This window comes from Lynx canadensis, chromosome A1 (genome assembly GCF_007474595.2).
Source record: "Lynx canadensis isolate LIC74 chromosome A1, mLynCan4.pri.v2, whole genome shotgun sequence".
NCBI lineage: Eukaryota > Metazoa > Chordata > Mammalia > Carnivora > Felidae > Lynx > Lynx canadensis.
Window position 1 is genome coordinate 9,632,795 of NC_044303.2, and position 69,224 is coordinate 9,702,018.

General features: G+C 41.2%; 1 protein-coding gene and 1 non-coding gene across 5 annotated transcripts; one reads left to right on the forward strand and one right to left on the reverse strand.

The window, feature by feature from the left end:
• Nucleotides 1-14,862: 14,862 nt before the first annotated feature.
• Nucleotides 14,863-53,395, forward strand: USPL1 (ubiquitin specific peptidase like 1). 4 transcript variants are annotated; one of them, XM_030308684.2, is made up of 9 exons: nucleotides 14,863-15,070; nucleotides 18,563-18,728; nucleotides 19,252-19,380; nucleotides 26,483-27,128; nucleotides 31,125-31,238; nucleotides 35,946-36,075; nucleotides 40,236-40,361; nucleotides 48,837-48,994; nucleotides 51,329-53,395. In XM_030308684.2, the coding sequence occupies exons 2-9, from the start codon at nucleotides 18,630-18,632 to the stop codon at nucleotides 53,206-53,208; spliced, it is 3,282 nt and encodes a 1,093-aa protein (XP_030164544.1). In that variant the 5' UTR covers nucleotides 14,863-15,070; nucleotides 18,563-18,629; the 3' UTR covers nucleotides 53,209-53,395. The 4 variants fall into 4 exon arrangements, with proteins under 4 accessions (XP_030164544.1, XP_030164558.1, XP_030164567.1 ...); XM_030308689.1 differs by lacking the exon at nucleotides 14,863-15,070 and adding an exon at nucleotides 17,128-17,237; XM_030308698.2 differs by lacking the exon at nucleotides 18,563-18,728 and having other exon boundaries at nucleotides 14,869-15,070.
• A 10,245-nt stretch (nucleotides 53,396-63,640) lies between these two features.
• On the reverse strand, nucleotides 63,641-63,714 carry TRNAN-GUU. Its single transcript has one exon. It is a non-coding gene; the product is annotated as a tRNA-Asn (tRNA).
• Between the last annotated feature and the right edge of the window lie 5,510 nt (nucleotides 63,715-69,224).

The following is a 69,224-nucleotide window of genomic DNA, read 5'->3' on the forward strand; positions in this document are numbered from 1 at the left end:
CTGTTAGTTTACTACTCCAAGTTCAAAGTAGAAGAATGAGAGAAGAACTTCATAATCCACACCCTAAAGGTTTCACACCCCCAAATTTCCAAGTTTGAAAAACTGATTTTCCTAGGCAAACCATAAGACACTCTTGACTACAGAGAACAAACTAAGGGTTGCTGGAGGGGAGCTGTTGGGGGCTGGTGATGGGCATCAAGGAGGGCACCTGTGATGAGCACTGGGTGTTGTATGTAAGTGATGAATCACTGAGTTCTACATCTGAGAAACACTACACTATATGTTAACTTGAATTTAATAAAATCTTAGAAGAAAAAAAAGAGAAAAACTGATTTTTCTAAGGCAGAAAATGTAGAGTCTTAGAACTTGTATGTCCCAACCAGCAGGCTCTGTTTGTCTGATGTGATCAACACTCTTGATAAGCCCTGAGGAAGAATGATTATTTAGTTTAAACCAGGCTGAAGTAAGGTAAGGAGTTCTAAAGTACAAGTGATCTAACTGACCCTAACTTATTTATTTCCCTTGTCTTCGAGAGGCACACCATCAGTCTCTCATCTACATTCTCCCCTGTGGCATGTGATCAGGAATGTCCTCAGTTTATCAGACTACGTTTCAAGGTTATCCTTCCAATTATGACATGTAAACATTCTCATTTCTGCCTACTTATTGATTATTCCCAAATCTGTAGCTACAGCCCAGATGTCTCTCTTGAGATCAAGACTCACATCTCTTAACTGCCTGATGGAATAATCTCATGGAGGGACCCCAGAGTCAGTTTGAAACTGAACTAATCATTTGCTCCTCTCTTTCTCTTCTCCCTCTATTGTGAATACCTTTCTCTCCTTCTATACTATCAGATGAAGTCTTTTTTATTATAATTTTTTTTGAACATTTATTTATTTTTGAGAGACAGAGAGAGACAGAGCATGATCAGGGAGGGGCAGAGAGAGAGGGAGACACAGAATCTGGAAGCGGGCTCCAGGCTCCGAGCTGTCAGCACCAAGCCCGACGCGGGGCTCGAACTCACGAATTGCGAGATCGTGACCTAGGCCGAAGTCGGACGCTTAACCAACCGAGCCACCCAGGCGCCCCACTACCAGATGAAGTCTTATTTGGACATCGTTTCTTCTGAGAGATCTTTTAAAAATCTCTGGACTAGGTTAGATGCTAGGCCTTTCTTGAAATTTCAGCACTTATTTTGGCTATATTTGTATTATGTACAACTGTACATATTATTAAAATCGTAGACTTTGTATACATTATTACAATTGGACTTATTTTACCATTCACTCAATAAATACAACACATAAACTGGCATATGATGCAGTAAAGAAAAATGAAGTAGCACAAAGGGCTGCATCTACCTAGTGAAAGGGGTGTCCTTTTCCATTTGCATAAAGAGAAAAAGCTTTAAACAATGGCAATAAACTGCTCTTCAACAAGGGTGTGCATGTGCACGTGTGTAGAGAAGGAATCTGTAGGCACATATAGATTTTGAGCCTGGTGAGAAGGGAAGCCACCGGAATGTTTTGAGCAAAGAAATGACATGACCTTACTGATGTTTTTAGTGATACACTGGTTGGCAGATGGAGAATAAACCATGGGGAAGGGAAGGAAGTAGGGAGAAGAGGAGACTATTGCTATAATCCAATGGTCCTCAACTGGAGGCAATTTTGCTCCCAAGGGGACATTTTAGCAATGTCTGGTGACATTTTTGGTGGTCACAACTGTGAGAGGCACTTGCTGCTTGTATCTAGTGGGTAAAGGCTAGGGATACCACGAAGTATCCTACAATGCATGGGTCAGCCCATCCCCCCAAAAAGAACTACTGGCTCCAAATGTCAATAGTGCTGAGTTGGAGAAACTGTTCTAATCTGTCATAGAATGGTGGCATGGATAAAGATGGTAGTGGTGACAGCTCAAGACGTGCTTAGTTCTGGATAGATTTTAAAAGGAGAGGGGCCACCTGGGTGGCTCAGCTGGTTAAGGGTCTGACTCTTGGTTTCGACTCAGGTCATGATCTCACGGTTTGTGAGATCGAGCCCCGCACTGGGTTCTGTGCAGTGTAGAGCCTGCTTGGGATTCTCTGTCCCTCTCCCACTCATGCTGCTCTCTCTCTCAGAATAAATAAATAAACTTAAAAAAAAAAAAAAAAAGGTAGAGCTGACTGGGGATACCTGAGTGGCTCGGTTGGTTAAGCAACAGACTCTTCATTTCAGCTCAGGTTATGATCTCAGGGTTCATGAATTCAAGCCCCACATCAGGCTCTGTACTCCCTCTCTCTCTGCCTCTCCCCCACTCTTGTGGGCGCGCTCTCTCTCTCTCAAAAAAGAATAAATACATTTTTAAAAAAAGTAGAGCTGACTGTATGTGTTGTGGGATTAAATGTATAGTATGAGGGAAAAAGAGGCAGAGAGGATATCAAGCTTTCTCACTTGAGCAACTGTAAGAATGAAGTGCCTAGTATTGAGAGGAGGAAGAATGTGGAAGCAGTAAGTAGGGAGGAGGTGCTCTGTTTTGTTTGCAGGTGAGAAGTGGCTGATGAGACTCAAGCAATTATTTTACACATATTAAATGTTGAACTTTGTCTATCTACCTGGTGTCAAGTGAATGTATCAAGTAGGCAGATCGATCCGTGAGCCTGAAGCTCTGGGCAGAGGCTGGGGCTGGAGACAGGCACTCGGGAGTTTCAGCATCTATACAGTACGAACAGCTACAGGACAGGAGATTAGTTAGGGAGGGAATGAAAACTGAGACAAGATCTGGGTTCTGAGGCATTTCAATGCTTAAAGGGGAGGGGAATCAGCATGAACTACTAAAAAGGCAAAGGAGAAGGACTGAGGTAAGAGAACCAAGAGTAAGCGAGAACGAGGAGCTGTGTCAAACGCTGCTGAGAGGGAAAGGGAAACTGAGGGCTGAGAAATGACCACAAGATCTGGCAACACGGATGTCGATGCTGATGTGGAAATGAACGGTGCCGGTGGGAGGCAGGAATGAAAGCCTGACTGGCCTGGAGGCCAAAGAGTTCATAGCAGAGGAAGGTAGAGACAGTGGCTGTAAACAGTGATACACTCTCTTGTGGTCTTTGTAAAGCTGAGTAAAAAAACAGATAATATCCGGAGGAGGATTTTTTCCCTCCCAGCTTATGGTACATGTTCGAACCTTCAGAAAACTTGACAGTATGACAAAACTGCTTATATCTACAACAGACTCAACATTTAACACTATCATGTGTTTTTCCTATTTGTACATGTACACACACACACACACACACACACCCTCCCGAACACTGAAAGTAACTTCATCTCTAAATATACTTCAGATACATCTCCTAAAAAAAAAAAGAAAGGCAATTCTCCAACACAACCGTAATAACCATTAACAACACATCTAGGAAAATAAAATGTACACTCCCAAATACAGTTTATTGCTAGGCATATTAAAATCCCCCCCCCAAATAGGTTTTGCAGCAGTTTTTCTCAAACCAGGATTTAATCAAAGTCTACACATTACATTTGGTTATCATGTTCCTTTGGTGTCTCTTAATGAGTTTTTGAAAAGACCTGTCTTACAGAATGGACCTGACTGATTCCTGGTGAAGCCACTTAACTTGTTCTTCTGTCCTGGAAGGGAAGAGTTTGTAAAAAGTAGTAAATATATTCATTATTCTTGGCATAATATCCTAAAATTAACACTTCCCAACTTTCTGTATCTCTCTGCCCTTTCATTTTACAAAAATTCTCAATTTATTCCAGGATTTTTTTTTCCATTTAACTGCCTCCTGTAAGCTCTAAAGACTCAACTGAGCAACTTACAGGGTTTATACGTTCCATGGTCAGAAAAAATCGACTACAGCCTCTCACTATAAGAATCATGGGGATCTCATCCTAAAGCTAATTAGTACTGACACCAAACATTTTATTGGTTAAGCACAACAAACTACATTTGGAAAGTAAAATGAATTCTCTGAAATTTCTTTCCTGATTAGCAAAATAGTGCCTCCTAATAATTGAGGGTGAAAGCTGCTGTGAAATACGCCCACGTGACCAGAAATTACAACAGCCGAAAGGGTGCACAGAGTCTGGTGCTGGTATGCTCTATACACCATTCTATGTAGTAAAGAACTTAAATACAGATGCAAGATTTGATTAAACTTGTATCTGGCCTTCTATAACTGGTCAGTCAGGCATAAATGCTTTACACAACTTAATGGACGTTCTTCAAGCAACTTAAAATGCAAACTGACCCAACAATGTTTAGGACTAGAATTCTAAAGAACATTTAGGCATTATCAATTTGTCATAAACATTTTCTGCCACAATCTTAAAATTGTCTTTTCCACAGTGTCAGAAAGCATTAGAAACAGAATGATTTTATACAAATGATTAAACAGTATACAAATTTTATACTGTTTGATCCAGTAAATGTTTCACGTTCCCCCTTACATTGCTATTTATTTTTTGCTATGTTACAAAACCTGCATTTAGCATGGCATATGAAATATCATAAAATAAATGAATTCATCTCATTTACAAGTTCATAAGAGTTCATCGCACATGGTGAAATAAATGACTAAAATAAAATGGTTAATGATTTTTTTCCAAAGATTTTATGGGGCTCGAACTCACAACTCTGTGATCAAGAGTCACAAGCTCTACTGACAGAGGCAGCCAGGAGCCCCAAAACGGTTCATGATTTTTAACCATTTCCTTGCACTTCCTTGGACTCCTTTAGTGCTTTGCGTTAGAATTTTAATCAAACCACTGATGCTTATTTTAAGTGATATTTTTCAACCCTTTTGGGCCTACGGTTTATTTCAGCGAGGTACATGCCCTTCACTAGCCACCTAGTCCCACCTCATTCTGCTTACTACTGCAAAAAACCCCTTACTTCAATAAATTAGAAGCTAGGGACCAGACTTCATGAAGCACCTCCCAGAAGTAAATTAATTCATGTTAAAACAAAAATTGTAGCTATTATCACCTGTAATTAGAAGTCTGCCTGTAGGTCATCTCAACTTTCAGAGTGTCTGGAAGATCATAAAAACCACTGGTAGTCCCTGATCACGTTATGTAAACTTCTCATTTAGATGGAGCTAGATGAGAAGGAGGGGCCAGCAGCAGAAAATTATCCTTTCAACCTATTCTCCAGCTAGGAAACTATGTTACTCAATTATTTGATCTCAAATGAAGCAAAGCGAAGTAACAAAATCAAACTAACATGTTATATAACTGTGGCAGCCAGCTTCCAAGATGGCCTCTAGTGAGCCCTGCCTCCAAGTATTCACACCCTCGTGTGGGTCCCTCCCACAGTAGATCAGGGCGGGTCTGTGCAGGAGAGTGATGGCATATTTTTTTTTTTTTTTTTTTGAGAGAGAGCATGCACGGGATGGGGGTGGGGGTGGGGGGGAGAAGAAGGGAGAGAATCTTAAGCAGGTTCCATGCTCAGCCTGACACAGGGCTGAATCTTATAACCATGAGATCATGACCTGAGCCAAAATCAAGAGTTCCAACACTTAAATGACTGAGTCACCCAGGTGCCCCAAATGGTATATTACTTCTAAAGCCAGGTTATAAAAGACACTACGGTTTCTGCCTCTCTTTCAGATCACCTACTCTGGTGGAAAGCCAGCTGTCATGTCAAGGGACATTCAGGCAGCTTTCAGATGACTGCAGTCACATGAGACTCTGAATTGGAACCACCCAGCTAAAATACTTCCAGATTCCTACCCATCAGAAACTGTGTTTAATAATAAATATCTATGGTTTAAGCCTTTGGGGGTACTTTCTTGCACAGCAAAATATAACTATACAATGATATATACTAATTTAACTGGTTGAAGTTATAGCTATATAACATCCCACTTAAGTATTAAAAATCACAGCGTCCTGATGCAATGCAAGATATTAAAAGAAATCCACTAACAAATACCTATCGAGTACCACTGACGACAAGAAAGCTTTGTCACATTGCACATGAAACTTCCTTAGAGTAATATTCATGGCTGATCTCCACTTTCTCACTAACTCCTCCCTGGGGTAGGAAGGAGTAACCAGTCTGATAAATTTGAGAGAAAAAATTCTGGGCTCAGCCACTTCCTTTTTTCTTTTCTATTTGGGATTTGTCTAACTGAAGACAGCCATTTATTCTGGGCTGTTCTCTATCACACAGTAAATGTAGTGGGACAAACTCCATTCTTGTAGACAGAGAAAGGTGAGGCTGAAATCAGCCTAATTCCGGAGTGCAATACTAGGAAGTTCCTTGTTGCTGCAAACCTCAGCCACGTTTCCAAAACAACTTTTTGGGTAAACTTGTATTTGAATCTCATCTATGTGATTTCTACATCTTATTTCTTATCACGATTCAAACTTCAGCAAGGAAAAAAAGGGTGTCATTACTTATCAATCTCTAAACTAAATACACAGCACTATAATGGGTAATTCGTGTCCATATGGACTGTATGGTATATTTGGGATGTAAACTAAGATAACCTGAAGGATTAAATAATAATTACCTGTCAAATGTAAACTATAAGAAGCACATAGTTATTAATAAATAAGTGAGAAATTATGATCACTGGTAAGCATCAGAAAATCTGAAGAAGAAAGGCAAAAACACAGATGCCCAGACCCCATGCCAAAACCACAGAATTGGGAATAGGACCCAAGCAATTGCATTTTTAATAAGTTCCCAATATAATGCTGATTCATACCAATTTAGGAACCCGAGCTATACACAAGGAGTGCAATGACTCTGGAAAAAAAGAGACTGCTGTGAGCTATCAAAGGAAAGATTATAGCAAACAGAACTTTAAGCAAATTGTAAATGACATGCAGGGTTTAGATGAGATGGTAGATAACGGAGGGAAACCAGATTGTGCTGAGGGCCTATTAACTGCCAGGCACTGTTCTACGCATCACCTCATTTAAGATAATTTCATTGCATACATGGAAAAACTGAGGCTCAGATAGATGAAATCATTTACCTCAGGTCACAAAACTAGTTAAACGACACAGTGGGATTAGTAGACATTTTCATCATATGGATGAAATTGAGCCTCAGGGAGGTTAAGTATTTTGTTGGAAGAAACAAAATTGGAAAGTGGAAGAACTGTGATTAATAAGTGGACAAGGTGAAATCAGGTCTGTGAATCTAAAGCCTGTTTCTTTTTTTCTTTTTAGTAAGATGGAAAGGAGAGAATCTCCTTTGCTTAAAAAGAACACAAGAACAGAAAAGCAATAGGAAACTTAGAAATCAAATTAGACCATCAAAAAATAGTCTACACTTAAACTTATGATGTGGTCAGACAACCACACATTAAAGACCACCAATGATATAAAAATCAGTTTTAAAAAGATTTTTTTAAAAAAAAGACATTCTTGAAGTTTTTTAAAAAAAATTTTTAAATGTTTATTTTGAGAGACAGACAGTGCAAGTGGGGGAGGGACAGAGAGAGAGGAGAGAGACAATCCCAGGCAGGGTCCACACTGCTAGCACTGAGCCCGACATGGGGCTCAAACTGACAAAACCATGAGATCATGACCCGAGCTGAGATCAAGAGTTAGACATTTAAGCGACTGAGCCATCCAGGCACCCCTTAAAAAAAAAAGATCAAAAGAAAAAAAATCAAAGGCAGTTTTGTCTGAATTGATTAGTTTACTAAATAATTACCAACTGCAATTAGCAATCAGAATCCAATTATTAGACTGAACTGATGATTCAGCAACTAGTTGGAAAGCACCAACCTAGTCAAAACAGTCAAATTAATTTTACAGTTAGTCTTATAAGCATAATGTTTAAGGCCAGAGTAATTTCATTTATAACTGAAAAAAATTTTTTAATGTTTATTTTTTGGAGAGAGTGTGCACACACGTGTGTGAGTAGGGGAGGGGCAGAAAGAGAGGAAGAGAATCTTAAAAACATTTTTTTTTAACGTTTATTTATTTTGAGGGGGAGAGAGAGAGACAGAGCATGAGCAGAGGAGGGGCAGAAAGAGAGGAAGATACAGAATCTGAAGAAGGCTACAGGCTCTGAGCTGTCAGCACAGAGCCTGATGCGGGGCTGGAACTCATCAACTGCAAGACTATGACCTGAGCCGAAGTCGGATGCTTAACCAACTGAGCCATCCAGGTGCCCCAAAGAGAGGGAGAGAGTCTTAAGCAGGCTCCACACTCAGTGCAGAGCCCAACGTGGGGCTCAATCTCACAACTGTGAGATATGACTTGACCCAAAATCAAGAGTCGGATGCTTAACTGACTGAGCCACCCAGGCACCCCATAACTGAAATTTTTTTTTAAATTTTTTTTTCAACGTTTATTTATTTTTGGGACAGAGAGAGACAGAGCATGAACGGGGGAGGGGCAGAGAGAGAGGGAGACACAGAATGGGAAACAGGCTCCAGGCTCTGAGCCATCAGCCCAGAGCCTGACGCGGGGCTCGAACTCACGGACCGTGAGATCGTGACCTGGCTGAAGTCGGACGCTTAACCGACTGCGCCACCCAGGCGCCCCTAACTGAAATTTTTAAAGACTGCTTTATGACAATATTTTATAAGACTTCATGATAAATATTACTATCTTAAGGACTTAAAAAAAAATGTTACTTGAGACAGAGAATGTGCAGCCATATGCAAGAGCGGGGAGGGGTAAAGAGAGAGAGAGAGAGAGAGAGAGAGAGAGAGAGAGAATCCCAAACAGGCTCCACACAGTCAGCACAGAGCCTGACTTGGGGCTCTATCCCATGAACTGTGAGGTCATGACCAGAGGGGAGATCATGACCAGAGCTGAAATCAAGAGTTGGATGCCCAACCAACTGACCCACCCAGCACCCCTTAAGGACTTTCTGAAAAGTGAAGCTAAATACTTACTTATCTCTATTCTCCATGCATATAGGCACCTCAACTGTTTTTCCATCTTTAAGACCAAAGTCAAAATTCAACTTTGTGAGACCCTTCCTGTAATTAAAATTAACTAGTTTCTTTCCATTGTTGCTACGGAATATTGCTTGCACATCTCTATTTAGCATTTATTTCATTTTGCCTTTGTATGAAAACTATCTATTTACAAATGCTTCTACTTTTTTTTAGGGATAAAGATTATGCATTAAGCACCTTTGTATTCATCCAGCATTTAGCCCAGTGCTTTGCATACTCAATAAAAGTGCGTTGACAAATAAGTTAATATTTTTCTCACATCTTCCAAAACCCTGAACTAACAAGGATAAGAACGTGGGGAAATATACTGTGGAAAACACTACATTTTAAGAGTAGGTTTTGTCAGCCCTGTGAACTGGGAACCATGATGATCATTCATTGATTAGCAAAATATGTACTATGTACTAGGCAATGTATATATAACCTCGAATAAGACAGATGTAGTCCTTGCCCTCAAAAGTTAGTAGACACTTAATATATACATAGATTGTGAAGAAAACAAACAGCAGGTGGTAATAAGGAATTAGAGTAGGGGTGGCAGGTAGAGGGCTGCTCATAGGGTGGACAGCTTGACAAGTGAAACCGAGGCTGACACTTGAAGGATGAGTCACATACGCAAGGAGAAGGGGAACAGCTAGGAGAATTAAGGCCCTGAAGCAGGGGTGGCGGCCACATACTACAATGCCAGCTTCAGGGGAATCCAATTACCACAGCATATTCTCTACCCTTCTATTTATCAGTTCTTTTGCAATTGTTTCTATCACTTCTCTTTTTCTGATGGTTCAGATATTCCTGGCAAAATTTTACAAATGGCATGAACTCAGGGGGATGTAAGGCTGTTTCCAAATAATCCTAATTTCCCTCTAATCTTACGACTGATAAATTCATCTCCAAGAGACATCTGTGTCCCAATTAGGAAAAGAGTGTTTCTCTAAATCATCTTTAATTTTTTGATTTGGGAGTCCTCCTGATTGCTAATCAACACGTATAATTACTTCAATAATTACAGAATGTTCTTTTGTTTTCAGAAAAATGACCTGCTGCTTTCTGAACTGCAAATTGCTCTAGAACCTACGTAGAGGAAACCTACCTAAAGTGGTCCCTAACCACGGGGCATTCTCAGATCTACTGCTACAGCTACCTGTGAAATGGGAGCATGTGATGTACTGGAAAAAGCCCTGCATTAGAAATTAGAGGACATAGGTTCTAGTCCCAGGTCTGCCACTTTGTTATGCAAATTTGGGTCAGTTGTTCACTTCTAGGTTTAGTTTTATCATTGGTAAAGTGGGAATATATAGGACACCTGGTGGCTCAGTCGGTTAAGCGTCAGATCGGCTCAGGTCATGATCTTGTGGTTCCAGAGTTCAAGCCCCGCATCACGCTCTATGCTGAGAGCCTGGAGCCTACTTCAGATTCTATGTCTCCCTCTCTCTCTGCCCCTCCCCCCCTTTCTCTCTGATAAACATTAAAAAAAATTATAAAGTGAGAATACATAAAAGTTGCAACTTATACAAAGTCAACTCCATGTGCTTGGCAAAAAGTTTAAAAGAAAAATATCAATTTAAAAAAATTTTTTTTCAACGTTTATTTATTTTTGGGACAGAGAGAGACAGAGCATGAACGGGGGAGGGGCAGAGAGAGAGGGAGACACAGAATCAGAAACAGGCTCCAGGCTCTGAGCCATCAGCCCAGAGCCTGACGCGGGGCTCGAACTCACAGACCGCGAGATCGTGACCTGGCTGAAGTCGGATGCTTAACCGACTGCGCCACCCAGGCGCCCCTGAAAAATATCAATTTAAATAGTACTCAGTGAGTATATGCCTAGAGGTAAGCATGAGCTGGAAAGCCCAAATATGTTGTTCCATCAATTAGTCTCAGTTAAGAGCCTTTCACTGAAAATCTTGCTGTGCTGTATGATTTTAGTGTTTAAAGATTTATACACTTATTTATATACGCATACATACACATACATATATACGTGTATACACACACACACACTTACATACTTCTTTGCCTAAAACAAGGTCCCTGCATATCCATTTGCTTCATCCACAGCTCAAAAAAAAAAAAAAAAGAACAGTCATTCAGGTGATATGATTTAGTTCATATGTTTACTTTAGAACCAAATAGGGTACAGACTCCACTACATGACTATACTATACTGCCATAGAGAGCACATAAGTCAAAGTGGATGGAACCCTGGCAATATACTGTTGAGACCCTGATCCATCAATTTTTTTGTTACTGGTTGCTAAATAACATAGTTTACCAACTATGTCACTATCCCAATAGACCTGTGCCACTGTTTAGGGAAAAGACATATTCACATCTGTGGAAACTGATGAATGTACAAAGTTATTCATTGCACAATGCTTTTACTAAAGACCAGGAAAAAACCCTAATGTCCAAAAGGAAAGGGCCGATTAAGTGATACATCATACAGTGGAATATCATGCTGCCATAAAAATGAATAAGGAACCACTTTAGATAATGACATAGAACAGTTTCTAAGATAAGTGAAAAAAACAGGGTACATACACTGTGCACAGTACCATTTACATACAAAAGGGGGGGAATATATGTAGTATTTACTTGCTTATATACATGTGAAAGTTTTTTGGAAAAAAATATAAGAAACTGGTAGCATTGGTTGCTTCCTAGGGAAGAAACTGGGACAGGAGTAGAAGGAAGACTTTTCACTGCATATTCTTTTTTACCTTTTTAAATGTGAACCATGTGAATCTATTACCTAATCCAAAAGAAAATACAAAATTTAGATCAGCACCAAAGTAGTTTGAGATGAAAAAGGATCATGCTCTTAATGTTAAACATTTGCAAAAAGTAGGCATAGTAGGTAGAATATTGGAACTGTAAGTGACCATCTATTCTAAACTCACTTTATAGATCTGGAAACCGAGGCCTTGGGAATTAAGCGACTTATGTGAGGTCACATAACAAAAGAGTGAGGATTAGAAATCAGATGTTCCAAGATCTACTCTACAACTCTTCTGTATCATACCGTCTTCTCATTTTGTGTGGGCAAAATGGAAACAAGTCTAGACTACATAAAGGGTCGTCATGTTCTGTCTAAAATTCAGAGGCTAAAGTACAAAATAACGTCAACTCCTCGGACTACTCATTTTTAGTGTGGCCTTGATGTGGCGACACTTACAAATAGGCCGTGCATATCCTCATCACTGCACATATTACAGTATGATAAATGTACTGTCTTTATCCTATCTCAATTGAATCCACTGAGGGCAAAAACTAGAGTGTCTTCTTTTAATTTTCTAAATTTGCAAACGCCTAGCACAAGTATAACTGCCAAAAATAGTAATATAGGTTTACATTCCCTATCCAAAACCTAGGGTCTGGATATATTTTAGAAATAACAATTCCTTGAAATTTAAAAATGTTACAGGATACACATAACACTTCCCACACCAGAGGTCAAGGGGAGCACCCCACAGTCAAACATATAACCTATTTCCTCAGCAAAACATATGGGGTAAAAACTATGTATCACTTTTCATTAGCTTGGGTGATATTTTGTTACCAAATTAATTTTCTCTCCAAGTTTAATACGTTTTTGGTTTGTGCAGCCTCCTGAATGTTGGAATTAAATAGATTATAGACTGCACTCACAAAGGTGCTGCTAAAAAAATAGGGTTAGTTCCTTCAACTCTCATCTTTTTTGATGAGATCAGAACGACCAATCACAGCAGGCAGCTTTTACATCCCAGGTTTGGGCTAAAGCTCCTGATTAAGGAATCCAATCCAGCAGAGGGGACAAAACCTGATGCTATGAAAAGAAAACATTTAAAAGAGAAGAAAGAAAATCCTAATTGTACATTATATTCCTATTTTGGCTGTTCACTAATAAAAGCTTCCTTTAATCACAGTGTGTTAGTTTTTAAATGGAAACACGTTAAATACAATTTCTGTACCACATTGCTGACGAGGAGATTGCTTTCTACTGAAAGGTAACTGTACTCTTTCTGGGACCAGTGTACATAGAAAGAGGCATTCCAAACACATTCACAAGGAAGAAGCATAAATGTATTTAATTTTTTCAACCTGGGACTGCTACTGTACTATAACTGAAAGGAGAGTTTCTTCTAGTCAACCTCTCCTAATTGTCCTTATTAGCATCACTCCTTTTAGAAAGTCTTGCAGAACTTTTTCTACCTTTTACAAGGGGGAAAAATTCTGGAGTCAAATCTGTATATCTAAAATCCTCTTTTCTTTCCACAACCCAAGCCCTACATCCATTTTGTTTCTGTCACTATTACATATTTTTTCCTGGCAAAAAATCAAATTTGCACTGCAAGACTATAAATCAACTTCACAAGCAACGTTTCATTGATATAATTCAGTTTGGCAATGTTGATTTTTCCATCTTAAAATTGTAGCTACAATTTTAACTGAATCAATTGTTTTGTTCAACTTACGAAGTTAACAATTCGGCAAGCATTATTTACAAAAAAAAAAAAAAAAAAAAAAAATCCTGTATTCTATCCTGAAAATGGAAATAGCAATGGTGAACAAGAAAAACGCTCCGAGTTTGTCTATTATTTCAAGAAGGAAATACTATGTTCTATTTTCATAATTCATTTAAAAAAGAGAAAACTAGTTAGATCTTACAACAAATATACCAGCATATTAATAATCGAGGACAACAAGAAAGGTAAGCAAAAATTAACCAGCCTAGTTTTCAGTCTGGAGGAAAAACAAACTCCCTACTGGATTTCTTGGCCATATGCATTCATAAGTACGGACAACTAAAATCCTTTTTACTGAAGAATTTCTTGGTATAAGGGACTTGTTTCCTCTATACCGCCCTATCAAAATTACCAACATTATTCTAGAATATAGTTATTTAGTTTGAAACCACTAAAAACATCCCCCCCCCCCCAGCCCAAAATGCTAACGGTGGTTACTCTGTCACGACAGGGTCACAAAATCCAAACTGTTACTCTAGGTTATAGAACCAGTCGACCAAAAGGACTTCTAGAATATGCTGCCCCAAGATTCAGAATGCAACTCAGAAATAGCACACGCGGTCACGATGTCCCTTAAGCCACATGACCTTCCTGCGAAAGCAGAGCCTTAAACTTATCAACTACAGGAGAACTATCCTTTTCTCTTAAGTCCAAGCAAGGCAGGGCAGCTAAAATGAACGCAGCAGGGACAGATCGGCTGCTGACTAGCAAAAACGGGCGGTGGACAGCAAAGTCCCTGTGCTTTGGCTACTCCCCTTACCGTTAGAAGATCTGGGAGGGAGGAAAGGAGAAACACCCCAGAATCCTGGCAGAAAAGCCCCTGGCCTCGAAGATGGGGTTTAGGGAGACAGGGAGGGGCAGCTCCGTGTGTGGTGACCCTTTGTGAACACACACTCTGTGGCTGCTCGGCTCTCACCGAGGCTTTAGGAGAGCGGACTACGGGGGCCTTGCGCGGCCCACAGTCGTCGTGGAGACCGCAGCGCTGCAGGGACGCGCCGGCCGACAGGCTCCATTGCACCCTCCGCCTCTGCAGGCTGGGGAGCCCTTCCCTCGCCCCACCACCCACCCACCCAGGTCACTCTCCGCCGCGTCGACTTCCGACCCGGGCTCGCGTCGGCCCGGGCGCAACGAGGTGCGCGCCACTCTCTTTCCTCAGCGTAATCCCTCCGCTGCCGAGCGCGCACTAGTTTTAATCACGCCCCACCCCCTGGTCGCCGGCGTCACCTCCGCCACTCGAGCGCTTTCCAGCAGCTTCCAGAAACGTCGCCTCCCCAAACCCAGCCACTCACAGATGCCGGGCTCGGCAGCCACCGGCCCCGCCCCTAGCCGTCGCCGCGGCTGAAACTGCGGCTGCGACAGCCGGGCGGGCAGCCACGCCTCTGCAGAGGCCTTCCGGAAGTGCTCCCGTTCTCACCTTCCCCGCCACGCTGACGAACTTTCAGGCCCCGCGCCGAGCAGGAAGGGGAATTCTTTTGCCGCGGACTCAAACCGGAAGCCGCTTGGCGAGCGGAGAGGCCGGTGGGGGAGGAGCGGGCCGGGGGGAACGTGGGTTGAACGTTGCACGGGGTGGTGTGGACCCAAGCTGGAACAGGAGTTCGGACCGACCCGGTGTGAAGAAGGAGCGTGCACGCGGCAGGTAAGGGAGGAGAGGAAGTGGTTTCCTTCAGCTCCCGAAGTAGGGAAGGGGGCACAGAGCTGGGGAAAAGGGACTGCCGCTGGGGGGGTCCGCGCGCTGAAAGGTGGGCTAGGCTGGGAGAGGGAAGGGGCTGGGGACTGGGCTCGGGGGGGAAGGGTTGGCGATTAAGGTAGAGAGTTACTGATTCGTTTTGGCTCAGAGAGGTAAATGCTGAAGAGAAACCAGAGTTGTTTTGTGTTTCGTTCTTCCAAAGAGCGTGGAGATGGGGAGGGTTAACGGAACCCTGCACCTTGGGTTTCCAAGGTTTGGTTTTGAAACTGACAGGTCTTGGTCCTGTGCGTCTCTGATTCTGGAGGGCCGGGCACCCAAAGCCGACCCCAGTCCTCGGCTTCAAGTTTACTGTGGTCTTACCTTTGACAATTCATGTGCTGAGCTCTCTTGGTCTTGGAGGGCAAGCTCAGATGTAAAGTTTGAGGCTCTTCTCGGGGGCCGCTGGTTCTCTGGGTTTCCCCACTGTGCACCCGGGGCTGTGAGAGAAGCTTAATTGCGTATCTTTCGGCATGCCCAGGGGCAACTTTACATATTCTTTGTGCTGTAACTGGGTTCATACTGGGCTAGGCATTCACACTGGGGCTCCTGGAGTATCAGTGGCTCACCGAAATAATGAAAAGAGGGAGTCAGAAGGAAGGTGCTGAGGTTGAAGTGGAGGAGAGGAAGGTAAGACTGGAAAGCCGGGTTGGTCGGTCTCAAGTACAGTGAGTTTTAAGGTCATAGTATTACCCTTAGGTCCACACTGAGCTGTTTGGACTTTCCTACAATCAGGTTGGGGTAAATGATTTTAAGTTGAGCCGTGACAGACTCAGACTTGTTTTATACTAGCGTTACTTTGGCTGCAATACGGAGTGGGGATCGGATGGAAAGAGGTGGGATTTGAGAGGCTTCCCAAGAATTGTCCACAGGATTTGGGCAGGAGGAAGTGGGAAGTGAAAGTTTAGAGAACCACTCGAATTTTCTAGTGTGTGTATTTGGAAGGATGAAGATGCCAAAATCTAGGTGAGATACAAGAAAGAGGAGCAGGTTATGTTTGTAGCGAGAACAATGGAGACCATCATTGAGGGCAAATTAACTTGCAAGAATCACCCCCAGGGTTTTGTGTATGAGACAAAGTAAATTGTTTTTGAAAGTCCTGGATAGCTCACCTCTGCTTTTTTTTTTTTAATCAGTTTTCTTTTGCCAGGTTTTGCATAGTCAGAATTTCAACCACCAGCCTATCTGCTTGTCCCATTGAAATGTTGGCTGCTGAGATCAGGATCAGAGCAGATTTGAAGGCTTCTTATTTTTACTTTTATAATTGAGAGAGAGAGAAAAAACAAAACAAAACAGGCCAAAAAAGTTTTTCTAGATCTCACAGGCAGATGGAAATTTTCATTAAAAACATCTCATTCAAGGATTATAGCGTACCAGGTTCTACCAGTTTCTTTTGAGAATAGTGCAGAATAATACAAGATGGGCTCCATAGTTTCTATAGGGTAAAGTATAAAATTAGCACCAAACAAATAGTAGTTAAAACGTATTGTGTGTTCAGGTGCTAAGCATTTTATATGTATTTAATTCTTGGAACAAACCAATTTTACAAATTTCTGAACCCAGATCTGCTGTTGTAAAGCCCATGCTTTTGGCCATTCTGGAACCATAAGCAGTTGGACTCTTTTCTGCCTAGTTTGTTGCCTTTTGTAAGTACGTTATGAATAGAACAAAGCAAAAATGATAAATTTGTGTTTTCTTTGAGGAGCTTATAAAGTAAAAGCACCAAACTTTTATCTTTTTTTTTTTTTTTAGAAGTTTATTCATTTACTTTGACACAGAGAGAGAGAATGCAAGCAGGGGAGGGGCAGAGAGAGAGAGGGAGTCAGAGAGACAGAGAGTCCCAGGCAGGCTCTGCGCTGTGAAGCGCAGAGCCAGACTTGGAGCTCGAACTCATGCACCGTGAGATCATGCAGTGAGTCGAAATCAGGAATCGGATGCTTAACTGGCAGAGCTACCCATGTGCCCCTTACTTTGATCATTTTGGCAGTGGTTCTCAGTGGGGCAGTTTCGCCTCCCAGGGGTCTTCTGGCAATATCTGGAGACTTTGTCACAACTGAGGAGTAACACTGGCATCTAGTAGGTGAGTGAGCGATGCCGCTGAACATCATACGGGGAAAGGATAGCCTTCACGACGAAGAATTATTTGGTCCAAAATGTTTATAGTGCTGTGGTTGAGAAGTCCTGCCATATCAATATATTTCTTTAGGAAGAGGGAATTGAGATTCACTTACACTTTTCTTCTTAAACATTTTTATTTTTGACGTTATTCCTCGGCTTGAAAGACATGTAAACTTTATATATCTGGAACAGAATAGTGTCACTGATTTTTAAATTTTTTTTTTTTCAACGTTTATTTATTTTTTTGGGACAGAGAGAGACAGAGCATGAACGGGGGAGGAGCAGAGAGAGAGGGAGACACAGAATCAGAAACAGGCTCCAGGCTCTGAGCCATCAGCCTAGAGCCTGATGCGGGGCTCGAACTCACGGACCGCGAGATCGTGACCTGGTTGAAGTCGGACGCTTAACCGACTGCGCCACCCAGGCGCCCCTGTCACTGATTTTTAAAGTGAATCTGCGAGCCACAGTTTCCCAGGAAATGGTTGTCATAGAATGATGAATTCTTAGATTTGGGAAAGACTTTTGCTTGAAATTATTTTACAACATCCCTGCTGTTCTCTGCTATAGGTCTTTTGTATCTGGTTTCCCTATATTTTAAACACATATCTAAACTACTCTTAACAATTATTTTTTCCTTCTACTGAGCTCCAGTCTCATAATTTCAACTTTACTGAATGTGATTCTACTCCATGAAATTAACTCAAACCAAGCTTGTTAAATACCTAATTTGTACTATTACAGAGTTAACATTTTTGTCGGGTACAGTTCATTTATTATAAAATAGTATATTGGTGGAAACTCAAAAAAAATAGCATTATCCTCTTGGTGACCTGTTCTTGGTGGTTGAAAGCAATAGGAATTTATGGGGTTCTTTTGTCTCTGTCAAGCAATGGCACAAAAGATCCTGAGTCTTTAAAGTACCTTCTAATATAACGCTGACATACTTGTTTCAGATTATGCATAAACTCTACGAACTTGAGTTTTCAAACTCTGGTCAGTATAATTTGCTTTAAAGAATAGTTACCTTCTTTTGTAAGTTTTAATAAATTTGCTTACAAGTAAGTCTGAAACTTGGTCCTGTTTCCAGTCTGCCCTCTTCCAACAAATTTGCCAGGTTTCTATGTATAGGTTATTTGATTTCACGTCAAGATTACAATTTTAGAATATGTTTATCTTAAGACCTATGGTTTCAAAGTATATTTAATATATATACATCTTATAGCGTAGCTCTTTTTCAAGGTAAATAGAATTTTTTATTTAATTGTCTGTTGACTTTTTTTTTTCCAGGGTTCATTGAAAAATCCTTAGTGATATTGACATGTTTCAAGTGACATAAATTAGCCAATGACTCGGAATGATGGATTCCCCGAAGATTGGAAATGGTTTGCCAGTGATTGGACCAGGGACTGATATAGGGATATCTTCACTCCACATGGTGGGGTATTTGGGAAAAGTTAGTGAACTTATTTTTTGCCTCAGTGCAAAGTTGGGTTTTTTCCTCCTTTTTTTAGAGATTTAAATTTGGTTTTAATTTTCCAATTAACTTCTAAAAAATTATATCTTCCACGGAAATCTTAAGCAATGGCGAAAGATTATTTTAATGTGTTTACCTCTCTGTGTTTTATTGGTATGTGAAAGTAGAAATAGAACATAGACCTTGTGGTTTATTATTCTCTGAAAATATGGAACATACATTTTCCCTGGCAGTTGACATTACTTTTTTCTTGCACATAAAACTGATGCTATTTTTAGCACTTAAAATTTAATGTTTAAAACTATAATACATTTCTTTTTGGAATAGTAGCTGTGTTTTAAGCCTATGTGCTTTTCTTTTATTTGCCATGTTTAAAATATTTAGCCAGAACACTTCCAGGTGAAAATTGTAATTTTTTTCTGGTTCCTTTTTCGTTTGACTTTTTGTAATTTGATATAATTTAGGAATGTCTATATTTTAATTTACTTTATTTCTTTTTTAGAATTATGATTCAGCTAAAGTCCCGTCAGATGGGTATTGTCCTGCTTGTAGAGAGAAGGGAAAGTTAAAAGCCTTAAAGACTTACCGAATTAGTTTTCAAGAATCTGTCTTTTTGTGTGAGGATCTGCAGGTAAAGTATTAATCTTAGATAGTATCAAGGTTTTAGCTTTTTGCTTTTTTCTTCAGTATTTATATTTGTACTCGTTTTGTATCTTTCAGAGTGTACATTTTTAATAGATAATCAGAGTTTCTAGATCTGTCCGGTGTACAGTTTTAAATATTTTGTGTTATTTTTCCACTTCAGTTATTTCCCTGGGGTATTGCATGAGGGTATTTGTTTTTATTATCATTAGACTTAATGAGAAGAGAATCTACATTTCAAGATTTTTTTTTTTTCCATTAACCTTGTGGGGGTCCTTGTTACTTGTTGGTATATAATATAGTCTTTCACCTCTTTGGTTTATAAACTTTGGAACTTACTGGAAAAGTTATTAATTGAAAGTCCTTAAGGATCTAAATATCTTTTAGAATTAATTATAGACTTCATTTCCAGTGGTACAGCTTTTATATAGGAGCTCATTAAACTCCATAATACTCCACATTTTATTGTACTTGACAGTTGGTGAAATTGTTCTCTACGTATTTAGTTCTCAAAGTTTTGCAAGGTAGATAGTTCCATTTTATGATTAAGAAATCAGATACAGAGGGTTTGGGAACATAAGATCTTCCTAAAGTAGCAGAACTGTAATTGGAATATAGTCTTTTAATTTCAGATATGTTTTATTCCAGGTAAAGTAACAGTTCTTCAGAGTCACTTGGAGTACTTTTTTAAAATTTCTGGATCTCACACCCAGATGCTCATTCGGTAGAGTTGACCCAGAATTTTATAGTTTTGTAATTTTTAGGGTGAGGCTGATGATCAGCCAAATTTGCAAAATACTAAACTAAATCACACTGTTGGTGATAGATACTTTTGCTGGGTATAACTTGAAGAAAATCCCAGGCATTCTCACAAATAGAAATAAATTTCTTTTTGCATTTATTCAGTAATTTTTTTTCGAGTGTCACCATATTGTCATTGTTCCAAAAGCTGGGATACAGTGAAAACGCAAAAATTTCTTACCTCAAGAAGGTCATATTCTAGAGTAGGAAAGAAAATCAATAAGTAAGTTATATTTTTTGTGTGTGAGGTGATGAAAAGTGCTGTGGGGAAAAATAAAGCCCAGGGAATGGAATGTTCGGGAATGTGTAGTTTGCAATTTTAAACAGAGTGGTGAAGGGAACTCTTCATTGAGAGACATTTGAGCAAAGACCTGAAAGATGAAGACAAACAAGCCATGTGGGTATGGGATGAACAAGCTTTCCAGGCAGGGAGAGTAGCAGATCGAAGGCCCTGTGAGGGGCGGTGGATGGGGGGGGTGCCTGTGCATGTTCTACTGCAAGGAAACTAGCAGAGCTGGATCTGAGGGAGTGAGGCAGAGTACTAGAAGATGGGTCAGAAAAATAATGGGGAAGAGGTTGGACCCAGCAGGGTCTTACCAGACTGAAATGAAGAACCATAGCAGGGAGTGACGTAATCTGATTTACATGTTAAAAGGATCATTGTGGCTCCTTTGTTGAAAGTATCTGTAATGGCCAAGACTTGAAGCAGGGAGACTAACTAGTTGGAAGGCAATTGGAGTATTCGCGGGGGAGGGGGGGGGGAGCAAGTAGTGGCTAAAGTGATGAGACGTGATTGGATTATCTACATATTTTGAAAGTAGATCCAAAAAGTATTGGCTGAAAGATTGGGATAGATACATAGTAGGAGAGAGAGGAATCAAGGATGATTCCCAGATTTTTGACTTGAATAATTGGAAGAATGGAGTTGCCAGTCACTGAGATGAGAAAGACTTTGGGAAGACGAAGATTTTAGGGGAAGATCAGGCCAGCACCAAGTCAAACTCAAGACAGATATCTGATATTGAGGGTATATGGAATAAATGGTTGGATCTGTGTGTCTGCTATTAGATGGAGAGTGAGGTTCGATAAATTTGGGAGTCATCAGCGTGTATATAATTGAACCATGACAGTGGATGAGTTTACCTAGAAGTATGGGTAGAGATTCAAGGACTGAGCCCTGTTATACTCCAGCATTAAGAGTGTGGGGAGATGAAGTGGAACCAGGAAAAGGGTGAGAGAAATAGACAGTGAGGTAGGAGTAAACCCAGAAAGGAGATAATTTTGTCCTGGAAGTCAAGTGAAACAATATTTAAGAAGAAATTATTTACTTTCAATGCCAGTAAGAACTCAATGAGGATGAATACTCACCATTGGCTAGTGTTGTAGGTCATTGAGGACCTTAATGAGAATAGTTTGGGTAAAGTATTAATGATAAAAGCTTGATTGCAGTGAGTGATAGAAAATTGGAGAGGAAGAACTGAGAAATATAGATGTGAAGTGGTACCTGGAAGAGGAAGTTTTTAAGTTGGGAGAAACAACGGCATGTTTGTATGCTGACTGTATCCAGTAGTGAGGGGAAAATAGAAAGTGCCACGGAATTGCTGGAGAGCTGCTCTCCTTTGAGCAGACATGGGCTCTGTCGCACCATTAGAGGGCTTGATTTTAGGTTGGTCGGCTTATCCTAGCAGCGGACTATGCAGAGAGTTTACTCATTAGCTGTCTCAGAACAGAGTTGTAGAATGGTGAATATTGAAGAGAGAAAATAAATCTTCCTAGAAAAAAACTACTTTTTCCTGCTCTTCCAAACAACGTATAATATTTCAGTAGAGTTCTTTAACCACAGACTACCATAATGGAGAAGTCCGTGTCCTTAGGACATTAGGTTTGGGCTCGTAAAGTTAGAGGTATTTGCATTTTTAGTTTTGAAGCATTCTTTTTAAGTGATGAGGAAGAAAACATATAACCAAGAATATTAAGTATAAACTTTGCAAATATAAAAAGAGAACTTTAAAGTAATTATTATCTAAATTTTAGAAAATGTTCTAATCAGTAAGAGCCCGGTATGTTTTATGAGGTAGATTGGTTTACACCAGGAGTCAGCAAACACTTTGTATGACACCCACAGGCTAAGAACGGATTTTTAAATGATTAGGAAAACATGAAAAGAATACTCTTTTGTAATACATGAAAATTATGTGAATTTCAGATTTCCGTGTCCATAAATAAATTTTATTGGAACTTAGCTATACCCTATCATTTTTGTATTGTCTGTGGCTGCTTTTATATTTTTTTTTTTTAATTTTTTTTTCAACGTTTTTTATTTATTTTTGGGACAGAGAGAGACAGAGCATGAACGGGGGAGGGGCAGAGAGAGAGGGAGACACAGCATCGGAAACAGGCTCCAGGCTCTGAGCCATCAGCCCAGAGCCCGACGCGGGGCTCGAACTCCTGGACCTCGAGATCGTGACCTGGCTGAAGTCGGACGCTTAACCGACTGCGCCACCCAGGCGCCCCTGCTTTTATATTATAATGGCAGACTTGAGTAGTTAATGACAGACATTGACTGGCTTACAAAGCCCAACATATTTATCTGGCCTTTGACAGGTAAAGTTTGCTGATCCCTGGTCTAGAAGACCTTTGAATCAATTTGTTAATTTCTGTAGGGTTTTATTATAAAATTTGGAGTCCACTGAACATTCTGCTTTCAGTTGCCAAATTGTAAACCACATGGGAAACCCCTCTTGATCAGAAGTTTCTTGGTTTGAAAACAGCACTAATATTCAAACTCTGCTTCCAAATTAATAAATTGAAACTCAAGTTTTTGCAAACTGTAGGGAGTTTTAACTTATCTTTTCTCTCTTTCTCTCTTTTTTTTTGAGTATTCCATTATTTAGTCTTTTATTGGAACACTTATTTAGTTTATTTTTTTAAACATGAACTTTATAAGGCTCTTAAGTCTTTAGTGTTAAGCCATCAAAAAACTCATTTTCCTGGGTTTTTTTTTCATTTGTAAAATGAACGTAAATTATTATTACTTTTTTTGTAAATTATTTTTATAACTTGTTTCTGGCCATACCTTAAGATAATTTTCCAAACGTAAGGTAGTGTGCAATGTTTTCCTTTTTCTGTTTTACAGAATTAAAAATGGGAGTCTGTTTAAGCTACTCAACAAAATCAGTGAAAGAGGCAGAGGCAGCATTAGATTTTGAATGCTTTTACATGGTTGGGCTAGATGGAGAAATTAGCACTCTGTGTATTGTTTTATGACTTTTCCCTTTTTTTGAAGACAAGCCAAAAACTTCTGTGGCATATTAAGACCTAAAGTTGACGTATAAAAGAGATAAACATCCAAAAGCATTAATTTATAAGAGGGAAAAATCAGGACAAGGACAAATTATGTTTTAAATTTGCCCTATGATTGGACCACAAATTATAGATTGAAAAGTCAGTTGAGATATTTTCAAATAATGTAGGGGGAAAACCATCTAGGCCACTAAATTTTGCAGCCCCAGGGCCCTTAATGGGTTTGTTTTTTTTAAGTTTATTTATTTTGAGAGAGAGCAGGAGCAGGTAAGGGGCAGAAGGAGAGGGAGAGAGAGAATCCGGAGCAGGCTCCACACTCAGTGCAGAGCCAGACGCAGGGCTCGGTCTCACGATGGTTAGATCTTGACCTGAGCTGATATCAAGAGTTGGACGCTTAACTGAGCCACCCAGGTGCCCTATGGTTTATAGCTTTTAATTAAGAAGAGGTGCTGGTAGGATGTGCACAACATTATTTTAACTCTGTTTGAGACCGATTAAGATTTTTTAGTTTTAAATTTGTTGTAAATTTTTTTTTCATTTAATGTAAAAAAAAAAAAACTATGAATTTTACCATCTTAATCATTTTTAAGTGTACAGTTCGGGAGTGTTACTTATATTCCCGTTATTGTGCGACAGATCTCTGGAACTTTATCATCTTGAAAAACTCAAATTCTGTACCCACTGAGTGACAATTCGCCCTTTCCCTCCCCCCACCCCTTGGCAGTCACTATTCTACTTTTAGTCTGTATGGATTTGACTACTTTAGGTACCTCATGTAAGTGGAATCATACTATTATTTGTCTTTGTGACTGACTCTTAGTCCTCAGTGTTTATCCATGTTGTAGCTTGTGACAGATTCCTTTACTTTTTTAGGGCTGAGTAATATTCCACTGTATGTATATACCACATTTTCTTAGCCAACTGAGCCACCCAGGCGCCCCCCCCCCCCCCCCCGCCGACTATACCACATTTTCTTTATCCATTTGTTCATTCATGGAAATTTGGGTTGATTCCACCTCTAGGCTATTGTGAATAGTGCTGCAATGCATAAGGGTGTGCAAGTATCTCTTTGAGGTCCTGCTTTCATTTTTTCTGTATATATATACCTGTCTATAACTACGAATATATAGTTGTTATCGCTTTTAAAGTGTTCTCTGTTTTCTGACATACAGTAGGATTTAGGAAATAATCTCAGGGCATAAAGTTGAGAGACAAGTTGTTAGCTGATGGTGAGTGCATTACTAGTTGGTAACAGAAGAATCCAGAACTTATCCTATTGAACTAAAGAATTTCCTTAGTACAGTGTTAATGGCGTTCACTTGTATAGAAGCAGCTGTACTTTAAATGAAAGCGTTTAATGCATTTCAGTGTCTGTTGCTCAAAACCTAGTGACTAAAAAAACTTAATGGCTTTACTTATTCCTCATGATTCTGTGGGCTCCCCAGGTAGTTCTTAACACTTTACCTGCTGTTGGCTGAGACACCTAAAATGTCCACATGGCTGGTGTCAGTACTGTTTGCCAACAGGGAACTCCGCGTAGGCAGTCAGCCAAGATCTCAGTTCTTTTCCATAAGGGTTTCTCCGTGGGGCTACTTGGGCTCCTCACAGTATGATGGATGGGACTTCTTTAAGAGAGAGTGTTCCAGAAGGAGGGTTCCAAAAGGACTAGCCCAATGAGCCTATACTTACCAGGCTTCCATGTGCATCATGCTTGGTAACATCCCATCTAAGCTGGTCACATGGCTAAACCCAGAGCGTTATGTTGGGGGGACTGACCCTATCAGGGCGTGAATACCAGGTGGGGTAGTTCTGTAGCTCATTAGAGGCCACCAGGGTAGCTGTTAGCATGCTTGTGTAGAAGAAGGCATTTTATTTTATTTTATTTTATTTTTTTTATTTTTTAAAAAAAAATTTTTTTTTTCAACGTTTATTTATTTTTGGGACAGAGAGAGACAGAGCATGAACGGGGGAGGGGCAGAGAGAGAGGGAGACACAGAATCGGAAACAGGCTCCAGGCTCCGAGCCATCAGCCCAGAGCCTGACGCGGGGCTCGAACTCACGGACCATGAGATCGTGACCTGGCTGAAGTCGGACGCTTAACCGACTGCGCCACCCAGGCGCCCCGAAGAAGGCATTTTAAATGACACATAGTATATAGATTTCTTGAATTTGTTTTTTAAAATATTTTGCTAGTTTTCAAACTAAGTGATTTGTCTACACTTTTGATATTTGGCTGAAATTGTGTTAATACATAGTGAGATTTGATGAAGTTGTTAAAATTCACCCAGATTGACTCTTAGATCCAGTAAGGATGTAAAATTGATAAAGCTGATGTGCTTTCAGATTAATACTGTTTTATTTTTTTTAACATTTACTTATTATTTTGAGAGAGTGCAAGTGGAGGAGGGGCAGAGGGAGAATCCCAAGCAGGCTCTGTGCTGTCAGCAGAGAGCCCCATGCAGGGCTTTATCCCATGAACCACAAGATCATGACCTGAGCCGAAATCTAGAGACGTTCAACTGACTGAGCCACCCAGGCGCCCCTAACATTCAGTTTTAAAATTAAGAGACACAGAAATTACTCATGCAGCTTTTTTTATTTGAAAACACTTTTCCAGTTTGTAATGTTATGCAGTGTACCTGCCCCAAAAGGAGTAACACTCATCATAGAATGTTTCTTTAAATTGTTGAAATTGTTAATTCACTCAGCATTAGATTTTTTATTAAAGCAGAAAAATGTATGTTTTCCTTGTTAGCTTACTCTAGTGTGGATCAGATTAAACCCTTGATTGTTCAAATTAGGGAAGATTAACTCTTTTGGGGGCCAAAATTTTGGTTAAATTCCTAGGTCCTTTAAATTTAGATTGATAAAATTATATTAATGCTGAAATTTTATACATACATTTCATGACATAGAAACTGTAATATAAAACTTGAGCTTATTTGACTTTTTTTTGTAGTTTTTATCATTTTATTTTTTCTTTCTAGTGCATCTACCCTTTGGGCTCTAAATCACTTAATAACTTAATTTCCCCTGATTTGGAAGATTATCACACTCCAAATAAGTCTCAAAAAAGAAAGTTCTTGGAAACCAGCTATAAAGATTCACCTCTTTTAGCAAATGCCAAAAAGACTAAAAATCACACTGTTACTGACGGTGAGCAAGGTTTGAACAGCAAACGCGATGGAGAAGCGTATGGTGAAACCTCGTCAAGCTTACCTGATTCACCACACAGTGGACCACAGCGCCCAGACAGGACAGTTGGTTCCTTGGAACAGAATGAGAGTTTGGAGGCTGACGTTATTGACATGGCTGCTGAAGAAGCTCCTACTACAGTTGATGTTCCTGGAACTGGAGGGATTTCCCCTCACAATGAAGGATGCACATCTGAACTGGAAATGCTGTTGGAGAGCAAATGTACGTCACTTTGCCAGTCTTCCTACGTCCAATGGAAAAATGCTAATGCTCTCTGTTGGTTAGACTGTATTCTGTCAGCACTGGTGCACTTGGAAGGGTTAAAGAACACTGTGACTGACCTGTGTTCTAATGAGGAATCTGTGTTCTGGCGGTTGTTTACGAAGTATAATCAAGCAAGCAAGCTTCTGCACACCAGTCAATTGGAAGGAGTTAAAGGTTGGTAATAATATTTTATTTCTCTCTTTATTTATTTTCACATGTTTTTATTTTTAAGAGGGAGAGCGAGTGGGGGAGGGGCAGAGAGAGAGGGAGACAGAGAATCGGAAGTGGGCTCTGCGTCGATGGCAGAGAACCTGGTGCAGGACTTGAACTCCCGAATCATTAGATCATGGCCTGACCTGAAGTTGGAAGCTCAACCGACTGAGCCACAGAGGTTGATCTTCAGTTTTGTCTCATCCGTGTGGAAAAGATACAGATACACATCACTCATTATCCCACAACTCCGCCCAAATCTCTATTCTCAATTAAGGGCATATATAGTTTTTTTCTTATAAAATAGGATACCCATGAAGCCACCTCCCAACTCAAGAAGAATTAGTATATTCTCGATTATTTAACCTCCTATGTGTTCCTCCCCGTCCCACCCTCCATCTCCCCTAGGGGAAATCATTATTCCCAAATATGGGTTACCATTCCGTTTTTTTCTTTTATGTATGTAGTGCTAAACAGTATATTGCCTACTTTAGTTTGTTTTGAACTTTATACGAACGATGTTGTACGGTATGTCTTCTGGGGCCTTGTTTTTCTTCTTACAAAGATTTATCTACGAAGTTGGCATGTATTGGTAGTTTGTTATTTTTTGTTGCTATAAATTTACATTTTGTAAATATATCAGTATATTTATTCATTCAACTGTCGTTGAGTTGTTCTTTGCCATTGTAAATACCTGGGCTCATCTAGAGAGTTTCTCTTGAGTATACCGTAGGAATGGAATCAAATCTGAGCTCAGATCGACAAGACAATGGCAGATTGTTTTCCAAAGTGCTTGTACCAGCACTCCCATTAACAACGTGCAAGAGATCTTCCTTATCTTCCCGATCCATATATTCTCCCTTGGTTATTTTCACATTTAGAGAATTTTGCTGTTTGATGTAAAATGGGTTGTCGTCTTGATTTGCCTTTCCCAAATTTTATTTTCATTCCAGTTAACACAGTGTTACGTTAGTTTCGGAAGTACCGTAGGGTGAGTCAGCAGTTCTGTTCATCACCCCGTGCTCATCACTCCTTAGTTCCCTCACCTGTTTAGCCCATCCTCCACCAACCTCTCTGCCTTTCCCAAATTTTAAAGAGGTTGGACAGCTCTTCATGTGTAGCATTGATCATATGTTCCCTCTTGTGAAATGCCTGTGTCTTACCGCTATTTGTTCAGTTGTCATGTTCTTATTTGTTTGATTTCTATGGGTCTTTGTTGTTATCTTTGTATCAGGTATGTGTTGCTAAATCTCCCAATTTGTATCTTGTGTTTTCACTTTTCTAAAGATATCTTTTGTACAGAAATTGTTAATCTTTCCTTTTGTAGCTAGTAATACGACATTTAAAAGGAGTCATTCCTTTTCCCAAGATCAGAAAGTTATTCACCTATATTTTCACTGAAAAGTCAGAAAGATTTGTGGTTGACATTGAATTACTTTCAAGTTTTATTTGTTTATTTGGAGAGAGTGCGTGCAAGCGGGGAGGGGCAGAGAGAGAGGGAAGGAGAATCCTAAGAAGGCTCTACACCAGCAGCGCAGAGCCCGACGTGGGACTCAAACAAACCCACAGTCTGTGAGATCATTACCTGAGCCGAAACCAAAAGTAGGATGCTCAACCAAGTGAGCCATCCAGGCACCCCAATGTGGAATTTTTAATTCAGCTAAAGTTACCTTTTGTGCATGATAAAGATCCCCTTTTCCCCCCATTGTCCAGCTCCGCTTTTTTCTTCAGTTTACCTGCCAGGCCACCTCTGTCATATAGCCGTCCATTTATTTGTGCAGTTTTGTTTTCTTGGTTACTTTGTCCTTGTGTCAGCACCACACTCTTTTAATTATTGGGGTTTTTTAGGTCTTGCTGCCTGGAAGTATAAGAATCCTCATCTTTATTCAGCTTGGTTTTGATCATGCAATGCAGTCTTTTATATAAATCTTACACATTGTTTTCCCAAGAATCCTCACCTTTTTCATCTTGTTTTTGGTAAATGCAGTCTGTTACGTCAGTCTTATACATAGTTCCCCCATTGTTGACCATGTTTCCATCCCTGCACCGATGCCACACTATTTTAATTATTGTGGCTTTTTGAGGTCTTTCTCTCTGGTAGGGGCAAGAATCCTTACGTTTATTCAGCGTGACTTTGGTGTTGCAGTCTTTTATATATACGTCCTGCATATGTAAAATATATATATTGTACTTCCATATATATTGTTGACCATTCAGGCTGCTTATTATTTTTTCAGTTTTGAATAAGCTTCATGACAAATATCCATATATCCTTTGAATCCACTGCTGATTTTATCCTAGAAGGGATATTAAAATGTGAATATAAAGAATCTTTCTGAAAGGCTTTATAGAAGGGTTATATCAACATATGACTCCATTATATGTAGAGGAAAACATCCCAGAGCACTCAGATCACCTTTGGGTATAAACATTTTAAAAGTTATAATTTTGTCAGATATTTTGTTTCAATTTGAGTTTCCTTGAGATTGAATTTTTTGTAATTTTTAAAATCCAGTTTTTCACGAGCATTTTTGCTTTTGTTTTTTCTTTGTATTTCTATGATTATAGGAACCCCAGTACGGAGTTAGCTGACAGCTCAGTTGATTATTGCAGAAGAGCATATTTCTCGTTCAAAATGGACTTGCATTCATTTTAATTATGTTTATTTTTTTTATAAAGCATAGCCACTTTTTTTGTGTGTTTTTTTTATTCCACTATAATTAACATCCAGTGTTATATTAGTTTCAGGTGTACAATATAATGAGTCAGCAGTTCCGTGTATTACTCGGTGCTCATCACAATAAGTATACTCTTAATTCTGTTTACTTCACCCATTTTATATGTTCAATCATTAATTTTTTAACAGAGTAGTTGTAGCTTGTATAATATGGTTGTAATTACATTTAAGTTGACTTACTTTGAATTGTAAGTTTTCTCTTCTCTTTTTGGCATGGTCAAATAAAAGTTCCAGTTTATGCTTACTTCATATTATAGGGGAATCCAGGTATTTTCGTAGTAAAACATACCAACAGAGTGTGATCAGGCTATATGAATTATTTGTAAGAGGTTTCAGTGAAGTCTTTTGTAGCTTAAGAATAACTAGAGTCAGGTGCATATGGTGGCTTTGATTCAAAATAGTTTTCTTATTAATCTTAGTTTTCTGTCACAATAGTTCCATTATGAGGACTTTAACCCTAAAGAAATGAATAAAAATGTGGACAGGTATGTGCCCCAAAGTCGTTTATCACGACAGTATTTATAATAGTGAAAAAAGAAGCAACTTAAACGTCCGGCACTAGGGAAATTTTTAATAAAACTGTGGTTCAGTTGGAGTGTAATAACTAGCCTACAAAATTTTTAATGATGTAAATTCATGTGAAGTAAGCAGGATGTGTAAACATTAAGTAAGCAGAACTGTATAAACATTATGCTGTCATTGAAGACTCCTTCACCGCCCGCCACCCCCCAGAGACAATAGAAGGAGGGAGCTATATATACCAAATGTTAGTTTGGGAAATAATTATACTTTTATCTGCTCCTGTGATCTGGCTAAGTTTGATAAAAGTTCTACAAAAAAATAAATGACTAGATGTCTCTAACATAAGTAATAATCACAAGACAAGACGTAGCTTCAGCTGTTTCAGAGGTAGGCACACTATCTGAAAGCTTAGCTCTTTTGCTAGGCCTGTGGTTATTTGGATGAGGAAAGCTTTCCACTGAGATTTACTCAAGCACAAAGATGTTAGCTCATGGAATTGCTACTAATGATGCTGGGCTGAGGAAATATTAAGGCAGTAAATGGTATAACACAGAGGAATAAGAATCAAGGAAATTTTGTGTTTTCCATTTCGTCTCTACAAAGTGTATTGACTCTGATGAACTTTCATTCTTGGTAATGTCTTAATTTTCTGTGGAAGATACAGATTGATGAGAAGTTGATAATCTGTATTTCATTTTTAGATGGAGATTGTAAAAAGCTTCCTTCAGAAGTATTTGCAAAGATAGAGACCTGTCTGAATGAAGTCAGAGATGAAATTTTCATTAGGCTTCAGCCTCAGCTTAGATGCACATTAGGTAAGTAATTTGTGTAATTTAACTGTTTTACTCATCTATCATAAAGAAATCCTTACGTCATAAGGAAATACACTATTTTATTACTTTGGGTGATTAGATTCTTGGGAGAAAAAAATCTGTGTAGTTTCGTTTAGGAGCCTCCTGCTGGTTAAATCATTTGTTGGGCAGAGCTGTCCCGTATGAATATGCAGGCTTGTGTTCTACCCTTGAAAGTGGATGCAGTTCTCAGAACCAGATGGATACTCAGGGGGTGGACACCATTGGTTGCTTTTCTAATACTTACCTCCAGTAGACTGATTCAGTGTCTTCAACCTTGACGATGCATTAAAAAGTACCTAGGGCATTGAAAAGTACTTGACGTCCATTAAATAAGAATCTCAGGGATGCGGCTTAGAAGCCCCGTGTGATTCTTAAGGATGGACAGGGTTGAGAAGCTCTGATCTAAACCAGCCATAGTAATTGGACTTCCCTTGCCGGGGATCGGTTGAAGAATTGCCGTACCCAATTTTCACCAAGAGAATATGAGGAGAAGTATCCTGATGAGCTTCTGGGAAAGCTTTCTTTTAAGAAGGGCACAGTAACGAGACCTGCTTTGTTCTCTATGATCTGGCCTTGGAGCAACGTGGAGCTAGGGGTGCTAGAGTCCCGGGGTTTCTCAGTTTTTTGGGTATTGCAAAGAAGAGCCAGTAGTGATTTTTTTTTAAAGGGTATTGTCTTTTGTTTTATTTCTCTTTATCCTTGTATTGACTCTTCTACTAATACTGTGTTGTGGTAAAAAATACAGGATACCTCTATTAGTATATTAGCCATATTAAATTCTATAAAATATCAATGCCTTCAAATTTTTCTCTCAGTGAGAAAAATCTATTTCATCAGACTCAGATACTGCATCTGGAAGCAAGGTCTTTTTGTAAAAAACCTTGGTTTTTACATGGTAAAAACCATGTAAATGGTAGTATCTTTGGTCTCACATTTCTGTCCCCTACTTTTATTATTTTGTTTTCCGTGAGCTCCTACGTTTGTGTTTCCTCTGTCCCTAAAATAATAAACTGAAATTCGATTTGCCAAATCTTTGGCATTATCTCCTTTAGGTCTAAAGGGCTTTTGTAACTTATTATCAGGTGGGATCTCAGATGCGATGAAAATTCTTTTTTCCTTTTTAGCAAAGTATAATTTAGATGTAGTAAAACTCTTTTTAAACGTATACGGTGTGTGGAACCATTACCACAATCAAGGTAGAGAACACTGCTGTCAGCCTAAAAGTTTTCTTGAGGTTCCTTCAGTCCCTGTTCTTACCCCCAACCCCTGATCTGTTGGGTGGATACTCATCGCAGAGGAGCCTTTTCCATAAGGTTACCAGAGTGCAGACTGAGGGGTTCCCGTGGTGCATTTTGCAGGTATCGCCTCCCTCCTGGAGTGACCGGAGATGTTTTATTCAGGGTTCCTGCTCCTGTTCCCAGTTGAATTCGAGAGTGGTTTCTCCCCAAGTCTGAATCGCCACCCTTCTTAGTCCTGATCATTATATTTGGAGCAAGGTTGTGTCTTGCTCCACTGCTGCCTTGGGCCTGGTTTTCTATGTAACAGAGAAGGGATTTTTAAATGTTGTGGGTTTTTTTTTTTAATGTTTATTTATTTTTGAGAGAGAGAGAGAGAGAGAGAGAGAGAGAAAACATGAGTGGGGGAGGGGCAGAGAGAGAAAGAGAGAGATTGGGAGAGAGAGAGAGAGAGAGAGACACACACAGAATCTGAAGCAGGGTCCAGACCCTGAGCTGTCAGCACAGAACCTGATGCAGGGCTCGAACTCACAAACCGTGAGATCATGACCTGAGCCGAAGTCGGATGCTCAACCCACTGAGCCACCCAGGCACCCCCAGAGAAGGGAATTTTAAATTCTTATTTTGTGCAGCCATAGCAGTTGGGCATGTGTACAGCTCTTCTAATACAGTAGAATTCCTCTCTTGTTTGTGTTCATATTACTCATTGCACAGTACTGGGTGCTATGTTAGAGCTTAAGATCTTACCAGTGAAATCTAATCTGTGCTAAATAAATACAAATAAACTTAAAAAGAGCATTTTAAAATTGTACAGTGTTTGTGTTCTCATTCTGAGTGTCAATGTGTGTTTGAAAGTACTAAAGAAAGAGAAAGAGAATCTGTACTGACCCCGAATGTTGGTTACATTTTTAAGATCAGCCATAGCATCGTTTTGATTATTGTTTTTAAAAAATGCATCGTAGCCTGTCCTCTCTGTTCCCCCTCCCTGCAGTTTAAGAAATATAAAACATTACAAATACAAGCTAAGCCCCCTTTGTACGCTTTCCTGTTCAGTTCTTCCTTACCTCTCCACAAAGGTAACTGCGCTCTTCAACTTAGTTTTCTCTTTCTAATGTCTAATTTTTTTTTTTAAAGATAAAGCTAATATTCTCGTTTGGATTTATTTATGTAATCTTAAAGATTAATTTAGTCTTTGAGATTTGTGTACTAGTGTAAGGATACACAGACCAGTAGAATAGAATAGAGTCCAGATGAAACCCTCCCTTTTTGCTTACCTCCTGTGACAGAGGTGGTGATGTAGATAAGTAGGGGAAGGAAAAAGGCCGTCCGGTAAATGGTGTTGGGACAGTTTGTTCCTGAGACGGGGGAAGTTGGATCCCTACTTGACACTGTAATCAGAAAGAAATTTCAGCCCATTTAAAGACTTAAACTTCAGGGGTGCCTGGGTGGCTCGGCTCAGGTCATGACCTCACAGTTGGAGGCCCACATAGAGCTCTGCGCCGCCGCTGCCGCCGACAGCAGGCAGCCTGCTTGGGGTTCTGTCTCCCTGTCTCTCTGCCCCTCCCCGACTTGCGCTCGCGTGCGCTCTCTCGCTCTCTCTAAATGAATTAAAAAGAAAAAAGACCTAAACATGAAAAAGCAGAATTCTAACACTTTGGTAAAGAATATGGCTGAATATTTTTCCACTCAGTGGAGAAGAATTTCCTAAATAAGGTACATAAAATAGTGGTAGATACGATTACATTGAAGTTTAAAACCTCTGGGCAAAAACAGAACAAAGAAATAATATCCTGGATATCTTCTAAAGAACTCGTACATTGGTTTAAAAAAAACAAAAACAATGAGCAGAAGAGAAAACTTGACTAGCTGGGCAGCAAAACGTCACTGAAAGATTTGCATCATGGCAAATGATAGTATTTTAGGGAAATATGAAAAACTAGGTAGTTGGGTAGGAGTTGGGCTGAAGATACTAGAGTCAAAGAAACCACTTAACTGATTTCAGCAGGAAGTTATAAAAATTGGAATTAATTGGTATTACGTGTTCTCTAGTAAATGCTTTATGCTTAATACCCATAAGAGTTGTAAACAAAGGAAAAATAATTAAGGTTAATTTAGGAGCTATATAAATTACCGAAAATGATCTGTATGCATATAACTTATTTAACAGTGTGTTTTGAGCTCTTTTATGATTTTTTTCTTTTATGGTATTTTGATTTACTGAGAACTTTATGTATGTTTAGACTTGCAGATTCTATGTTGTCATTAAGAAATATAAATTAGTTGCTTCTCAATTAATATTTAGCTACGGTAGAGTAAGCATTTAAATGGTAGTAAGTGTTACAAACATGCTGTACTCTTCCCTGTTTACGCTGTTGACGTGTGTTTAGGAGATTGATTTGCATTTATTTCTACGTACAAAAATTTTGTTTTGATTTTTATTTTTGTATGGAAATAGCTGTGGGGCTATACCACAAAGGCGACTGTTAAAATAGCCTTTGTAACTACTGGTATAGAGTGTGCTCCGGCAGTCACACCTGCTCTGCATTTGCATCCTGCCAAGGTGACTCCTCCTGGCCACGTTCCCGGCTGTGGTAGCTGCAGGCCAGGGGGAGAACTGGACCATGGAAGCGAGACTGTTCCCGGGCAGGTAGGGAAGGGAAGGACTCCAGTTCTTTCTAGGGCTGGATCAGTACGGCACCATCTAAGCTCCCCTGAGGACAGAAAGGCAAGAAACCAACTGGAGAACAAGTGTAAGAGGAGAATGTAAATCTTCCTATTTAATTTGCCTGCTGGTCTCAAAACTGGAGGACCAGATTCACTGTCCAGTTTTTGTTTCAAGGACACCAGAATTCAGATCTTCTCTAGTCTTAAAGCCATTGAAGTTTAATTTTAACTGTTAAAAGATTTTAAGAAGAGTGATAGAAGAAGAGCAGGGAGATTTGAGGCCAGCCCTTGAACCCTGTGTGTCACGTCCTTCACACGTGGAACAAGACGGTTGGAATAGAAGTGGCTTTTTAATGGTTTTGTTCACGTCTGCCATTATTCTACAATGTTTCACCAGGTGTACTATTTTGAGTATCTGTGGCAAGCTATGTATTTTTGCTTTATTTTTATAATACTCTAGAGCTGTTAACAGCTCTGAGGAGATAGTGTGGGTCTTTTGTGTCTTTTGTCTTAAAGAGTTTTCGTAGGTGTCCGCCACGAGAAATGGAAGACAGGGACTGAAGTGATAATTAAATCTTTATGATAGACATTTTTAGAGAAATGCTTTAAAAACTTCCCCTTGCCCCTCTGTGAGTAACTTACTCTGTCATATATTCATGTTTTCACATATATTGTACTGTGAATGTAGTGAGAAAAGATAACAGTTAATGATTTGGGTTTACTTTTTTCAGTCAATTATGAACAATAGTTTTCCCTTTTCTTTTTATAGGTGATATGGAAAGCCCAGTGTTTGCACTTCCCCTGCTCTTAAAAATGGAACCCCTCATTGAAAAGCTTTTCATGTATTCTTTCTCTTGGAATTTTGAATGCTCACAGTGTGGGCACAAGTATCAAAGCAGGTTAGTTTTTCTCTTTTTATTTATTTTTTTAAATTTTAAATTTTTTATATTTTTCGTTTTTCTCTTTTTAAAAATGGACTCATTCTATTGAAAATAGTTCTGAGTAATAAAATTTTAATGAAACTTCGATTTGTGGCATTGCTCTCTCCCTGGTTCCTTCTGCCCTCAGTAAAAGTTCCTACCAGGGTGCCTGGGTGGCTCAGGTGGTTAAGCGTCCAGCTGCGGCTCAAGTCATGATGTCACGGTTCATGGGTTCAAGCCCCATGTCACGCCCTGTTCTGACAGCTTCGAGCTTGGAGCCTGCTTCAGATTCTGTGTCTCCCTCTCTCTCTGCCCCTCGCCCACTCACTCTCTGTCTCTCTCTGTCTCTCAGAAATAAATAAAAATGTTTAGAAAAAAAATTTCCTACCATATCTTAAAGTCTCCCCACCAGTAAGATTCAAAGGAAAAATTTGAGGGGCGCCTGGGTGGCTCAGTCGGTAAGCATCCGACTTCGGCTCAGGTCATGATCTTACAGTCCGTGAGTTCGAGCCCTGCATCGGGCTCTGTGCCGACAGCTTGGAGCCTGGAGCCTGGAGCCTGCTTTGGATTCTGTGTGTGTCTCTCTCTGCCCCTCCCCCGCTCGTGCTCTGTCTCTTTCTCTCCCAAAAATAAACATTAAAAATTCAAATAAATAAGTAATCAATCAATCAGTGGAAAAATTTGAGCCCCAGAAACTGCAATTTGCTTGCTGCTTTCAACTGGAAGAGTAAAAAACCATGGTCTGCGGGGTTACTTAGTAGGAGTTTTCTTCCGTGGGGACAGATGGGAAGAGCAGTGCATTCTCCCACAACCCCCATTCTGGATTCCCTGCGGAGTAAGAATACTTCTTAGAATTGCCTGAAATGATATGTGTTTTGTTTCCTCTGTTAGCAACTAGGGTTTTTGTTCGGTTACCTTTTTTAACCTCACGGAAACTGATTTGAGGCTCTGGGAGTCTGGCAGGAGTTCTGAGAAGAACTTAGGCTCTTCCGCTCCTCCTCGAAAGACCAGCCACCGCCAAAATCCTCTTGCATGTGAGCTGTCTCAGCCTGCTTCCTACTTCCCTGATGCTCTGGGTGAGGATTAGAGGGGTCCTGATGGGCGCACAATCATTTTATGCCCTGAGACTGGGACTTGAGAGGAACCATGGAGAAGAAAGCGGCAGAGGGTTTCTTTTGCTTCCGTACACTGAGCCACATAACAAGGAGAGAAAGTTGGTTTGGAAAGAGAAGTCAGAGAAAGTTTTCATCACACATGACACCTTCACTCTGTCCATGCGTGAGAAAGTTGCTGACTGGCAGTTAAAATCACCAAACTGGTTTTGTTGGTCATTTATTCAAATTACTGTCATGGAGATCGATACTTTCCTCTTGCCTTAAACTCACCCACCTACTAGCAAATTAGAAAATTTGGAGTCAAATTATTAAATAACAGATTTAAAATTAAAATTATGGGGCGCCTGGGTGGCACAGTCGGTTAAGCGTCCGACTTCAGCCAGGTCACGATCTCACGGTCCGTGAGTTCGAGCCCCGAGTCAGGCTCTGGGCTGATGGCTCAGAGCCTGGAGCCTGTTTCCGATTCTGTGTCTCCCTCTCTCTCTGCCCCTCCCCCGTTCATGCTCTGTCTCTCTCTGTCCCAAAAATAAATAAACGTTTAAAAAAATAAATAAATAAATAAATAAAAATAAAATTATTTAACATTATTAAATAAAAATGTGAGAGAAAACCATTTAGATATTCATTATCTAAATTGAGATTATTTTTGGTATTTAAGCATCACTCAAGGAGAGTCCAGTCTGAGAGAATGTTCTAGGGAATGCAAGCAACAGAACCAGAAGACATTTGTTTTTTACCAGTTGACTCAAAAGTAGTAGAACAGAGTAAGAATGAGCATTCACTCACACCTAGGACTTAAAATAGTTTTCTGTAAGTGAGTATAAGAACAAGTTATCTATTTCTCGGTTTTCTGTCACTGGTTTATATAAATTATCTAATTTTCTCCTCATTTGACAGATAGGGAAACTGAACCTTGAAAAGGGGGTAAATAACACCCGAGGTGACACACACTAGTAGATGGCAAAACTCAGGCTTACGTTTTCTGGCCTCGATTTCTTGCTCACTGTAGTATACACACTCCCTAATCACCACCTGGATTTTAAGTAATACAAACAAGCTTGATGATTAAAATCAGCTTAATTACAGCTTTTCCAAAGTCTACATCTGAGTTGTTTGACAGCTTTTCATTGAGTATGTTTTATGTGCCAGGAACTCAACAGAAATAATCTCTATCTGGCCAAATTCAGACTAGTTAGTTAGGGAGATAACATATAAACACATTATTGAGGGCCAGTGACTTAGTAATTATTTTGATCTGTTGGCTGCATTAAGTTACTTTGAATACTTCGAATACAAGAGCATTTTGGAGGTGTGTTAAAAAATCTCAGAGGGCTCAGGGGAAAGAAGCCACTGGCTGTTTGAGTTTGCTGGTTTCTGGTTTTATTTTTTTTAATTCCTTTGTTCTAAAAATAAGTAGTTCTAGAGGAAAAGCTAACATGAAGTGGCATTTTGTTAAATCTTAATATATCATAGTTTAAAACTATTTCCACTTAATCCAACGTGAGAATATCCAGCAAACTCACTGGGTTTTGTGCTGCTTTTTTCGGTGCCTGTTTAAGATCTGTTACTTGATTTATAAGGTATATTCTGGAGGCAGTTATTTACATGGTCTTTGGAGTCAGACTCCCTGGATTAAAATCTCAAGTCGGTCATTTATCATCTGATATGCAGTCTGTTTCACTTTCCTCATCTGTAAAATGGGGATAAGAATAGTATCTGCCACTTAGGGTTGTTTGGGAGAGGAGCGTAAACGCCCTGCCCTGCACATAGTACGTGCTCAAAAACGTTAGCTGTCATGTGGAGCATGAACATTTATTTGCAGAGACAAACTCCCCCTTATAGACTAGAAAATGGGAGCCTTAACAGTCATCTGTGAGCACTAAAAATTTAGTAGAAATAAATCATTCCATTTTGTTGATAACTTTATGCTGCTCGCTTTTAAAATGTTAGCTTCCCTGAGAACTGCTGTATTTGTAATAGCCTGTGCTGATCTCACTTACGATTGATCAATTATTTGTTGTTATTGTTTAGGAAAAAACTAATGTCTATTAGGTAATTAATTGCCCCTTTAAAGGTTTTTTTTATTAAAGTAGACCCAATTGATGTAGTGTATATGTTTAAAGATCAGGGGCGCCTGGGTGGCGCAGTCGGTTAAGCGTCCGACTTCAGCCAGGTCACGATCTCGTGGTCCGTGAGTTCGAGCCCCGCGTCGGGCTCTGGGCTGATGGCTCAGAGCCTGGAGCCTGTTTCCGATTCTGTGTCTCCCTCTCTCTCTGCCTCTCCCCCGTTCATGCTCTGTCTCTCTCTGTCCCAAAAAAAATAAATAAACGTTGGAAAAAAAAAATAAAAAAATAAAGATCATTTTAGGTGCCTCTCGCTGTCAGGTATCTAGACTAAAGTGCAAATTTGGAACTTCTGTATCTGGGAAAACAAAATTCTGCCATAACTGGCATTCAAATTTTTTAAAGATCAAGAAAGTTAAGTTGTATGTGTTCGCGATTATACATTTGGAACTGTCTTTTTTCCTTTTTGGTTGTCCATACGGGTAGCCAGATTGTAATTTTGTAGGTAAGGGGTGAGCTCGTAATAAATTTGGAAGCGGTGGTTCTCAGCGAGGGGCTGTTTTGCACCTCGTGGGACGTTTGGCGGTGTTTGGAGCTAACGGTCGCTGCACTTGGAGACTGTTACTGGCATCTAGTGGGTCGAGGCCAGAGATGGTGCTGAATAGCCCCAGTGCATGGGACAGATGCCTCACAGCAAAGAAATACCCAGCGCAAAATGTCAGTATTGTTCTTGAGAAACCCTGCCTTTCGTATTGTCTTCATCTCACAGCTGAAAAAGTACAGGAGTCACTGTGGAGGGTCTTCACAGAGAGCTTTACTAGGGTGTGCGAGGAACGTTAGCATATTGATTTATCATGGGATATGGGGGAATAGGGAAGTATAAATACATGAATGAAGGTTTAGGCATTGATTGAAATTAATGTAAACGAATTTAAGTTAATTTATGTCTTCTGTTTTACAGATACATGAAGAATCTGGTCACCTTTACAAATGTCATCCCTGAGTGGCACCCACTTAATGCTGCCCATTTTGGTCCATGTAACAATTGCAGGAATAAGTCACAGATAAGAAAAATGGTATTGGAAAAGTGAGTTAAAATTGTCTTACTATTTTTGGCACGAAATGAAGGTGGATTTAATTTGTAGAATTGAAACTGTTTGTCAGAAGTTTGAGTTGTTACGAATTGCCAAAATGCCTCTCCGTCGTGGACTCTGGCCGACAGCAAACTGTCCCAGGCAAAGTACCGCTGCACCTGTCTCAGGGTGACTGTCTGACCCCACTCTAATGGGGCCTTGCCTTCTTTTACCTTGTTTTCTCCCTTTAAGGATATTAATCATCAGTTTTTGTCTCCTCTGCCAAGTGCCTGGAGTCACTAGAATTCTGGGATTTCCTTAATCTGATTTCAAGAACTAAGATGACTCAAAGGTGAACCAGAGGCTCATCTGTCTGAATTCCCATCTTCTCCCAGACTTCGGCCTGCTAATTCTTCATCCCCTTGGAAGCTTTCTGCTGCCTTTGAGCAGATGTGTTTTTAGTATATTTTGCCAGCTTTTCTGTTTGTCCGCAGTGGGACCACTGGTGAGAATTACCTTTTCTAAAATTGCTACCAGAAGCCCATATTTTAAGCTCATGGGTCAGTTCCATTCTAGGCAGTTTGTCTCGTTTGTTAATACACTTCGCGCGAATGCATCCTGTAACCTTCGTGTTTAGTCATCCTCGCCTCTGACTCTCAGTAAAGAAATGTTTGGAGGTATAATGTGATATAAAGAAGCAGGGGCATTAACCTTTTCATACCTTTTCTGATGCCCTTGGATGTGCCAGGAAATCCCTCCAATCTTTTCCTAAAGAGTTGTTTTCATCCAGGTAATACATTCTTGGTTAATCTAATACTGCCAAGACCTAGAAGGAAAGAGAGCAGTGCCCCCCCGACCTCCTCTCCCATAAGCGTCTACTTTACACCTGTGAAGCGGTATTTACTTTGACGTTTCAGAACAGTGCACTTATTCCACCTTTTGTTTCTCTTTGTTTTCATTCTTTTTTCTTTTTAAAGCTTATTCCACTTTTATGCAGTCTTTTTTTTTTTTTTTTCAACATTTATTTATTTTTGAGAGACAGAGAGACAGAGCACAAGTGGGGAGGGGCAGAGAGAGAAGGAGACAGAATCCAAAGTAGGCTCCAGGCTCCGAGCTGTCAGCACAGAGCCCGATGCGGGGCTTGAACTCACGAACCGTGAGATCATGACTCGAGCTGAAGTTGGACCAAGCTCAACTGACTGAGCCACTCAGGCGCTCCATTCTCCTTCTTTTATAGTTGTTGAAGACTAGGGTTCTTACACCAATCACTGGGCTCTGTCTGTTTTTAACCTCTCCCTGTCCTTGCAACATGGTAACATTTTTTGTTATCAGTAATACTGATATCAGCACTGATTTTTGTAATCAGTACTCATTATTATTATGAATACATGTGTATTTCCTCTCCAGCCAAGCAGTATATGTGGTTGTATTTCATTTCTTTTATAACTTCTAAGTCTTCCTGGAATTATTTCCTTGTGTTTTCATTTGCTTTCTTTATGTATGCATTGTGAAATTTTTCCAAATTCTTCAAACACTCATTGATACATTTTCTAAACACTTAAATGTTTCACAATTTTGGAATCCTCCCCCACGTTTTTTTCTAGAAACCTTTCTTCTGCCACCTTTCATCTTTTGCTCCAGTGTTCCGGTCTATACTGGTTCCTCTCTGAGCCTGGTGCATGGGAGCTCTGGATACACTCTTCCTGTCACTACCCTAGTTTTTAGCCCAGGGCCTTACCCCACATTCTGCAGTATCTGTTGCCCATCAGCGTTGAGTCTTCGAGGGGTTCTGTGACATGTATAAGCTCTTCTCCTGAGTGTGCCCACCCCACAGCGCTCCTGTCACCGCTTCATCCGTTCTGCTCAGTTACCGCTTCCCTGTTGCTCTTTAATTTTTGCCTGCAGAATATTTGTTGTTTGCTTGTTTCCTCATGTCTTCTTCCCCTTCTTGGCCCTTTCGGTTTCTTTCCTTTCTTTCCCCCCATTCGCTATCATTTGATAGCATTTGAATGGAAAAGAAGAGGAGCTATCTTTAATGGAAAGTCCACAGTCTGTTTTGGTTGTCTGGGGTTTCAAACTTTGAGACTGAAGTGTTGTGGGAGTCTTTTTTGTTTACGCCCTGTCTTGAGAAAGAGGTAGAAGGGCAGCAGGGTGTGGGTATCTGCCATCCTGTACTGGACCGGTGGGTTGCTTGAGGCTGCCTGGTGTATGTGATTTCATCTAACACTTACACCTGCTTTTTCTCACGCACCAGCATTGAAGATAAACTTTTACTCCGATTTTGTTTGATCTGTTAATTGGATGCATTGCAACGTACGATTTTTAATTATACAAATAAGATGCATTACTTACATTAGAGATTCAGGCTCTGATCCAGAAACATATCCGTTGAATATAAGTGTTTCAATGTGAAATGTGTTTAGAGTTCTAACAGGCCAATTATAAGCCGAGTTTATAATTTGGACATTGACTATATTCAAAAGTAAACTGAACTAGTGTGTAAAATTTCACTTAAATTTTAAATGACAGGGTCTTTTGAAGTCCTCTGAGTTTTTTACTTTGAAATTTATATTCTTTTTGTATTATTATTTTTTTAACGTATATTTTTCGAGAGAGAGACAGAGACAGAGCGTGAGTGGGGCAGGGGCAGAGAGAGAGGGAGACACAGAATCTGAAGCAGGCTCCAGGCTCTGAGCTGTCAGCACAGAGTCTGATGCGGGGCTTGAACTCATGGACCGCGAGATCATGGCCTGAGCTGAAGTCGGATGCTTAGCTGGCTGAGCCACACAGGAGCCCCTGAAATTCATATTCAACAACAAGATTCAACAAATCAAGATTTATTGTTGTCTAATGGAATCTAGAAACAAATTTAATAGTTTTTAAGGATAACTTAAAAGTAATTAGATCCATTATGATATCATGTATAATTCAACCTTACAGTCAGCATTCTAAAAACTAATAGTATTGTGAGTTCCCTGAACACCTTGTCTCAGGTAATCCACACTCTAATATATTCCCATTGGAAAAAGAGTCCATTGATAAATCAGATGAATTAAATCTAGCAAGGCCAGATCTGCTACTTTAAGTGTATTATTTAGGAATTATATTCAGAGCATGGTGATACGGAGCACCAACTTAGAATCTGATTTAATTTTACTTTACAGATCTTGAAAAAAACCTCATTACTAGGAGTCTAAGTCACACAGTACCCTGGATTGTAATTTGAAAAGTTTATTTATTTAAACTTGAGTTTTAACAGTTATTTTTTTTGTTGTTTTATAATCCAATTTTATTATTATTTTATGGAATCTTCATGTATCAGTAAACAGTACTATGTCATCTCTCCCTGTTATAGAGCGGGTACTCAATATTTTTTTAAAGTTTATTTTCTTTTATTTTTTTAATTTGCATCCAAGTTAGTTAGCATATGGTGCAACAATGATTTCAGGAGTAGATTCCTTAATGCCCCTTGCCCATTTAGCTCATCCTCCCCACGCCGGCTCCCATAACCCTCTGTTTGTGTGCCATATTTAAGAGTCTCGTATGTTTTGTCCCCCTCCTTGTTTTTATATTATTTTTGCTTCCCTTCCATTGTGTTTATCTGTTCTGTGTCTTAAAGTCCTCACATGAGTGAAGTCATATATTTGTCTTTCTCTGACTAATTTCACTTAGCATAATACCCTCCAGTTCCATCCACGTAGTGCAAATGGCAAGTTTGATTCTTTTTGATTGCCGAGTAATACTCCATTGTGTGTGTGTGTGTGTGTGTGTGTGTATACACCACATCTTCTTTATCCATTCATCCATCGATGGACATTTGGGCTCTTTCCATACTTTGGCCATTGTTGATAATGCTGCTATAAACACTGGGGTGCATGCGCCCCTTCGAAACAGCACACCTGTATCCCTTGGATAGATACCTAGTAGTGTGATTGCTGGGTCGTAGGGCAGTTCTAGTTTTTGGTTTTTGAGGAACGTCCATACTGTTTTCTAGAGTGGCTGTGCCAGTTTGCATTCCCACCAGCAGTGCAAAAGAGAGCCTCTTTCTCCCCATCCTCACCAATATCTGTTGTTACCTGAGTTGTTAATGTTAGCCACTTACAGGTGTGAGGTGGTATCTTATTGTGGTTTTGATTTGTATTTCCCTGATGATGAGTGATGAACATTTTTTCATGTGTCGGTTATCCATCTGGATGTCTTTGAAGAAGTGTCTATTCATGTCTTTTGCCCATTTCTTCACTGGATTATTTGTTCCTTGGGTGTTGAGTTTGATAAATTCTTTATAGATTTGGATACTAACCTTTTATCTGATATGTTGTTTGCAAATACCTCCTCCCATTCCGTTAGTTGCCTTTTAGTTTTGCCGATTGTTTCCTTTGTTACGCAGAAGGTTTTTATTTTGATGAGGTCCCAATCGTTCAGTTTTGCTTTTGTTTCCCTTGTCTCTGGAGACTTGTTGAGTAAAAAGTTGCCCTGGCCAGGATCAAAGAGGTTTTTGCCTGCTTTCTCCTCAAGGATTTTGATGGCTTCCTGTCTTACATTTAGGTCTTTTATCCATTTTGAGTTTATTTTTGTGTATGGTGTAAGAAAGTGGTCCAGGTTCCTTTTTCTGCTTGTCGCTGTCCAGTTTTCCCAGCACCACTTGCTGAAGAGACTGTCTTTATTCCATTGGATATTCTTTCCTGCTTTGTCAAAGATTAGTTGGCCATAGGTTTGTGGGTCCATTTCTGGGTTCTCTATTCTGTTCCCTAGATCTGAGTGTCTGTTTTTGTGCCATGATTTTTTTTTTAATAACTTTTTGTAAAGGGTAGGGGAGTGATAGGAAGAGAATTAGATGTTTCTGTTCTGTGCTTATAGAGCTTATTAAAGTATCATTAAATTACAATGACTTTGAGACTTTCTTCCAAGCAGATAAATTGAACCATTCCCTACAAAAGTTTGGTTGGAGTAGTGACATATAAAATAGTTAAGGGGCGCCTGGGTGGCTCAGTCGGTTAAACGTCCGACTTCGGCTCAGGTCATGATCTCACGGTTTGTGAGTTCGAGCCCTGCATCGGGCTCTGTGCTGACAGCTCAGAGCCTGGAGCCTGCTTCGGATTCTGTGTCTCCCTCTCTCTGCCCCTCCTCCACTCACACTCTATCTCAAAAATAAATTAAAAAAACATTTTAAAAAAGTTAAAATTACGGGTTTTTGTTTTAAGTTTAAGAGAGAGAGGGAGAGTGCATGTGTGCATGAGTGGGGGGTCGTGCAGAGAGAGAGAGGGAGAGAGAGAATCCGAAGCAGGCTCTGTGCTGGTGAGCATGGAGCTCAACATGGGGCTCGATCTCATGAACCGTGAGATCATGATCTGAGCCAAAATCCAGAGTTGGACTCTTAACTGACTGTGCCACCCAGGCACCCCCAACTCTCACTTTAATTATACCTGATTTTACTCACATTTTTTTAAAATTTTTTTTGTAATGTTTATTTTAGAGACAGCATGAATGGGGGAGGGGCAGAGAGGGAGACACAGAATCTGAAGCAGGCTCCAGGCTTTGAGCTGTCAGCACAGAGCCCTACATGGGGTTAGAACCCACGAACCGTGAGATCATGACCTGAGCCGAAGTCAGCACTTAACCAACTGAGCCACCCAGGCGCCCCTCAATTTTTGTCATAGAATCTGAAATATGAACTAGTTCAGTGATGTAATTAGATCTAGAATGTAATGAGGTTTAAAAATTATATTTGCAGATTTTTTTTGCCTAAAGCCTGTTATTACAGTTCAGGAGTATATATGCACATTGTTAAATCTGCATTTTCTTTTTTTTTTTTTTTTTTTTTTTTAAATTTTTTTCAACGTTTATTTATTTACTTTGGGACAGAGAGAGACAGAGCATGAACGGGGGAGGGGCAGAGAGAGAGGGAGACACAGAATCGGAAACAGGCTCCAGGCTCTGAGCCATCAGCCCAGAGCCTGACGCGGGGCTCGAACTCACGGACCGCGAGATCGTGACCTGGCTGAAGTCGGACGCCCAACCGACTGCGCCACCCAGGCGCCCCTAAATCTGCATTTTCTAAAATACAAATTATTACATTACATTAGTTGGGATAAAAATAAAAAACTTGTACTCTATCCAGGCCATTACATACAACTGGCTGCTCCTTGTGGGACGGGGACTCTGTGTTGCCCTGCCGTCTGAGTAGCGGGGCAATTGGCACGGTTCTCTTGTGCTTCTTTCTCTTTTCTGTTTCTCTTCCTGAGGGTAGATCCTTCTAGTAGGAGGAGTTCAGCCTCAAGTTAAGGAGGCGAATGCAAGCAGATCTTAGCGTGAAGTCTCTTGTGACTCTCATTCCAATTCTGTTAACCTGTCCCATCCAGGTTTTTTATGGTTAAGTCTCAGCTTAACTCAGTCTCAGCCCTGAGCATCGTCCTCGACATGCTAGGCATTGCGAGTAGCAAGAAGCCTGAGAACAAAATCTATTGCCAGCTTAAGAGTAAAGTTGTACCCTCAGCGATGAGGCTGGAAATGAGACAGGCTGGAAGTATGGGTAGGAGAAATCTGTGACTGTTAAAGGACGCTAGAGTCTAGGGACCCAGAGAGGAAAATAAACTCGAAGAGGAGGGGGCATATGCTTTATTTTATTGAATCCAAGATGCCATCATTATAAATTGTACTGTTTTTTTAAATATGCCATTAAGAAAAAAATACTGACCATTGAACACTTTCTATGTGTAATTCACACTACTAAGGGGGCAAGTTTGCGTAATCTAGGGATCCAGGAGAGAATGTTTTAGTAACTAGCCACAGAAGGTATCCTGGGTGGCTCATCAGTTGGTTGAGCGTCCGTCTGACTTTGGCTCAGGTCATGATCTCACAGTCAGTGAGTTTGAGTCCATCATTGGGCTCTGTGCCGACACAGCTCAGAGCCTGGAGCCTGTTTCAGATTCTGTGTCTCCTTCTCTCTATGCCCCTCCCCTGTTCACGCTCTGTCTCTGTCTCAAGAATAAACAAACATTAAAAAAAAATTTTTTTTAAAAAGATATCTTGAAAAGATATTAGTACTTAAGGAGTCAAGTAGGTGCCTGAAGCCTGCATATCAAGCTGTGAGAACATATCTGTACTTTCACTGTGGATCACTGATTCAGAGGCACATTCAGAGGCACATTTCACTGTGGATCACTGATTCAGAGGCACATAATACTGAAAGATCAGTATTATCTTTCTTTTTCATTTTTTATTTTATTAATAATAAATATAGTATATTTAAATAATAAATATATTATAATAAATTTTATTTATTTGTTATTAAGAGACAGAGCGTGAACAGGGGAGGGGCAGAGAGAGAGACACACACACAGAATCGGAAGCAGGCTCCAGGCTCTGAGATGTCAGCACAGAGCCCAACGCGGGGCTCGAACTCACAAATGTAAGATCATGACCTGAGCCGAAGTCAGACGCTCAATTGACTGAGCCACCCAGGCGCCTCTATAATCAGTATTATCTTAAAGTGATGCTGCAGATATGATAAAAGAACAAAGGGGGTTAGCATTATAGACAGTTCTGCAGGACTTGTTATTTATAGGTACTTAAATTTTGAAGACTTGATTCTTTCCTCTAACAGAATGATCGATGAGATAATTTACTAATTATTCCTTGTCTGAATAATCTGCATTTTGGACACTGATTCAAGTTCATTTCAGCTGAATAAGTTTTGATAAGTAAGTTTGACAGCTGTTTAAATATTGGGAAAAGGGGTATTTGACATTTTTCTTAAATCATGATAGCTTTGTTAAATTTAGTTAATTTGAGGCCCATCTTTGGATTCTGTTTTCTGGTTTGGCATGTGACTATAACGATAAAGTGTATTTTTGAAATTATGGATGTCTTGAAGTGTATGGTAAATCAACCACCATGTTCTATTTTCTTGTCTACTTAGGTACAAATTAAGCTTCCTAAGGAGTAGTTTTACTTTGATGGACCACTCTGCTGCTTGAGATAAAAGTGAAATAGGACAAGTTATTAGCATATTGGCAATTTTTTAAATGTTGATTTCAGTGTCTTAGGTTTGTTACTTTGTTTTCCCATATTACCTATGCCATCTAACAAAAGTAATTCATTTGGGCCACTGGATGCCCAAGAAAATTCTAAAAGGTCTGGATTTTTCCCTGTGATTTTGCAGAATAGTTATGTTACTGTGAGATCTTCTTTAAGCCAAAGCAGCAGTGTGGCTTACAGAGCAATTTTTGTTTAATGGTCTGTGTTAGAGCCTTATTGCATGATGGCTTCCAACTGTCGGTGATACCATTCTGAGAAGGGTTTACTGTTACATACTTCGTAGAGTGAGTTCTCCGTTGCTAATTAAGGCACACATCTGGAGGTTCTCAAGAAAAATTAGTGCAGTTAGCCTTGAAAGCGTTATGTATGACTTCCTTGCTTCAGACTGTCTTTTGTATAACCAGGCACGGGCATGAAATTTGTTTGACTTTGCTTGCCTTCCTCTCCCACAGAGTATCTCCCATATTCATGTTGCACTTTGTGGAAGGCTTGCCACGAAATGACTTGCAGCGCTATTCATTCCATTTTGAAGGCTGTCTTTATCAAATAACTTCTGTAATTCAGTACCAAGCAAATAATCATTTTATAACATGGATTTTAGATGCTGACGGTAAGTGTTTAAACCTTTTTCTTTTATGATAATAGGCGTAGAGGCTAAATTCTCGATTTTTTTTTTTAAAAAGACAGACTTTGTCTTGACTCCTTTCCCTCTCACTTCTTGCCCTTGCCTTTAATTCTTCTGCCCCCTCCTCTCTGTCACTCTGGTTTAGAATCACTCCTGTCTTCTGCTGCTTTTGTATGGGGGTACATGTGCTTATGCGTATTTCTTTTCTAGGTGAAGAACGGGATCATATACTATTGTTAGTTTACAATTTGCTTTTTTCCACTATGTTTGCTTTTATTCCATGAGTAATAGGTGGTCAGTACAGATAAGTGAATGGTGCCAGTTCTGATTTCTTAGATATGTAACATGTACTTCTTTTAAAAAGAGAGTGCATCGTACTGAAAGGTTTTTAACTGAGAATAAAAAAATTTTGCTTAGTTTACAATTGTTAGTCATAAAGAAAACATCTATTTCTAAGACTATTGGACATTACAGATCATGTAGCCTTCTCTACCCATGAAATAGAGTATCTGAACTCTATAATTTGCTAATAGCTATGGTCAAGGTAAAGCCTTTATGTATGTATGTATGTATGTATTTACTTATTTATTTATTTTAACGTTTATTTATTTGAGAGAGAGAGAGAGAGTCAGAGAGTGAGCAGGAGAGGGGTAGAGAGAGAGGGAGACCGAGAATCCGAAGCAGGCTCCAGGCTCCGCAGGGCTCGAACTCACGAGCTGAGCCGCAAGATCATGACCGGAGCTGAAGTCAGACACTTAACCTACTGAGCCACCCAGGTGCCCCGTAAAGCCTTTATTTAAATAGTTAAACTTTTCAAAAGAAGATTAAATAGTACAGCCCATGAACTTTGCTAGGTTTTTCCTAACATTTATCTAATATGGTTTAATATTGAGTGTGTTTCTCTCACAGTGTTCACTTTGTCTTAAACAAGATAACGCAGCCACTTAAAGTGTTGTATCAGGCTGTTGGTAAGGGGTCTTTTTGATATTTTCTGTTTTTCCATTTTCTATTATTTGGACACTTCTCATAGCTGATATTTTCCTCTTTGGGTGGTTTGGGTGGATGGCACAATAATGTGTTATAAAAGCACTTTGCAAGCCAAAACTCACATTATAAATAAGATCACCTTAAAATTTTACTCTGCTTCAGCATTTGGAGGGAAGTGGTTCTCAATAACATAAACAAACTGGAAAAAAAATTAATTTTTTACTGCATTCCAGGGAATCTGAAATCCTCTTCAGTAGGTTACATGGTTATATGGTTTCCAACATATAAAAATCAAATGGTTACCTTATAAAAAAGGTCATGGCTCCTCCCTCGAGCATTGAATCAGTCCCTGGGGATTAGGTCCAAATGTTAACCAAGTAATTCTAATGTGCATGTATGGTAGAGAACCACTGACATAAACAGACAACAGAGTCTCAGAAGTTTTAATGGGTATAGAAATAGTAGGTTCAGGTGGTTTATAAGGATATATCCACATAAACTTAGTGAATGGTTTTGTTGGGTTTTTTTTTGTGTGTGTCTACAGGGTCTTAACCTCTTCCCTTGTCCTACCTACATGATTTCATTTTTGCTCGACAAATGAGAGAATAGAAGCTCAGAAATAAAACAACTAAACACATGAAAGCTCTAAAGTTTTCGTTTTTTTAATCAGAAAAAAAAATTAAGAATTCAAACAAATGTTGGTACTTGAGGTAACAGACTTCATGAAAATTCACAGATATGGAAAAAATCCCCCTTGTTTTTTTTTTTTAATGTTTATTTATTTTTGAGAGAGAGAGAGAGAGAGACAGAGCACGAGCAGGGGAGTGGCAGAAAGAGAGGAAGACACAGAATCCGAAACAGGCTCCAGGCTCTGGGCTGTCAGCACAGAGCCCAATGCAGGGCTCAAACCCACACACCACGAGATCATGACCTGAGCCAAAGTCAGAAGCTTAACTGACTGAGCCACCCAGGCGCCTCAGAAAAAATCCATTTTCTGATGTTGTTGGATAAATTGGGCGATATATACTGTGTTCCAAGTCACAAAAGTTAAATATTTAGACTTCTGTCTTGATTTTTGTGGGCAATTTAGGGAAGAGTAAACACTATCTCAGTTTTTAAAATTTCTGGATGTTAGTCCGTAACTTTAATTGTCCAAATAAAGACTTAAACCTTTGGCAGAAGGAAATGGTGACAACGATAAGGCCATGTTCTCAAGTGTTCTCCTTTGATGGATATTCAGGGATACAGCAGTTAAAATGGCCAGAAGAAAATTAACCTAGCTGGTGCGTTTTGAATGTCTAACCTCATTTATTTAACTTCCTTCTCCCCCAGGAACTTGGCTGGAATGTGATGACCTAAAAGGCCTATGTTCTGAAAGGCGTGAGAAATTTGAAGTTCTTGCTTCAGAGATCCATATTGTTATCTGGGAAAGAAGAACATCTGCGGTGACAGATAAAACATCTGCCTGCCTTCCACTTAAAAAGACTGGCGATGAGCATGCTTTTGGTGATGAGGAACAAGCCTCTCCGGCATGGTGTTCTGTGGGTGATGCTGCCTCCGCCGAGCTGTCCTCAGGAACTCTCCCCACCAGTGTGTCATTTGCTCCTAATACTCTTTCGCAGGGTCAGGCTGTAGCTCACGGACATCATTTACTTTCCGGTCCAGAAGGTTTGGGGGACGACAATATTTTATCTTTGACACTTGAAGAAATACAGGTTAACTCTGAAAGTTTCCCGTTTGAAAATAAACCTGTGGCGGAGAATGCAAGAGTTGGCAAAACAAAGGCTTTGCAATCACAGGAGTCACTACTGGCTTCTTTAGTATCTGCTCCATGTGTTGGAAACCTGACTCAAGACCAATTCATGGATTTAAAGCTTCCGTCTCAAACCGTAAATGCAAGCGTGCGATTTGCACCGCCGAATGCCGAAGACACGGGGATTGCTGCACCCGTGAATAATATCCCCGCTACTGATCCTGTACACGGTGGGCAGCAGGAAGTTGAGGGCACAGTGGCCCACGAGAAGGACACTCCATTGACACGGTTTCCTTCACCAAAGACTGAGAAACGAAAACCCGAACAACAGGTTACATCTCAGGTACCTAATTTGACGAAAAACGAAACGGCAGCATTTTCTAAACCTGTAACAGCAAAGCCACTGCAGAATCCATCTCTGAAAGACGCTCCGAAGAAACCATTTGTAGGAAGTTGGGTTAAAGGCTTATTAAGCAAAGGTGCTTCTTTTATGCCACCTTGTGTTTCGGCTCGTAATAGGAACACCGTAACTGATTTGCAGCCTTCGGTCAAGGGGGCAAGTAATTTTGGTGGCTTTAAAACTAAAGGTGTGAACCAAAAGGCTACCCGGGCATCCAGGAAAGCTAATAGGTGTGCAAGGAAGCCTCCTACGGTTAGCACCCCGCCACCAAGTCATCCACTGCCTGGTGGCACGACTTCTCGTGTTCATGCTAATGTTACTGCTGATTCAGATGTTCTGAAGAAATGTGAAAACGCCCCCTACGGAGCTCACCGCAGTCACAGTTCCTGTGTCAAAGAACATGGTGTTTCTTCTGCAAACCATGGAGACTCAGTTGAGGGTCAGATTCATAAACTTCGTCTCAAACTTCTTAAAAAACTTAAGGCAAAGAAGAAGAAATTAGCTGCTCTTATGTCTTCCCCCCAAAACGGAGCGCTTCCAAGTGAAAATTTAGAACACGTGTCCCATTGTGGGTCTCCAAACGATTGTGACTCGATAGAAGACTTGTTAAAAGAACTACAGTATCAGATCGATACCGCTGAGAATGGATGCACCGCGGTTCCATACAGTGGTCAAAGTCATGAAGAAATTTTGGCAGAACTGTTGTCTCCTACAGCTGTTGTCTCAACAGAGCACTCGGCAAATGGGGAGGCTGATTTCAGGTATTTAGAAATGGGAGATGACCACGTCACAGCACCAGTGCCTACTGAGTTAGACGACATTCCCCAAAATACACACCTGAGACAGGACCATAATTACTGCAGCCCCACCAAGAAGAATCCGTGCGAAGTTCAGCCAGACTCACCGACAAATAATGCCTGCGTTAGGACATTGAACTTGGAAAGTTCCATGAAGACTGATATTTTTGATGAGTTTTTTTCCACTTCGACATTAAATTCTTTAGCAAATGACACATTAGACTTACCTCATTTTGATGAATATCTGTTTGAGAGTTGTTGATTGCATGCTGTCTTCTTTTAGTTGAATATTTATTATGGCTCTTGGAAAACTTCATATGTTATTAAGTAGTATTTATACACTGGCCTTGTCATGAACAAAATGTAAGCTACGCGAGGTTTTACCTTTGGTTCTACCCACAAAGCATGTAATCTGTTTTACAAATTAAAATGATCAGGAATTGGTTTTCCTTGTTTGCTTCATTTTGTATTGTAGGAGAGTGAGTTTTTCAAATGTTAAAAATGATACAGAGGAGTGTCTAGTTTCTGGCAGTTTTTACATTTGGGTACATTAAATTTCTACATTTTAATTTTCGGTTACAGTGGTTCAGGAGAAACACTAGTTTGTACAAACTTAAGTCATTGTACATGGGATATGAATGTGTGACTGGTAATCGTTCTATGGTCATAGATCCTACGCCTGTTTCTTATACCAGTCAAGTGCTGTGGAATGTAAACCTCCCCCAAAGAACTTTCCTTCTCTACTTAGTAAGGATGGCAGGAACCTTGTTACTAGAACTTTAAGTAACGTTACATGATCAATAAATGATCTCTAACAGGAAAATAATCTATTTTTGTGTTATATGCAAAGAGGCCACATGATCATAAATCTCATATTTTTCCCACACATTTATTTCCGCAAGCAAATTTGGACGCCATCCAACAGTTGTTCTAGGGAGAAAGTAATAACCAAGTGCTTATAAAGCTTGCTGTATGTTAACGTTCTGTTTTGTATGAAACACTAATTCATTGAAATCCCAACATTTCTGGGGCACCTGAGTGGCTCAGTCGGGTGAACGTCAGATCTTGATCTTGGCTCAGGATGTGATCTCACAGTTTGTGAGTTCAGGCCCCACGATGGGCTCTATGCTGGTGGCATGGAGCCTGCTTGGGATTCGGTCACCTCTCTGCCCCCTCCCCTCGTTTGTGCACACCGTCTCTCAAAATAAATAAACTTTGAAATCAAAACAAAAATCAACATTTCTGTGAGCAGGCTCCTTTTATCACATTTGACCTAAAAAAACAGCACAGAGCTTAGTGAGTCGTTCGGCCGAGTTTGAGTAGCGTGGTTCCTGCAGCTGTTAGAAGCATGTGTTCCCCCTCAGGACCCACTTAAAATTTGGTTGCTTAAACAGCACCACTGCAATAGTGATGTGAGTTACTAGGGGTAGTTCCTAAGGTTTTAAGGGTGGCAGTCTTGGGATGGAGTACTCTGGTACTCGGCACTTCGTGATTGATTTGTCCAATTTGCTTTCCGTCCCCTCCCCCGGCCCCATTTTCTTCTTTTATCACAAAAGTAGCGCGTGTTTATTGTCAGGAGAAGCTTGGAACATCCAGAAAAATAGGAAGATTTTGAACCTTCGATCTTTACACTTAGTGGTAATAACTACCACGAACATTTTCACATTTGTATACAAATAGACTTTAAGAAATTCTACTCGACCTGTTTGTACAATCTGTTTTAACGTTTCATGAGCATTTTCTCCGTCTTAACAGCTTTGGCAACTTTGGGATAGCTCCGTAATGTTAGGTTGTACGGATTATCATTGTTTTACCAATCTTGAGATTTCAAGGTGATTTGTACTGTTTTGTTATTATTCGTTGTGCCACAACAATTCTTGTTAAGTTTTTGCACAGATTTTTTCTTTCTTATTTTTGTCTTATTTTCTGGGAGTGGAATTGCTGGGTCAGAGGATATGCATTTTTAAAGTCTTTTAATGATGGCATGATTGGCTTTCCTGAATCCTCACCAACACCAAGTAGTAGCATTGAGGGAGCAAAAAAACCTTGGCTGTTTTTTTGTTGTTGTTTTAACATTTTCATGATTACTAGTGCGGTTGAGTATAACTTTATATGACGTTATATATTTATATAACAATTGGCCAGTTGACTTTCTCCAAGAACTTGCTTAATCATTTGAATATTTCTAGATTTCTGGTAAGTACCAAACAGTGTTGTAAACCTCAGAGATAAAGCAGTAAAAAAAAGAAATTCTTGCCCTTTAGAAGGAGCTTGCCTTCTAAACAAGGAAATAAATATATCATGTTAAGTGGTAACAGATACAGTTGATGGTCACTTGTGGTGGTTCTCTTCTATAAAGTTTCCACAAGCGTTCCATGAATATGAAATACTGAACCACTGCTCCTAGGGGAATTGCAGGGTTAGGTTCCTGTGAGCCTCTGGTTGCAACATTATCATCAACTGATCAACAAATAACCTTGTTTTTTCTGTGCTTCTGTTTAGAAACACCTCAGGTAACATATATCGTTGGTTCATTCCCATTGAGTACAAGGCCAACAGCACTTTAAGTCACGCCTGAAGGAAGCTTATCTAACACATAAGGCACATCACACCTTTCTTGTGCTTAGGAACATCAGACAGCAGTTTAACACTACACTTGAGGTACATTTTTTTTTTTTTATGAAATTTATTGACAAATTGGTTTCCATACAACACCCAGTGCTCATCCCAAAAGGTGCCCTCCTCAATACCCATCACCCACCCTCCCCTCCCTCCCACCCCCCATCAACCCTCAGTTTGTTCTCAGTTTTTAACAGTCTCTTATGCTTTGGCTCTCTCCCACTCTAACCTCTTTTTTTTTTTTTTTTCCTTCCCCTCCCCCATGGGTTCCTGTTAAGTTTCTCAGGATCCACATAAGAGTGAAACCATATGGTATCTGTCTTTCCTTGAGGTACATTTTAAACAGTGAAATCACCAAAAACACACAAAAGATGTGGCACTAGATATATTGTAAAAAGGACACTTACAGCATGAGAGCTGAATCAAGGCAGTGTTGACCTGTTAGACCTCACCTGGGGTCATATGTGTTGGGCGGCTCTGTGGGTGTCCATAGTAACCACATTGTAAGTGTTGATTTTTAAGGTTATAAATCTAAGCATGTAGGCAAAATCACAAACAATCTGCATAATGAGGATTTAGTCAAATAGCACTGAATGCTGTGGAGGAAAACAGCAGGTGAGCGCATGGGAGGACTCAGACTGAGTGGATTTGGAAAGTTTTCTTGGAGATGGGTGTCATTTGGCAGGGACTTCAGTGAAGTTAGGGAGTTGGGCCATGTGACTGTGTAGAGGAAGGGCATTCCAGGAAGAACAAAAGTCCAGAGGAGTGAGGGTGCTTGGCATGATTGAGGACTAGGAAAAGTCCATTGCGGTTGAGCAGAGACAAAGGGAAAGAGAATTAAAACACAAGATGAAGGAGGTTGGCAGAAGCCAGTTTTTGAATGGTTTTGTGGGCCATAGCGAAGACCTTGTTAACACTTGAGAATAATGGAGGCCACTAGAAGGTTTCAGGCAAGGGCAGGATATCTAGTCTTAGATTCAAAAGGATCCCTTACGCGTGGAGAATGACTATAGCCGGTCAGAATAGAAGCCATAGTCTGTTACAGCCTCCCCAGAGTTTAGGGTGAGCCCTGTGGAGGTGTTGAAAAGTAGCTGGATTACTGTTGCATTTCAAAAGAAGAGCCAACGGGATGTGTTGATGGGTTGGATGTGGGGCAGAAAGAGGAGTCTCAGGTTTTGTTGCCTGAGCAGATGGGTCATACTATTTACTGAGATGGGACAGGCTTGGGAAGGAAAAAATTTAAAGCAAAGCACTCACTCATTCAGTTTTGAATATATGTGAGGTTCCCATTAGGCTGCCAAGTGGAGATAATCTAATAGGAAGAGGCGGACACTAGAGATTCCTACTTAGGAATTATGAATACGTGATCGTATTTAATGTCCAGTAAAGGATGGAGTCATTTAGGGAGTTGAAATAACTCTGGGGAACAGGAAGAGCCATGGAAGGGACGTGAGTGTGGTGTCCTGAAAAGGGAAGAAAGCTTTTTTTTTTTTTTTTGAGGCGGAGCGATGCTGATATGTCAGATGCTGCTGAGAAGTAGTGTAAGGTGAGGACCGAGAATGACCATTGGCTTTTGTAATTGGAAAGTCTTTGGTAACTTGGTGAGGACAGTTCAGTGGAGTTGGGACAAGTGTGAGTGGGCTCAAGAGAGAAGGGATTGAGAGAAAGTGCAGATAGAGACCTACCCTTTCGAAACATTCACCTGGTGCCCGGTGAGGGAGTGAGGGGTCAAGATTTTTGTTAATGTCTTTAAGATGGGAGATGTCATAGTATGTGTATGTGTGGACCTGAATGGATGTTGTAGATGAGAGGAGTGATAGCTGCCACAGTAAATTTCTCCAGGGCTGGGGACCCAGTGTATAAGAGGAGGTGTGACCTTAACGAGCTAGAAGGAGTTTATCCATTTTATTTTTTTTTAATGTTTATTTTTCAGAGAGAGAGGATCTGAAGCGAGCTCCCCACTGACAGCAGAGATCCCGATGTGGGGCTTGAACCCGCGAACTGTGAGATCATGACCTGAACTCAAGTTGAACGCTTACCTGAGCCACCCCAGAGCCCCCAGGTTTATCCACATTAATACTAGAGAAGACAAATATATGGGTACAGATATTAGGAGATGTGATGATTGGGCAGTGAGGAAGGTCACATTTTTATTTTCTCAGGGATACAGTAATATTACCAGCTGAGTATGAGTGTTGGGGGAGTTGAACATTGAGTGAGAGAAGTTAGAATTTTTAGTCTGAGAGCTAATTGAACAGGGGCATGGCAATAGGCTCACTAGGCCGTACAGAGAACCCACCAGACGTTTATAGCCGTAAGTTTTAACCAAAATGAGCCAAGATGGTTGTTTTTCTCTAATCACATTTGCTGCTCAGGACAGAAAGAGTAGATGGGAAGTTGGATCCAGCCAAGGTTAGAGGTATTGCCAGGTAAATGGGACAGAGGAGAAAAGGAATTGAGGCTTTATGCAAGGAAAATGATTTTAAGGATGTGATAAGGAGGGCTAGAGGGACATAGGACAGGTGGTGATCATTTAAAAAGTGGTGGCAGATCTCAGTGGATTGGAGGTGGGTGCGAAGAATGCCAGCGCGGGACTAGTTGGAGTGAGTAAGAAAGCAGCGGGCTTGAAACTGAGCTTTTGGGAACAGTGCAGTTATTGGCGATGACAAGGTCTGAAGTGTGACAAGGGAAGTGCATGGCCAAGGGTCCATGAAAAGTGAGGAGATGAAGGAATCAAGAGGCCAGGATGGTGTTTGGATAGACTTTGTGGAAGGCAGAGTCATTTAAATGGCGGCAGGAGTCCTGGTGGAAAGAAATACACAGTAAGCCAGGAGCTAAAATCCTCAAGGAAAGGCGGAATATCACGAAAATGGCTGATGGCCGCAAAGGAACAGCGTGGGTGGTTCAGTCTAATGGTCTGTGCTTCAAAGGCACGGGAGGGTTATAATGAAGAGGGGAACAGTGGTTGAAAAAGCAACTAGGAGAAATTTGATAGAAATTTTACATTATTTTACAGTCTTTTCCTTTCTGTATTATGTTTTAGCCAGGTCATTTCCACACCCCAAATATACAAATATTTACATACATCTTCTGGTAAAGCTAGGTTTCTTTTCTTTCTTTTTTCTTTCTTTTTTTTTTCAGTCATGAATCTTTAATTCTTTTGGAATGTATTTTGATGTGCTGCACTGAGGTTTTTCTCCCCTGATAGTAAATTTGTTTGAACACCATTTGCTGAATCAACTTACTGTTCTTTAACCATTCAGGATACACCATTCACCTATCTTTCATATTAAATGTAACAAATGTTCAATTCCTGTAGTAAGTTGAGGGGGAAATTTTGGTGCTCAGTGGTAGAATGCCAATTAAACAGTGTAAATCTCAATTTTCCAGGAGAAAATACGCTGGGAGGAAAGTCTATTAAATTTTAACTGTTTTTTCTTCCAGTTAACATTATTATAATAATGTACTCTGCAAGTCAGAAACACTGGACGAAAAGTGGAAGATTTATTAGAGTTTTGTTCTGTTTTTGTTCGCTTCCGGTTGTATTGAGATATAACTGACCTACATCTCTGCATAAGCTTAAGGTATACAGCATAATGCTTTGGCTTATAATCACAAAAATGATTACTGCAATCAAATTTAGGTAACTTTAGAGTTTTGCTAGGTACCACAAATACAAACAACACAAAATGGACTGCAGAGCCTGGGGGCCAAAAAACATTGATCAATATGTGTTATGGCAGAGGATGACGAGGAAGGGTGGGATCCATCTGGGAGGTTAGAGAAAGCATCCCAAAGAAGTCACATTTAAACTAATGACTTCATTCCGAGCAGTTTCCAGAGGCAACCCCTCCTGTGGGTGCCTGTAAAGAGTCCCCATAGTTGGTTGGCTCTGAACAGGCCTGCTCAGCGAGCTTATCTGTGACTGTCTTTCTGACTCTCTTTCACTTTTGAGCACCAGGACCTCCACACCCCTTCTCCCCAACCAGTGTTCCCTCAGGAAGCCACAGAAGAGGCAAAGGAGGCAGAACGGCATACCAGGTTGTTTCTAATCCGAGCAGATCCACGAAAAGGGGCTTATCAACTTCTGCAACATAGCAAACGGGCTAAAGTGACAACAAATCTAGTACCGGAGAAGTGTAAAATATAGTCGTCAGGAGTTAAAATGTAACCACAGAAGCAAGAGGTCATCGAGAGAAAAGGAACTTGTGAAAGACTTCACATCTCAAGATGGAAATTCATTTTGTTTGGTTATTGCAGGTACTTAATAGCTTGGTAAAGCACCCTTCTTGCCAGCCTTCTCTTTTTAGTATACCTTCCCACCAGGCTTGGAGGCGGAGATCGTGGAATATGCTGAGGTTCAAGTGTCTACAACACCAGATATTTACTGCTCCCCCAGCCCTAAGGCAGTGTAAACCAGGCCAATTCAGCAGGATGGCAAAATGTTTGCAGCAGTAAACTGATGTCCCCGCTGGCCACGAAAGTTGTGGTTCCAGTAAAGAACCTCCTTGCTTGATGATTAATGGAGTAATTCTGTATTTCAAACTTCAGTTCTATGTTGAGTCACATCCAATGTAGATTTTCGCCTATGTAGTTTACACTCTAGTGAATTTCAATTATCAGACTAGCCTAAACTCGAGTATTAAAGTGAATATGTTGTTCAATTAGGTATAAATAAACACCCCTATGCTCACACACACATATGATAATCTATAATAATCGACTTCCCAGCTTAGTACTAAGATAGTCGGTCTCCTTAAAGTGTGTGTTTGATTTACTTTGTCACTTTATCTTAGGGAATAACTAGTTTGAGTCCTCTTTGGCAGACAGTAATTTCTGTTCTGTTTTTACTAAAAAGAAAAAAAAAGCAATGAAAAATGGCTCAATTCCTCCAAGGGGGTAATAAAGTATGACAGTTTGCTGGATGTCATTAAAGTAACTTGCAAGGAAAGAAATACAAATTGGTATCCGCTGTGCTGTAAATCCCTATAGAAGCAACCCTTAAAGGATCAATATAGTAAAGCCCTTCACATCAAGTCATTGCAGATTATAAAAATAAGGTATTAAGTGTTAAAACCCCAAAGCAGCCTTTTTTGGGGGTCTGAAGTCATTTATTACTAATTTTGCATATCTACTTAATTGCTCAGCAAAAAAAAAAGAAAGAAAAAGAAAAATTGGTTTCTTGGTGGCTTGTCAATAGTATTAGACTATTCTAGTTCTTTGTATTACCTTAAAAGCTTCAGTTTAGTAATTTTTCCATCCCTAAACACTTTGGATTTGACATACTTTATAACCTTTATCACTAATCAGAATACAAATACAATAAATACAGGGGCGCCTGGGTGGCTCAGTCAGTTAAGTGTCAGACTTTGGCTCGGGTCATGATCTCACGGTTCACGGATTCGAGCCCCGAAATCAAGCTCCGTGCTGGCTCCCTCTCTCTCTCTGTCTCTCCCTCTCTCTGTGCCCTTCCCCAGCTCACTCTTGTGCACACGCTCTCTCTTTCTCTCTCAAAATAAATAAAAACTTTTTAAAAAATGAAGACTGATTCTGGGACTAGGTTGTTTTTTTTTTTTTTCTTTTTGGGGCTAGGTTTTAGATGAACTCCATGGTGGAGAACCAGCCACAAGTACGGTAAACTGAAAGTATGGGCAATGTATAATTTCTCCAATTTCAAGATTTCTTTAAGACCCCTCCAACATCAAGCAACACTATCACCATTTCCTGGGTCACCCAGGCTGTAAATGTAGGCACCACCCTCCACATTTCCCTCTTGTTTCGGTCTCTAAATCTTATCCAGTCTTCCCTTGAATTACATCCTTCGTTTCTAAAGTCACCTCATTGCCTCTCCTTTGAAATATAATTTCCTCTTAACTGTTCTCTGATCTCTTATTTTCCCTATTCTGTTGCCAGACCAACCATCAAGACTAAATTTCATTATATCCTGAAACAGAAACCTTTAACAGTTACTCCCTTACTTTATAGGGTAAAGTCTAGCCTCATCCTTTGGTCTTCAGGGCCCTTCCGCAAGCTAAGAACATTTTCAGTGCGCTCTATTTAAGTACATTTGTTCCACATTCTGGTTACGCTCCTCTCCTACCCACCCCCATCTTGTCTCCAAATTTTGCCAGCTTTAAATAGCTCTCCCCTGCCTTCTGGCCTGTCCAGATCTTTCAGGGTTGTTTCAAATCCTCCACGGAGACACAATCCAGCCTATCTATGTTGACTTCCTCCTTTACTGCCTGGGAACATTTTTCTGTGGCCCTCACGCTGACACTTCATCATATGCATTTTTATCTGAGTATCTATCTCTGTTAATCACATACTCTGAGAAGGCAGGGAACGCATCTGTCCTGAGCATGTGCATGTGACAGGCCTGTGCTAGGTGAGCAAACAATGTGAATAAAGACGTAGTCACTACACTCCAGGGGTTCGTATTCTAGCGTAGGTGACAAGTAACTCCCTGTTTTCAGGGTAGCGTGATGAATGAATGGAGGAGGGGCATCAGGGGAGGCCTCCCTGAGAAGGTAACTCCTCTGCGGCTGTTACCCAGGTGTGTACAGAGGGGGCGGGGACCGGCACATCAGGGTAACGGGAAAGACTTCTGGGGGGTGGGGGGGGGTACAAGGCGGCATGCGCCATTGAAGGAACTCCTGGTAAATGCATATAACCACTAGAAGTTTTCATGCAGGAACATGGTAGGAGACAAGGCAACAGATCATGAAAGCCTCTGTGTGTTAAGCTCAAGAATTTGAACTGCATCTTGAAGGAAGCAGTTTGGAATCGAAAATGATCACTAAGAACAGAAGTTGGTCTCTTCCCTCAAGGAGCTTATAACCTAGTATAAATACGATCAGCTTAAAGCGGAAGGATATGCTTTCTAAAGCCTCATAACTTAAGTATTAGCAAATATTATGCCTCCTTCATCTTGAAGTGTTAGACTAGATTTGGACAGTACATGAATGATCTTATGACCTAACTGCCTTCCCTTTTGTTGTTTCTACTATAATCTATCCATAAGTATGAGTGGAAAGCTTGGAATGTGGGGGGTGGGGGTGGGGGGCCGGCTACTGCTGAATCTGCCTGAAATTCTCCAAGTGCAACACTGTGTCTCCTTTTTTAGGGCTTCTCACTAGACAACAGAGGGTATTTTATTATCAACAATTATTTGATAAATAATTATCAGCCAGCATTTGCAAGGCATTTCCTAAGAGACCGCCGAGTGACGCAGCTAACTTATTCCTTGTTCCGAGTCTCTCAGTTCTATCCAGGAAAAGTACATCCCAGAGACAAAGCACCCACCACATGACCTCAATCTTGGCAGGAACGAATTATAGCATCACGTTATCATATTATCGTGTGGTTCTCTATCTTTATAGAAAGTCTTATGTGAACCATCTGCTTGTAAAAGATCTGTGTCTTCTGTGAGACCGGAGTTGAAAACACGTCATTGGAAACCTTTTAGCAAGAACTCATACAAACAATTTCTGCCTGAGTTTAATTTCAGGGAAAATTGTGTCAGCGATCTAACGCAAACATTAACACCTTTGCCTAGGTTCAAGTCCATTGTCCAAAACAGAGCTCCGTTTAGCACAGTTACGTGGGGTGATTATGCCCCCACACACTTTTAGGTGACTCCCCTTGCATATGTTCATCGAACAGCTCCTCGGATTCTTCTGGCAGTAGATAAGGCAGTATTGAGTAAGTACATTTACTTTTTGGTGGTATCCGATTTTCTGGGAGAAACTCACTTGTCAAGGGGCATTTATTCCCCCCCCCCCCCCGTTACAGTTACTGCTGTTGAAGCACAATCTTGGGCCGGTCTCCAGAAGAATGTGTGTTGGTTTCCCGTGGATAAATGACCACGGGAACTGAATGACCAAGGCACAAGCTGCCAGTCCAGACGCAGAGTCCCTCTTAGATCCGCCCCCGCCGTGCAACAAATACTGAGAGGACAAGGTCTTCCTCTAGCCTGGAAGCGTGGTGGCGTCGTACTCCCGTTCGACTAAAAATCTCAGGCTTGCCATTTTAAAATGGATCCGTAACGAGGTCATCTCAAGAAAATGAGCGCCGCCCGTCCCTGGGTGGGCTCGAACCACCAACCTTTCGGTTAACAGCCGAACGCGCTAACCGATTGCGCCACAGAGACCCAGCTACCAGGCTCGCCGCGCGGTGTGTACAGATTTCCGCGGCCGCGGAGGCTCTCGCCGCCCAGGGCGTCGCCGCGCGAGCCGGGCGGAGGAGCGCGCGGAGGAGCGCGCGGAGGAGCGTGCGGAGGAGGAGGCGGCGGGAGGGGCCGCGGCTGAGGGCGGCCCGGCGCGGGCGCGGGCGCGCGGGCGCGCGGGCGCGGGCGCGAAGAGGCCGAGCCCGCGGCCGCGCGGGGAAGGGAAGAGGGGGGGGGACGAGGCGCGCCCCCGCGGGCGGCGCCGGCCCCTGCCCGAGCTCGTGAGCGCGCCCGCGCTGGGGCGCGAGCCCGGGGGACGCGCCCTGCGTGTCTGCGCGGGCCGCGTGCGGGGCGCCGCCGGGTGCCCGCGGCCCCCAGCAGACGCCGCCCTGGGTCCCGCGGGCAGAACTGGGCAAAGGGGTCCCGGTAGAGCCTGTCCGAGAAGAAGCAAGTGCGGTGTGGGCTCGGAGCACGGGGGCCGCGTGTGTCAGGCCCCAAACTTTAGGGCTGGCTTTCCCAAGCGTCGCGTGTGTCCCCTCGCCCCGAGGCTTCCCACCCCCCCTTCGGCACCACCCCTCACCGTTACCTTTTAATTCCGCAGGCACCGTGCGTCTGCGCCCGGGCCGAACGTCGATCTGTGCTTGGGCTAAAGAATGTAAGATGTGTTTCCCTTCCTGAGCCCCAGCCGGTGCCCGCTTGGAGGGCATGTGGCCTCCGTTGATCAGGCGGAGTTTAGGGGACATCAGAAGGGGGCTTCGTGGAGGGTGTGGCGATTAAGATAAGCTGCAGACATCCTTCTGGGTGGCCAGTCCCTAGAGCTCGGTGGGGCCGCCTCCCCGCTCCTGTCCCTACAGCCCGGGGAGTCCACTCCAGCTCTCCAGGGCGTAAAGCCGGTCCTTGAGTGTTCCTGTTTCCGTCCGATTTGACCCGACACCCACTCCTCCCCCAAGTTCTTTTTCTCAGCATTCACCCCCCCTCCCCCGTTTAGAAGCGCACGGTTCTGTGCCATTAAGTACATCTGTATCGCTGTGCAACGGCCACCACTATCCACTTCCAGAGCTTTGTCCTGGCCTCAACTGAGGCTCTCGACCCCTCAAGCGCGAGCGCCTCATTCCCCTCTTCCCCCCTGACCCTGCCAATCACCCTTGTCCTTTCTGTCCCTGTGACTTTGACCTTAGGCAGCTCATGGGAGTGGAATCGGACGGTCTTTGTCCTTTTGCGACGACGGCTTATTTCACTTAGCGCAATGGCCTCAGAATTCAGCCATATTGTTGCCTGGGGCAGCATTTCCTTCCTTTCTCACGCTGAATCATGTCCCATTGTATGAATAGGCCACATCTTTACCCATTCATCCGTCTGGGGACACTTGGGTGGCTTCCGCCTTTCGGTTTTTGTGACTGATGCTGCAGTGATAGTGATCATGGGTGTGCAAGCATCTCTTTGAGGCCTTGCCCTCAGTTCTTTTGGGGGTATCCCCAGCTGTATAATTGGGGAATTGTATGGTAATCCCCTTTTAAAAATTTTTGAGGCGCCATCACACCATTTTCCACACCGGCTGTGTGCCATTTTACGTTCCCGCCACCCCGGGTTTCTCTTTCTCCCTATCCTCACCAACCTCCCTGCCCACCAGCCCCGCCCCCCTTTTTTAAGTAGTCATCCCAATGGGTGCGAAGTGTTATCTCATTGTGGTTTTGGTGTGCATTTCCCTAACGATTAGTGATGCGGAACATCTTTTCTGAACCCGTCTTCCTCTACTCGTTTCCTCCTAGCAGGCCAGCTCTGCTTTATTGAGGAGTAAGCTGAGAGTGACAGAGGGCAGCGTCTGATAAGAGGGCAGCTTTTGACAAAGAGTGGAGACAGCGGACAAAGTGGAGGCGGCAGGGAAGCCTGAGCCGTGCAAGGAGAGGGGGTGAGGGAGGAGTCTTCTGAGGAGGGCCATCTAGAGATTTTGTCCTCACGAGGATCTTGTTCATCTGCGTTGGGCGACTTTGGGGGTCCGTTGTGTTTGTCCTGGCTCTGTAGGGATGTTTATGTATGTGTTGCTTGCGAGGGGCCAAGGGTGAAGGAGGGATTGATGACCTCCACCTTGTACGTATCGGAACGGCTGTTTTTGGAACTGCCTTTGCAAAAGTGAACTTAAGGTTATGCTAATGTAACAGAACCTTCTATCTGCATTTTCGGTTTCTTAAGAACTGTGGGAATTCTTGTCTAAGTGTTGAAATAATGATCTCTTTTTTGCATGATCCCTCTTAAAAGCACAGGGAGATCTTTCAGAGGTATGAGAAATAGAACTTTCTATAACTCCATTCAACTTTTATTTTCAGCCTTGTTCTGCTACTGCCCAAGGCACAATCTCAGTTAACTCAGGATTCTCTCTGTCTGCTTCTCTGGAGTTGTTTCCAAGGGCTGACACTTGGTTTTTAAACTTTTAAAAAAATGTTTATTTATTCATTTGGAGAGACAGAGAGAAAGAGAGAGCAGGGGAGGGGTAGAGAGAGAAAAGAGAGAGAATACCACGCAGGCTCCTCATTGTGAGCACGAGCCTGATGCGGGGCTCGAACTCATGAACCGTGAGATCGGGACCTGAGCCCAAATCTGGAGTTGGACGCTCAACTGACTGCACCACCCGGGCACCCCTCCAAGAGTTGACACTTTGGAGGGGTGGTCGTTCAGCTGGTGCTTGAGTCACACGTGCACACAGATTGCTGCGAAGGCCATTTTGCTCCTGTTGTGGGTCCCCTAGCTCTCCTGTGCATCCATTGAGGGATGGGAATCTCTTGTAAACTTGGTGCTGGTGCATCAACCATTCCATAAAGTCCTTCCTGGCACAATCCCCTCCGCTTATGGAGCCTCGTTATGGCCTCCCCCAAATTCGCACGTTAAAGTCTAATCTCCAGTGTGCTGGGTTTTGGAGGTGAGGCCTCCGGGAGGTACTTGGGTGAGCCCTCATGAATAGGATTAGTGCCCTTTTAAGAAGAGGCCAGAGAGCCAGCTCAACCTTTTCCCACCGTGTGAGGCCACGGCAAGAGGTCAGCAGTCTGCAACCCGGAAGAAGGCTCTCCCCAGAACCTGACCAGGCTAGCATCCCAATCTGAGACCTCCAGCCTTCGGAACTGGGAGAGAGAGGGTGCTGCTGTTTATAAGCTACCCGCTCTGTGGCACTTTGTGGTGACAGCCTGAGCCAACTCAGATAGGACCCCAAGCTTTTCTATTCTCGTCAACCGTGCCCGCACCCCTCTGTTTCTCCTGCCCCCTAGTGCGGGATGTGTAAGCGAGGTGTGTGTGTGAAAGGAAAAAGAAACAACACTAGATGTGCTCTTGATATCCCAAGTCCCGTCTGAAAGTCTATGGGTGCCCTTCCAGTCAGACTCGTTTGAAAATATTATCTAATTTTCTCTATCATGAGACCCTGGGGTCTCTCTTCCTCTGTATTCACGTGGGTACAATGGTTTTCCGAAAAGAAGACGACTTAACAGGCCCGTTGTGTCTAAGAAGTTACAGGTGCTTATAAAACTCTAGAGCAGGCATTCCAGGAACTAGATGGTTCTGTGCATTGCAATTCCACTCTCCCACTAACATGTAAGCTCTCCAGGGACAGAGATTTTAGCCGGCTGTGCTCCCTGCTGAATCCCCAGCATCTACAACATTGTCTGGCACAGCAGGCTCTCAATAACTATGTGCTGAGTCAATGAGGAAATAAAAGCCGTAAGCTCTAAAGTAAACTGGAAAAAAATAGAATGTAACAGAAAAATTAAATTGCTAGTATAAGGAGCACTTACCAATTAATATGAAAAACCTCTTTGCAACTCAACCAAAAAAAATCAAACAAATGCAAAAGAATGGGGGCATGAATCGAATATTCCCGAAAGAGGAAGTACACTTGACCATTATAATCATAAAAGTTTGGCTGTCAAAATCAAAATTAAATGACATAAAAATTTTCTTTTTCCCAAGTAGCAAAAAAAAGAGAAAAGAGATAACACTAAAACACCATCATGGATATAGAGGCTGTTCTCACACAGGACTGATGGGTGTGAACTTGGAGTATTTTTTCTGGATGGCGGTTTGGTAACATAAACATTAAACAATGCTTATCCCCTATCCTTCTAGAAATTCTATGTTAGAAGTCACAAGAAAGCAAACAGAGATGTGACTAAAGTTTTTATTATCACAGTATTATATATCATAGTGATAAATAGGAAACAACCTGAACATCCCGCAGTAGAAGAAAATGATGAATGTGGCATATTTAGAAGATAGAGTATTAGTTATACAGACATCAGAAATAATTTTTTAAAAGAATATTAAAAACATATAGGCGTGATAAAGCGTGGTAAGTTAAAAGCAGGATAGAGAAACGTATAATCATAAAAACAATATTTTCTTTTAAAAAAAAACCTATTTATTTATTTATTTATTTATTTTTGAGAGAGAGAGAGAGAGAGAGAGGGACCAAGCAAGCGGAAGGTGCAGAGAGAGGGGGACAGAGGATGCGAAGCGGTCTCCACGCTGACAGCAGAGAACCTGATATGGGGCTCAAACTCACGAACCGCGAGATCATGACCTGAACTGAAGTCAGACGCTTAACCGACTAAGACACCCAGACGCCCCCATAAAGACAATATTTTCAAAGAAGATTTGGCAACAGAGCCCTGATAAAATGTCAAGTTCAAAGGTAAGATGGGGACTTGTCCAATCATGATAACTCAGAACTGCCCGGTGTTTTCTACGCATCTGGCTGGTACGGACGTGACATATATATCACCTCACTTAAACCCCTAGCAACCCTATGAGGCAGACGCTATGATTCTAATTTTGCAGGTGAAAGAATGTGCACAGGAAGCAATTTGTTCAGGTTACAGAGCCAGTGAGCGGTGGGACCAGGTTTCAGACCCGGAGTCAGGCTCCGGAGGCCACGCTTGTAACCTTGACCCACACAGCCTCTCACTGCCTGTGGGGCAGGAGCCCACAGGGCGGTGTGTGTGTGTGTGTGTGTGTGTGTGTGTGTGTGTGTGTAGTTTTGGTGAAACCTCCAAAAGAGTGTTAGTGGTTATGCCTGGGTGGTGGTTTGTATTTTCTTCTTTACCTCTTTTCGCTAATTCCCCAAGCATTTGCAGCAAGCAGTACTTTTAAGGAGCCAGTGATGAAAGGCGACAGCAGCAGTTTCCCGAAATTACAGGTAGAGGGTGGTAGGTGGTTATTCTCCACTTGGTCTGTCTGGGGCCAGAAGAGTGCCCGCGTGAGGTGGCGACTTGGGCAGCCCAGCGTGCGGACTTGTGGGTCTTGGCCGAGCACAGCGTAACCATCAATGCTGGCCTCTCTTCTCCAAGTCTTCAACCCCCTGAGAGAAGGGTGTCTGGGGAACGTGTAAACTTCTGCGGGGAGTTTTACAACGTGTGACTCTTCAGTAATGAATATGCTTTCGTTTATTCATTAAAAAAATTTGTTTTAAATGCTTATTTATTTTTGAGAGAGAGAGAGAGAGAACAAGCAAG

Bases quoted from the DNA above. Each gene is read 5' to 3' on its own strand.
- USPL1 (XM_030308684.2), top strand. From the start codon at position 18,630: ATGATGGATTCCCCGAAGATTGGAAATGGTTTGCCAGTGATTGGACCA. The intron at 19,381-26,482 runs GTAAAGTATTAA...TTTTCTTTCTAG, and splicing joins TTTTGTGTGAGGATCTGCAG to TGCATCTACCCTTTGGGCTC. The intron at 40,362-48,836 runs GTGAGTTAAAAT...CCTCTCCCACAG, and splicing joins AGAAAAATGGTATTGGAAAA to AGTATCTCCCATATTCATGT.